This window comes from Salvelinus sp. IW2-2015, linkage group LG18, assembly GCF_002910315.2.
Source record: "Salvelinus sp. IW2-2015 linkage group LG18, ASM291031v2, whole genome shotgun sequence".
Lineage (NCBI taxonomy): Eukaryota > Metazoa > Chordata > Actinopteri > Salmoniformes > Salmonidae > Salvelinus > Salvelinus sp. IW2-2015.
Window position 1 is genome coordinate 56435052 of NC_036858.1, and position 63069 is coordinate 56498120.

General features: G+C 41.1%; 1 long non-coding RNA gene across 1 annotated transcript; it reads right to left on the reverse strand.

Annotated features, from left to right (window-relative positions):
- Positions 1 to 14063: 14063 nt before the first annotated feature.
- On the reverse strand, positions 14064 to 46879 carry LOC139029248 (uncharacterized). The gene is made up of 4 exons (XR_011481534.1): positions 46725 to 46879; positions 36177 to 36456; positions 35744 to 36078; positions 14064 to 14291 (listed from the first exon to the last, which is right to left on the reverse strand). It is a non-coding gene; the product is annotated as an uncharacterized lncRNA (long non-coding RNA).
- Between the last annotated feature and the right edge of the window lie 16190 nt (positions 46880 to 63069).

Consider the following 63069-nt stretch of genomic DNA (forward strand, 5'->3'; position numbering starts at 1 on the left):
TCAGTCACAGTGGTCAGGTATTCTGCACTGTGTACTCTCTGTTTAGGGCCAAATAGCATTCTAGTTTGCTCTGTTTTTTTGTTAATTCTTTCCAATGTGTCAAGTAATTATTTTTTGTTTTCTCATGATTTGGTTGGGTCTAATTGGCTGTTGTCCTGGGGCTCTGTGGGGTGTGTTTGTGTTTGTGAACAGAGCCCTAGGACAAGCTTGCTTAGGGGACTCTTCTCCAGGTTCATCTCTGTAGGTGATGGCTTTGTTATGGAAGGTTTGGGAATCGCTTCTCTTTTAGGTGGTTGTAGAATTTAACGGCTCTTTTCTGGATTTTGATAATTAGTGGGTATCGGCTATTCTGCTCTGCATGCATTATTTGGTGTTCTACGTTGTACACGGAGGATATTTTTGCAGAATTCTGCATGCAGAGTCTCAATTTGGTGTTTGTCCCATTTTGTGAAATCTTGGTTGGTGAGCAGACCCAGACCTTACAACCATAAGGGCAATGGGCTCTCTCTCTCTCTCTCTCTTCTCTCTTCTCTCTCTCTCTCTCTCTCTCTCTTCTCTCTCTCTCTCTCTCTCTCTCTTCTTCTCTCTCCTCTTCTCTCTCTCTCTTCTCTCTCTCTCACTCTCTTTCTCTCTCTCTTCTCTCTCTCTCTCTCTCTCTCTCTCTCTCTCTCCTCTCTCTCTCTCTTTCTCCTCTCTCTCCTCTCCCCTTTTCTTGACCCCAATACCATGCGCACAACAGGGACATATTGGTTATGGCATGCAGTAGTCATGCACACACACACAGAAATAAGAGCAATTTTGAAATGTCATAACTTTTTTGCGACAGTAAAAGCATTGAATAATTTCTATAGGCTCCTGGTTTTGCAGAGGTCTTCTTCTGCCCTCTTGTGGCTCGGATTGGTAAAGCAGCTCTGTGTTTGATCCTGACCAATTCCCTGTCCTATCCTGGCCTGTCTTGGCTCAATCCCAGCACTCCTCCTGTTCAACACACACACACTTCACAAACACACTGTCAGCACTACACTAACCCCCTCCCCCCACACACACACACAACCCGTACACCCTCACCTCAGTATCTCTGGCCTCCAGCCATTTAGCCACTAGCAAGAATGAGCTGCAAAATACAAGCATAAAAAATGGAAGAAAAGGTAACACCAGTAGTCTTTTTTCCCTCCCCTCCTCATTGTCTCACTCTCTCCTTCTCTCTTCCCTTGATGAAGATAAGTGATTTAAAAAGCTTTTACCCGCGGGGGTAGAGTGAACCGAGTATAAATAAGCTATGAGAATAGATTAGTGTGTAGGGGTAATCAGCAGATGCCGGAGCCAGGGAATCTCCCAAGCGCAGCATAAATGCATAGAGAAAGATGGCAGCTAAAATGGCTGACACCATTTTAGCTGACCACATCACTCACACAGGGAGATATCACTGTCTGTACGGGGTGGTTAGCAATGGGGTCTACGTGTTGTACTACCTACCAGTAGAGCTGTTAGCTTTAACTCTGAATTTACTCTAATATTTTTCTATTGGAGTAAAATAGTCCTGTGTTTACTTACAGGTGAAATGCTGAAGTTGTGGTTGGAAGATTCTCTGACAATGCAGAGTGAAAAGTATAAGAAATGTTTTTCCCTCTGAGTGGCAGTGTGGGTGTTTTAATGAGCTTGAAATGCTAGGGTTAGTGTTCAACCAAAACCCAAGCCTCAACCACAACCCTAGCTTCATGTCCACCTCCCAGTTCAACCCTGACCCTCAACCCCTACCCTTATGCTAATCCTCTCCTCTCAAGCTATCATTTAGAGAAATCCTTGACTTTGAAATAATCATAAGCACACTCTCACTTCAGGTGGTATACCGTATTTGACTATATACCGGTACTGATGCACGGACCAGTTTGGGTTTTTACTCTACCTTGTATAAGGGTATTTCAAAGTTTGGTTTGGTAAATGTGTTACGCTACTCTGCCGTGTGTAATGTCTGTTTTTATAGTTTATTTGTTTGCTACTTGAGTCATCGCTCTCCTGTCTCCTTCCACACACACCAAGCCCCGCACCCTTTCACTTAACCGGTCACAACCACTTGCCTTTCACTTGCAGTGATAGTCTGCATGGTCAATGCCGCAGATGCCGCAACAATATGTTGGTGATAACAATGCTGCTTTCCACTTTGCTTATTAATATATATATATATATATCCATTCTATAATTACACAATTCGTTTCTGTATCTTACTGTCTGCAAACACCTAGCTAGTTTGGATTTTCTTAGCAAGTTGTAGCTAAAATAAATTGTGGTAACCACTAATGTTAATCTATAGTTAGCTTGATAGCTAGCCTGTAGCTAGTTGATACAGCCTGGTACCAGTGCCGAGGAGTATTCTACAAAGCAAGCTAGATCTATTCTGGGTTTTATAACCAGCTTCACGTTCCTTAAATCACGGCTCAGTGATTTCATGCAGGGTAAATGGAGGTAGCCGTGAGTTAGCCTGCCCCGGAACAGGGTAGTTCTGAAGGATTCGTTGCCATAGAAATATGCCTGTCTAAAGGTTAGCCACTTTCGTATGACCCATTATCGTTGATCCAGAAAGGAAAAGGTGAAGCAAGAGGGATGTTGTAACTGAGACCAAAATCTGCCTTCTCCAGCAGGAGGAGTTTTTTTATGGAGGTCAATGAGGGTCAATTGGCTTATTTGCTAAGTGTGGCTTATTTGATCGAATAGAAGTTTCGTAATGATTAGGTTGTTACAAGTGTTCTGATATAAGTAGGACACGTGACATACTGGCAACTTGGAGAAAAAACATTTTATATCGGAGTTGTGCCTAGTCGTCACTAGTTACCACAGCCACAAAGTCATAAACACCGCCTATTTATGCAATTCCTCTTTTTGAAATGTAATTCTAAACCTAACCCTAACCTCTACCTCACTGCTAACCTTAACTTTACATTCAGACCAAAAATAAATGTTTTGTTTTTCTGAATTTTTACAATATAGACAATTTGACTTTGTGGCTGTGGTAACTAGTCAAAACCGTTGTGCATGTATCTGCCCTCTCATTGGCTGGAATGGTCCCACTTGATCTTGCCTCCTTCCGAATGTCTTCTATTTTTGAAGAGATTTATTTTAATTGTTAGAGTGGCTACTAGAGTATCTGGTCAATATAATAGATAATCTCTGGTTGAACTCAAGAGTTGACCAAAGTTACTTCACTAATTCCTCAAACCTGCTTCATACTATACCCCTCTGTTGTAGGCCTAGATCAGCATGTTGTTTGTGCAACAGTATATTCTAAATCAGAGAGGAATAGGTGGAGCATGAATATTTGATCTATATTAAAGCTACACTACATCAAGTAAGAGACAACAATTAATGTAACATCTAATTAGGGTCCACTGGGACACAGACCAACACTTTGGTTCCTACCCTGTCACATGTTGTCATGTCAACCAACACTGCATTCAAAGTGCCCACTATATTATTCCAACTTTTGGATGAAGTAAAAACACTTAGAAAAACACTTAGAATGTATGTGTTGCCACCCTAGGTTCATTCACTCCTCATAAAGCATATTTAGAACGTGTTTTTATTTAAAAAAAACATGTCACTTGCTTTGTAAACAACAGGTGTTTTCTTACTTACGGGCTCCTCCCAACAATGCAGAGAGAGAAATAATAGAAAAATAATAACATGAGGAATAAATACACAATGATAACTTGGCTATATACATGGGGTAAGTACCAAGTCGATGTGTAGGAGTACGAGGTAATTGAGGTAGATACAGTATGTACATGTAAAGTACATAAGTAAAAATTCTTTAAAGTACTACTTAAGTAGTTTTTTGGGGTATCTGTACTTTACTATTTATATTTTAGATTTTTTTTTAATTTTAGGAAAAATGTATGTAGTAAAAAGTACATTATTTTCTTTAGGAATAGTGAAGTAAAAGTAAAAGATGTCAAAAATATAAATAGTAAAGTACAGATATTTTTACTTAAGTACTTTACACCACATTGTCAACAGCCTACTTGAGTTACGAGGTATTTTGCTAAATGAAGCACTACTTGAACCACGTCTGGCGCTACTGAAAGAGGTGCGTCTTTCTCATCAATGTCACTGTTCACAGTTTACTATTGTTTCAACAGGGTGTTATTCCCTTTATAATGGGAGTTGAGACATGTAGTTAACAGCATAAGAAAGCAAAAATTATTCCCTTTTTAATCAGTAGATAGCCGCATTTGGTGTGTGTTTTCTTTTGCCTTGTGTTTGATTTGTGAGCTTAAATTTGGTGGGCAGGCTTTTGTTATACATGAAACATGAAAGTAGACCCCTAGACTAATGAATATGCAATTTGCCTTCATCAAAATAATGTTTTTTTGTTGAATATTTCATTCTGGAACCTGCCTAGGTTTAGGGGTGTAACCTATTCTGAATGGTACATTATAGCACAGGCTCGCCAACCTTTTCTAGCATGAGAGCTACTTAAAAAATATGAAACGTGGAGAGCTACTCATTTTTTTCTTGCTTTCAAATAGGCGCATTCTTATCTTCTCCCTTCCCCTGCAACTCTTCCCTGTGTCCTTAGTGTAGAAGACAAAGTAGTGCACTGTTTTCTGTCAATATACCTAGTAAAATAATGGTTAATAAACAACTCTAAAGGGGGACCCTATAAAATCTGTGATTTTTATTTTTCCAAATTATGTTTTATCCGTTTTATTTTTCCTGGCTTCCGATTTTGTTAATAGAGAAACAACTAAATTGTATGTTCTGAGTTCATGTCAATGCTTAAATCACATCCGAAGACAATATTTTCGGGGGGTCTGGAAGAAAGATAACAATTGTTTTGTTGTGTAATTCCCCTTTAATTGTGCATCTAGCGAGTGAGGAATGGGCCATCTAATGTGCCGGTCCAGTAATGGTTCTGTACTGCTGCTGCTCATTTCATGGCAAAGTTTGCAAATAACAATTAAAATACACTGAACCAAAATATAAACGCAACATGCAACCATTTCAAATATTTTACTGAGTTACAGTTCATATAAGGAAACCAGTCAATTTAAATACATTCATTAGGCCCTAATCTATGGATTTCACATGACTGGGAATACAGATATGCATCTGTTGGTCACAGATACATTCAAAAAAGGAAGGGGTATGGATCAGAAAACCAGTCAGTATCTGGTGTGACCACTACTTGCTCATGCAGGACAACAAATCTCCTTCGCATAGACTTGCTGGATATTGGCGGGAACTGGAACACGCTGTCGTGCACGTTGATCCAGAGCGTCCCAAACATGCTCAATGGGTGACATGTCTGAGTATGCAGGCCATGGAAGAACTGGGACATTTTCTGCTTCCAGGAATTGTGTACAGATCCTTGTGAAATGGGGCTGTGCACTACCATGCTGACACATGAGGTGATGGCGGCAGATGAATGGAACAACAATGGGCCTCAGGATCTCGTCACGGTATCTCTGTGCATTCAAATTGCCATCGATAAAATGCAATTGTGTTTGTTGTCCGTAGCTTACGAACCCCACCGCCACCATGGGGCACTCTGTTCACAACGTTGACATCAGCAAACAGCTTGCCCACACGACGCAATAGACAATTCTCTAAAACAACGTTGGAGGCAGCTTGCCAATTGCACACTCCCTCAAAACTTGAGACATCTGTGGCATTGCGTTGTGTGACAAAACTGCACATTTTAGAGTGACCTTTTATTGTCCCCAGCACAAGTTGCACCTTTGTAATGATCGTGCTATTTAATCAGCTTCTTGATATGCCACACCTGTCAGGTGGATGGATTATCTTGGCAAAAAAAGAAAAGCTCAACATTTGAGAGAAATACGCTTTTTGTACGTATGGAACATTTCTGTGATCTTTTATTTGTGCTCAGGAAACACGGGACCAACACCTTACATGGTGAATTTATATTTTTGTTCAGTGTAGGTACAAATGAAATACTTACTCATGATATACTGTACTGCCAGATACAGTTGAAGTTGGAAGTTTACATACACCTTAGCCAAATACATTTAAATTCTGTTTTTGACAAGTCCTGACTTTTAATCCTAGTAAAAATTCCCTGTCTTAGGTCAATTAGGATCACCACTTTATTTTAAGAATGTGAAATGTCAGAATAATAGTAGAGAGAATGATTTATTTCACCTTTTATTTATTTCATCACATTCCCAGTGGGTCAGAAGTTTACATACACTCAATTAGTATTTGGTAGCATTGCCTTTAAATTGTTTAACTTGGGTCAAACATTTCTTGTAGGCTTCCACAAGCTTCCCACAATAAGTTGGGTGAATTTTGGCCCATTCCTCCTGACAGAGATGGTGAAACTGAATCAGGTTTGTAGGCCTCCTTGCTCGCACACACTTTTTCAGTTCTGCCCACAAATTTTCTACAGGATTGAGGTCAGGGCTTTGTGATGGCCATTCCAATACCTTGACTTTGTTGTTCTTAATCCATTTTGACACAACTTTGGAAGTATGCTTGGAGTCATTGTCCATTTGGAAGACCCATTTGCGACCAATTTTTTACTTCCTGACTGATGTCTTGAGATGTTGCGTCAATATATCCACATAATTTTCTGCCTCATGATGCCATCTATTTTGTGAAGTGCACCAGTCCCTCCTGCAGCAAAGCACCCCCACAACATGATGCTGCCACCCCCGTGCTTCACGGTTGGGATGGTGTTCTTCGGCTTGCAAGCCTCCCCCTTTTTCTTCCCAAAATAACGATGGTCATTCTGGCCAAACAGTTCTATTTTTGTTTCATCAGACCTGAGGACATTTCTCCAAAAAGTACAATCTTTGTTCCCATGTGCAGTTGCAAACCGTAGTCTGTTTTTTTTATGGCGGTTTTGGAGCAGTGGCTTCTTCCTTGTTGAGTGGCCTTTCAGGTTATGTCGATATAGGACTCATTTTCTTGTGGATATAGATACTTTTGTACCTGTTTCCTCCAGCAGTTTCACAAGGTCCTTTGCTGTTGTTCTGGGATTGATTTGCACTTTTCGCATCAAAGTACGTTCATCTCTAGGAGACAGAACGCGTCTCCTTCCTGAGCGGTATGATGGCTGCGTGGTCCCATGGTGTTTATACTTGTGTACTATTGTTTGTACAGATGAACGTGGTATCTTCAGGCGTTTGGAAATTGCTCCCAAGGATGAACCAGACTTGTGGAGGTCCACAATTTTTTTTCTGAGGTCTTGGCTGATTTCTTTTGATTTTCCCATGATGTCAAGCAAAGAGGCACTGAGTTTGAAGGTAGGCCTTGAAATACATCCACAGGCACGCCTATCAGAAGCTTCTAAAGCCATGACATCATTTTCTGGAATTTTCCAAGCTGTTTAAAGGCACAGTAAACTTCGTGTATGTAAACTTCTGACACACTGGAATTGTGATACAGTGAATTATAAGTGAAATAATCTGTCTGTAAACAATTGTTGGAAAAATTACTTGTGTCATGCACAAAGTAGATGTCCTAACCGACTTGCCAAAACTATAGTTTGTTAACAGTACATTTGTGGAGTGGTTGAAAAACAAGTTTTAATGACTCCTACCTCAGTGTATGTAAATTTCCGACTTAACTGTAAGCCTACCTCTCAGTTAACACTTAGTATTTCTGTCAACCCACAAGATGGTAATCACATCAACTGGCTGGCTACACACATAGTGATAGACAAAAGCGCGCACCACACAGACAGACAGGGGCAATAATGCTGGAAATGTATTGGCATATATTGTGTTAGGTTTGGATTTTTAACCCAATAGTGGCTAACCAGGGGTGGGATAATGTCAACTTTGCCTTGATTAGATAGGAGCTGGAGCTTGAGGTGTCTGGAAGGCACTGCACGATCAATCCGACATCTACATTGGCCGTGCAGCATTTATGGTGATATGGCCTCTGCAGAAGTCAGGGCATTCATACTTCTTGCGCATCACCGAGCAGCGCACAGCTGTTGTGAAGAAAGATGTCAAGGAAGTGAGTTTGTGTTCTGCATTGTTAAAAAATTTGAGAGGTGCACAGCGATGCAGTACGGAGCTCAATTTGGCCTCTGCGTGCCTTTCGGAGATTTGCAATTGCATCCCACCATTCATATGGTGCCTCTGACGACATAGTCGGATCAAGCATTAATTGGCTCTGATACTTGTGAGATTTGTTTTTGACAGTTTGTGTTGTAACACTTGAAGATTGCATGTACTTTCAGAATTGGTTGGCGAGCTACTCATAGGTGGGCTGTGAGCTACGGGTAGCTAGCGATCGACCTGTTGGAGACCATTAGCAAAAAGCCTAAAATAGAGGAGACACATTTATTATTCCAAAGCTGCAGCTCGTAGTTAGAACACATATTTCCCTGATTTAATCAACCAGTACATTTTGAATTAGTGATAAACTGTCATGATTTGGCAAGGAATGTAGCTTGTCCGCAGTTTTGTTTGTGTATCCCATCAGTTAGATATGTTTTTATAGGCAGTAATTTCTATAGGCCTAATGGGAGCTGTGTGTAGGGAGCGGTCAGTTCGAAATGGAGTGCAAGACAAATAACAGGGGAAAATAGAATGTAGGTAGAACTGTGATCACTTGGCTAGGTATATTTTTTGTTGTGAGTCGCTAATGCACATTAAAAATGGAAGGAACACTGGAGTCAAAGTGAATTAAAACCTCTTAAGGATCTCTACAGATCAGTATCCCACCCTCGGGACGGTTGAGCTAATGTGCGCTAATGTGATTAGCATGACATTTTAATTAACAAGAACATTTCCCAGGAAATAGACATATCTGATATTGGCAGAAAGCTTAAATTATTGTTAATCTAACTCCACTGTCCAATTTACAGTAGCTATTACAGTGAAATAATATCATGCTATTGTTTGAGGAGAGTGCACAGTTATGAACTTGAAAAGTTATTAATAACCCAATTAGGCACATTTGGGCAGTCTTGATACAACATTTTGAACATAAATACAATGGTTCATTGGATCAGTCTAAAACTTTGCACATACACTGCTGCCATCTAGTGGACCAAATCTAAATTGCGCGTGGGCTAGAAACTTCATTGCTCCCTAGCGGTCGTACCACGCAATAGGATTTGACATGGAATTTTATAAAATGTTCTTATTGTTTTAATGGAAAACCTTTTTTTTCTTCTTCCAATTTGTCACATCCCTAGCCTCTATGGGATAAGGCCTATAGGTACTAGTGCGCAAATCAACCAGGCAGTTAAAATATATCACGCACACCTATGATCAAAATGTATCTAATATATCTAAATATATCAAACACACACCTTTGATCAAAATGTATCTAATATATCTAAATATATCAAACACACACCTATGATTAAAATGTATCTAATATATCTAAATATATCAAACACACCTATGATCAAAATGTATCTAATATATCTAAATATATCAAACACACACCTATGATCAAAATGTATCTAATATATCTAAATATATCAAACACACACCTATGATCACAACGCCTGTGACGTTCACACTGGGGAACATAACGACAGGTCCCCAGGGGGGTTCTGTTCGATGGTGAAGTACGGGGGGCTATCAAGGAGCTGGATACGAAGGAGTATATATGTGAGGGCCACAAGCAATATACATTTTTAATTCAGAGTTCACTTTGAATACCCACACATCGCAGTATATGTATTAGCATATGCCGACATAGCCTAATAAATAATCTACCTCCCAAGGCAGGCAGCGCAACATTAATATTTTATGTGAGAAGTAGGCTCTACCTCAATGTATCCCTGCATTTTTAAACATATATTCTTGTGGGTTTATTTTTCATTATGGTTTATGTTATATTAAAGATTGAACTCCTGCTCGCTTATGATTCACATGGGGATGAGACGTCAATTCGCCGGACAAGACCACTCTTTACTGGAGAGACACTCTCTGCTCACCATACCTGGAGGGTGATATTCCATAAGACAACACATACATGGAAGGGAAAGGTGGAAAGTGAGAGAGAGAGAAAAGAGAGAGAAGGAGAGAGAGAAAGAGAGAGAGAGAGTTGTTCTCTCTCTCTTCGGAACTAAAAAGGTCCGTCATGTTCCAGCGGGTCTAGTTGTTGTCTGGTTGGACACCGCATTGCTCCCATATAAATCCTGGGGACAGTGACTGTTTAAGTCATATTAATGCATAATCAATACAGCGCACACCAACCGGGCTCTTCCTTCAGTCCCGATCTCTCTCTCCCTATTTCTCTCTCCCTATCTCTCTCTCTGGTCAATCGATACAGGGACAGCGGCAGCTGTGTCAGCTCCACGGAAAGCACCTTGTGTGCACTAGATGACATCAATGCCGCTTGTCAGGTGTGTGAGCGTGCATGTGTGTGTGTGTGAGGGCGTGTTTGTGTGCATCTGTGTATTTATATCAGGGGAAGAAATGGTATGTTGACAAAGAAAGAAAGGGAGAGAGTGCAGTGCAGTGCTGTTCTCCACTCTTCGTCTGCAGATGTGAGCATCGTTGTTAATTAATTAACAGCAATCAGTGCAGGTAAAAGATCCGCTCCCTTTCTCTTTAATGTCTCTACATCAGTCAGAGGATAGATGGAAGGAGAGAGAGTGGCGGAGAGAGAGGGAGAGCGAGAGAGTGTTCAAGACTACTGGGATGATGAACGAATGAAAGGGTGGGGAGTTTGTGACAGAGAGAGAGAGAGCTGAGGTGTAATGTGATCAGTCATCATTTTTTGTAATATTCCTCAGGATTATGTGGCAGTTGCCAGCGATGTAGTTACAGAAAAAGTGATTTTAAGCTTTATAGCCATTGGCTGAGGCTGGGTTCACCTTTGACCCCTTTTGTTCAGTATGTCACCATTCCATGTAAGACACAGCGTCTTCCGGGCCTTGATGGTGATAGCAGCACTGGTCAATTACCATCCACAGAGCTTCCAGACAAAAGCATTCTTTCTCTCTCCCTCTCTCTCTCGCTGCCTACCTGCCTGGTACACATCCCTTCGTTTCTCTCTCTGTCCTTTTTCAGAAAAATAAATAACAAGGAACAAAAATGCCTGAATGACTAAAAGTTTCAGTTATGCAAGAAAAATATTAAACTAGAGAGAGATAGCGGGGAAAGAGACAGAGAGAGAGAGAGAGACTAAAGGAAAAACTACATGATTTCACGTGACATTTTCACACGTTTTGCACGTGTTTTTGGAATACAAAACATGATTATGTGGATTTTTACATGTGAAACTATGTGTTTTTGAACACCTAACATGTGATCGTATAACCATGTGGATGAAAATTCTCACATGAGATTTCAGGTGATGATGCCCTCAATGAGTCTTTATGATACACACAGTGCTTTTAATAACATAGTGTTTTCAACTTACATATTTAACACACATGACTGCATTGTGTGTTTATTTATACAGTCCTTATTCAACATGTCTTTACTTGGGATTTGAACTCACAACCTCTTAGTTCACTGCATTCCAATCTTCTTGCTACGCCACTATGTCTGTGTCAACAACTGATTTCACTTGTATTCCTACACTTTGGACTTCAAAGTCAATCTCAGCTTTGTTAAAAATATACTCATTAAAACAGAATAATATGGCCCACCAACATTAGACAACTATACAGAACCCTAAAATAGCTGAAATAAGTCAATGAAATCAATGATGAGAGAATAGTCAGAATAATCGATAGCAGTACAGATGGCACTCTGTGCAAAAGAGTATAGGTAATGAATTGTATGGTAATGCTACAGACTTTCTGGTGCAGCTGAGAGGTCAGTGTACCATCACTGCAAAGGTTGTGATTTCAAATCCCAGGTTGGGTCTTCTTTTCACATGTGAAGTGTTCCAAAAACACATATTTACACATGTTAAATGTCACGTGAAGCCTTCCAAAAACACGTGTTCACATGTAAAATGTGAAGTGTTACAAAAACTAATTTTCACAAGTGAAATGTCACCTGTGAAGTGTTCCAGAAACACATATTTTCAAATGTGAAATGTCACGTGAAGTATTCCAAAAATGTGTTCACGTGAAGTGTTCCAAAAACACGTTTTCATATGTAAAATATCACCTACAGTGTATTCAGACCTCTTGACTTTTTCCACATTTTGTTACGTTACAACCTTATTCTAAAATGTATTAAATACTTTTTCCCCCTGATCAATCTACACACAATACCCCATAATGACAAAGCAAAAATTGGTTTTTAGAAATGTTTGCAAATGTATAAAAAAAAACCCAGGACTATCACATTTACATAAGTATTCAGACCCTTTACTCAGTACAAGGTCTCTCCAGAGATGTTCGATCGGGTTCTGGGTTCTGGCTGGGCCACTCAAGGAAATTCAGAGACTGCTTAGGGTCGTTGTCCTGTTGGTAGGTGAACCTTCGCCCCAGTCTGAGGTCCGCTCAAGGATCGCTCTGCAGTTTGCTCCGTTCACCATTCCCTCGATCCTGACTAGTCTCCCAGTCCCTGCCACTGAAAAACATCCCCACAGCATGATGCTTCCGCCACCATGCTTCACCGTAGGGATGGTGCCAGGTTTCCTCCAGACGTGACACTTGGCATTCAGGACAAAGAGTTCAATCTTGGTTTCATCAGACCAGAGAATCTTGTTTCTCATGGTCTGAAAGTGCTTTAGGTGCCTTTTGGCAAACACCAAGCAGGCTGTCATGTACCTTTTTTTGAGGAGTGGCTTCCGTCTCAATCATAAAGGCCTGATTGGTGGAGTGCTGCAGAGATGGTTGTCCATCTGGAAGCTTCTCCCATCTCAACAGATGAACTCTGGTGCTCTGTCAGAGTGACCATCGGGTTCTTGGTCACCTCCCTGTCCAAGGCTCTTCTCCCCTGATTGCTCAGTTTGGCCGGGCGGCCAGCTCTAGGAAGTCTCTTTGTCGTTCCAAAGTTCTTCCATTTAAGAATGATGGAGGCCACTGTGTTCTTGGGGACCTTCAATGCTGAAGACATTTTTTGGTACCCTTCCCCAGATCTGTGCCTCGACATAATCCTGTCTCGGAGCTCTACGAAGAATTCCTTCGACCTCATGGCTTGGTTTTTGCTCTGACATGTACTGTCAACTGTGGGACCTTATATAGACAGGTGTGTGCCTTTCCAAATCATGTCCCATCAATTGAATCCAATCAAGTTGCAGAAACATCTCAAGGATGATCAATGCAAACAGGATGCATCTGAGATAATTTTCGAGTCTCATAGCAAAGGGTCTGAATAATTATGCAAATAAGGTATTTGTTTTTTATTTCTTATAAATTTGCAAAAATGTATAAAAACCTGTTTTCACTTTTTCATTATGGGATATTGTGTGTAGATTGATGAGGAAAAACATTAATTTAATACATTTTCGAATGAGGCTGTAACATAACAACATGTGGAAAAGTCAAGGGGTCTGAATACTTTCCGAATGCACTGTATGGTGGTTGAAAAACACGTTTTCACATGAAAATGTTAAGTGAAGTGTTCCACGAACACGTTTTCGTGTGAAATGTCACGTGAAGTGTTCCAAAAACACATGTTTTCAAGTGTGAAATGTCACGTGTTCCAAAAACACGTTTTCACATGTTAATTATCACCTGAAATGTCACATGAAGTATTCCATAAACTTGTTTTCACATTTCAAATGTCATGTGAAGTCATCCAAAAACATATTTTCATGTGAAATCATGTGGTTAAACATGTGATAACATAAAACTACACTGTTAGCCATTGCTGTTAATTTTGCAGTAAATATTTGTCATTTTACAGTACATTTCTACAGTAATAGTGTTTTGCTATATACACTACCGTTCAAAAGTTTGGGGTCACTTAGAATTGTCCTTGTTTTTGAAAGAAAAGCACATTTTTTGTCCATTAAAATAACATCAAATTGATCAAATATACAGTGTAGACTTTGTTAATGTTTTAAATGACTATTGTAGCTGGAAACGGCAGATTTTTTATGGAATATCTACATAGGTGTACAGAGGCCCATTATCAGCAACCATCATTCCTGTGTTCCAATGGCATGTTGTGTTAGCTAATCCACGTTTATCATTTTATGTAATGATGTACGTTGAGAGTCGGGAAGCAAGTTCAGGGAGTGAGTGTTTTAATAAAATAAACATAATACAAAACATGAGACACTAACAGCACACAAACAAGAAACAATAACACCTGGGGAAAGAACCAAAGGGAGTAACATATATAGGGAAGGTAATCAGGGAAGTGATGGAGTCCAGGTGAGTCTGATGATGTGCAGGTGGCGTATCGATGGTGACAGGCGTGCACCATAACGAGCAGCCTGGTGACCTAGAGGCCGGAGAGCACACGTGACATTTTAAAAGGATAATTGATCATTAGAAAACACTTTTGCAATTATGTTAGCACAGCTGTTGTGCTAATTAAAGAAGCAATAAAACTTATTTAGACTAGTTGAGTATTTGGAGCATCAGCATTTGTGTGTTCGAATACAGGCTCAAAATGTCCAGAAACAAATAACTTTTTACTCTTCCAAAAGTAATCAGCATACTGTCCATAAATGGTAACACATTGATTTAGCTGTGAAATTCCAGGAACTAGTTGTAGATTTACTGTATTTTCACCATAACTTGACAAAAACCTCCAGGGCACCACGACACAATGTTCTGAGAAAGTCCTAAAAATGTCCTTGGGTTGTCCCTGGATAAAACCATAAACTAGATAAAACCTGCAGGAAACAATGAAAATGAATTAATGTTAATTTAAAGTAAAGTATTCTAAATTAAATTTGACATTTCGGCGTTCACATGTGCTCAAATGCACGTTATTTAATGGTATTGCGTTGAAACGTTGCATCCCCATGTTTTCAGCTCATATGTTGTCACATTTGTAGTGTCAATGTATCACGTTCAAATATTTAATCCTCATGTGTTAAAAAAAATCATGAGATTGTGTTTTCACGTGCTCACGTGTAGTTTCATGTTCTCACATGTTGACATTTTGAATCGCCATGTTGTCACATTTATTTCACATAAATAGTACATGTGCTCACAGTTTTATGTTGTCACATGTTGAGAGAGATTTAAGGAGATCAGTCAGTCTCTGTCTATCTATTTGTAATATTCTACAGGCCCTTATGACGGTTGGGTACAGTCCTCTGATGTTGTTTTTTGGCGCACACACACACACACACACACACACACACACACACACACACACACACACACACACACACACACACACACACACACAACACACACACACACCAACACACACAACCACACACACACACACACACACACACACACACCACAGACTTTTGGCTGATTCCACTTAATTGTGGTCGATTAGTGGCATGGGGCTTGGAGACAAAGATGGTATCTATGTGTTTGTGTGTATGAATGTGTGTATGAATGTGTGTGTATATGCTATGTGTTTGTGTGTATGAATGTGTGTGTATATGTCTATGTGTATAATGGTGTGTATATGTCTGTGTGTTTGTGTGTATGAATGTGTGTGCTGTGAGCAGGATGGGGGGACTCTCTCCAGTGGCCTTAGCGCCATAAAGCGTTTATGATCCACCACATTTGGGTGTGTGTGTTGTGTGGTGTGTGCGTTCTCATCGAGGGGACAGGAAGTACACAATAGGGAGGTGTAAAGCAGGGCCTCCCATTTTTAACGCCTCTTTTATGGGTGTTAAAACAGCGGAATAGGCTTTTAATGCTCGCCACGGCCAGATGCCACCGTCACTTTGGGCTTGCTCTCTCTCTCCTGAGTCCCCTGTAGACTTCATTAATTGGGACGTTAAAAATATTATCAGGGAGTATTCTGTCTTCAGCTCCTGTTGTATTATTTTGTAATCAACTGGTTCGGGATTCCACCTCACCTGTCTGTGTAGTGCGGAGGGACTGTGTGTCAAATCAAATCAAATTTTATTTGTCACATACACATGGTTAGCAGATGTTAATGCGAGTGTAGCGAAATGCTTGTGCTTCTAGTTCCGACAATGCAGTAATAACCAACGAGTACTCAAACCTAACATTTTCACAACAGCTACCTTATACACACAAGTGTAAAGGGATGAAGAATATGTACATGAAGATACATGAATGAGTGATGGTACAGAATGGTATAGGCAAGATGCAGTAGATGGTATCGAGTACAGTATAACATATGAGATGAGTAATGTAGGGTATGTAAACATATATTTAAGTGGCATTGTTTAAAGTGGCTAGTGATACATGTATTACATAAAGATGGCAAGATGCAGTAGGTGGTATAGAGTACAGTATATACATATGAGATGCGTAATGTAGGGTATGTAAACATGATATTAAGTGGCATTGTTTAAAGTGGCTAGTGATACATTTTTTACATGTATGGCAGCAGCCACTCAATGTTAGTGGTGGCTGTTAAACAGTCTGATGGCCTTGAGATAGAAGCTGTTTTTCAGTCTCTCGGTCCCTGCTTTGATGCACCTGTACTGACCTCGCCTTCTGGATGATAGCGGGGTGAACAGGCAGTGGCTCGGGTGGTTGTTGTCCTTGATGATCTTTATGGCCTTCCTGTGACATCGGGTGGTGTAGGTGTCCTGGAGGCGAGGTAGTTTGCCCCCGGTGATGCGTTGTGCAGCCCTCACTACCCTCTGGAGAGCCTTACGGTTGTGGGCGGAGCAGTTGCCGTACCAGGCGGTGATACAGCCCGACAGGATGCTCTCGATTGTGCATCTGAAAAAGTGCTTTTGGTGCTTTTGGTGACAAGCCGAATTTCTTCAGCCTCCTGAGGTTGAAGAGGCGCTGCTGCGCCCTCTTCACCACGCTGTCTGTGTGGGTGGACCAATTCAGTTTTGTCTGTGATGTGTACGCTGAGGAACTTAAAACTCCCCTACTGTACCGTCGATGGTGGATAGGGGTGCTCCCTCTGCTGTTTCCTGAAGTCCACGATCATCTCCTTTGTTTTGTTGACGTTGAGTGTGAGGTTATTTTCCTGACACCACACTCCGAGGGCCCCTCACTCTCTCCCTGTAGGCGTTTCGTCGTTGTTGGTAATCAAGCCTACCACTGTAGTGTCGTCTGCAAACTTGATGATTGAGTTGGAGGCGTGCATGCCACGCAGTCCGTGGGTGAACAGGGAGTAAGGAGAGGGCTCAGACGCAACCTGTGGGGCCACAGTGTTGAGGATCAGCGGGGTGGAGATGTTGTTACCTACCCTCACCACCTGGGGGCGGCCTGTCAGGAAGTCCAGTACCCAGTTGCACAGGGCGGGGTCGAGACCCAGGGTCTCGAGCTTGATGACGAGTTTGGAGGGTACTAATGTGTTAAATGCTGAGCTGTAGTCGATGAACAGCATTCTCACATAGGTATTCCTCTTGTCCAAATGGGTTAGGGCAGTGTGCAGTGTGGTTGCGATTGTGTCGTCTGTGGACCTATTGGGGCGGTAAGCAAATTGGAGTGGTTCTAGGGTGTCAGGTAGGGGGGAGGTGATATGGACCTTGACTAGTCTCTCAAAGCACTTCATGATGACGGAAGTGAGTGCTACGGGGCGGTAGTCGTTTAACTCAGTTACCTTAGCTTTCTTGGAACAGAACAATGGTGGCCCTCGCTTGAAGCATGTGGGAACAGCAGACTGGGATAAGGATTGATTGAATATGTCCGTAAACACACCAGCCAGCTGGTCTGCGCATGCTCTGTGGACGCGGCTGGGGATGCCATCTGGGCCTGCAATCTTGCGAGGGTTAACACGTTTAAATGTTTTACTCATGTCGGCTGCAGTGAAGGAGAGTCTGCAGGTTTTGGTAGCGGGCCATGTCAGTGGCACTGTATTGTCCTCAAAGCGAGCAAAGAAGTTGTTTAGTCTGTCTGGGAGCAAGACATCCTGGTCCGCGATGGGGCTCTTGTGTGTGTGTGTGTGTGTGTGGGGGTGTGTGTGTGTATGCGGAGGGCCGAGCACGCCTCTATTCACATTGACGGGGCTGTAGTGGAGCGGGTCGAGAGCATCAAGTTCCTCGGTGTCCACATCACTAAGGAGCTATCATGGTCCAAACACATAAACACAGTCGTGAAGAGGACCCGACAACGCCTCTTCCCCCTAAGGAAGTAGAAAATATTCAGAATGGGCCCTCAGATCCTCAATTAAATCTACAGCTGCACCATTGACAGCAATTTGAATGGCTGCTTCATCGCTTGGTATGGCAACTGCTTGGCATCTGATCGCAAGGCGCTACAGAGGATAGTGAGTACGGCCCAGTATATCACTTGGGCCGACCTCTATACCAGGCAGTGTCAGAGGAAGGCTCTAAAAATGGTCAAAGACTCCAGCCACCCAAGTCATAGACTGTTCTCTCTGCTACTACAAGGCAAGCGGTACCGATACACCAAGTCTGGAACTAGCAGGACCCTGAACAGCTTCTACCCCCAAGCCATACGACTGCTAAATAGTTAGTTAAATAATTAACCAAATAGCTACCCAGACTATCTGCATTGACCCTTTTTGCACTAACAATTTTGACTCATAACACGCTGCTGCTACTGTTCACTAGCTGTCACTTTATTCCTATTTATATCTACCTCAATTACCTCATACCACTTGCACATTGGCTCAGTACTGATACCCCTTGTGTATGGCCAAGTTATTGTTACTCATTGTGCATTTATTATTACTTTTATTATTACGTGTTTTACTTTCTATTATTTCTCTATTTTCTTTCTCTCTGCATTGTTGGGAAGGTCCGTAAGTAAGCATTTCACTGTTAGTCCACATCTGTTGTTTACGAAGCATATGATGAATAAAATGTCACTTGATTTGTGCGTGAATGTGTATAGAGGTAGGAAGGCAGACATTTTCCTTGCTCGCTGCAGTCTCGTTCCCTCTGCAGCAGATGCTTCAGGTTTCCAACTTAATTAACACTAAATAATTAAGTAAATAAATACGCTAAGCACCACACATACACACACACACACCCTGTTAGTGCACTATGTAGAGAATAGGGAAACATTTTGGACACAGACTTGCAGTAATGAAACAGACTCGTTTTCTAATCAAGCTACTAATTAATGTTGTTAATGTCCTCATTAATCATGTTGTACAGTACAGGTAACAACCAGATGCCCCAATGGCACCCTATTTCCTATGTAGTGCACTACTTTGACTAGGTTGCCATTTGCCATTTGGGACATACCCTCTGATTGTTACATCCCCATGGCCCCAAAAAACATTAAATGATGTCACTTGAGTGGCCTGAGAGACAGCTACAATAAAGTACATTAGATAAACAATTAAATTAATTAAATTGATATAGCTGTAAGCTTCTGTTCTCTTTATATGTATTCAGGGCCCTACCAATAAGCTAAATATTTTAGTACATTTTCGGGGTGTCAACTTACTGTTGAGAGTTAAAAAAGTAGAATAGACAAGGTGCAATTTCAACATTTGGTTGTGCATCAGTAGTTTTCTACAGTTTTCCTTTTGTCAGTCACTGTCAGTCACTCAATTAGCTCATGTCAGCTAACATATTTAGATTACTAGGTAAGTAAGTCTAGCCAGCTATCTAAACCTTGTAGTACTCATGTCTGAATTACCAACCGGGCACACTGGGCACGTGCCCAGGGGCCATGACATCCAGGGGGCCCATATTTATTTTGTTAGTCACTCTCACCCAGATATTGTATGAACATGTCATAAGTCATGGCAAAATGTGTAGACCAAATTTTGTTTTTTTTATATGCACTTCTAGAGGCTTTAAAGGACTTGAACAGTCATTCTGTTTTTTTTATTGTAACAGCATCAATATAGAGAAAAGTTGGCTATATAATTCAGCTAGCTAGCCCAAATCGAATTGCCAGCACTGTTTATCAAGCTAGCTAGCAAGTACATCTTAGACAATTTTAGTTGAAACTTTGCAGAGTACATTACATATATTTATAAATTAACAGTAATGTTTAATGTTTATATATCATGACTATCAATGATGTCAAGAAGTTTGTTACAATCTCTTGTTTGGCATCTGTCTTTAATGACATGACAACTGTGTCGGAGTTTTGGGCAACCCTTCCCCCGCTTTTGTTCCATGCTGGCTGAAGCCCTAGCTAGACAGTAACTAGCTAACACCAGACACAGATGAAAGCGGAAACCTATAACTACACTGCTCAAAAAAATAAAGGGAACACTTAAACAACACAATGTAACTCCAAGTCAATCACACTTCTGTGAAATCAAACTGTCCACTTAGGAAGCAACACTGATTGACAATAAATTTCACATGCTGTTGTGCAAATGGAATAGACTAAAGGTGGAAATTATAGGCAATTAGCAAGACACCCCCAATAAAGGAGTGATTCTGCAGGTGGTGACCACAGACCACTTCTCAGTTCCTATGCTTCCTGGCTGATGTTTTGGTCACTTTTGAATGCTGGCGGTGCTRTCACTCTAGTGGTAGCATGAGACGGAGTCTACAACCCACACAAGTGGCTCAGGTAGTGCAGCTCATSCAGGATGGCACATCAATGCGAGCTGTGGCAAGAAGGTTTGCTGTGTCTGTCAGCGTAGTGTCCAGAGCATGGAGGCGCTACCAGGAGACAGGCCAGTACATCAGGAGACGTGGAGGAGGCCGTAGGAGGGCAACAACCCAGCAGCAGGACCGCTACCTCTGCCTTTGTGCAAGGAGGGGCACTGCCAGAGCCCTGCAAAATGACCTCCAGCAGGCCACAAAGCACATCAGTACAACCAAGAAAAAGCGTCCTCTCCACTTGTCGATAGGGTGGAAACATTGATTAAATGGCCAAAATGTTGATTTAGACGTTCAAAAATGTCATGATATTTTGGGTAAATTAAAAAAGAAAGTTAAATATTTTGGGTAGATGTTCCTAAAACTGATTTAACTATATATAGACATATTATAAAGTATGAAAATCCTTGTTCATTCACGTCATGAATTCACTACGACATCATCATATTTGTACATGTTTTATTATACATTTATTATGTACTAGATGATACAGGTTGAATTTTTTTTCTTCTCTCAGACATAAATAAACAATTCCAGGTGAAAGCCAAAGGCCATAGCTTTTTGAGGAGGGAAGGGGTGAAACACTACTACACTATTCAAAATATTGCCTTATTTCTAGATTGATGACTAAAGCCAAAGCAAAACAGTGCAAAACGTCTCTCAGCTAAAGAGGTTTTTAAAGATGATCTCACTGTAACACTCATCACTGCGTCCATGTTGCTTGACATAGGCGTTTTCAAAGAACCTCTAGTCAAGGTAAGCTCCCTCCCTAGCCTACTAGATCCCCGCCCACTCTGCCTGTTTTTTCAGGCTTCCTGGTAGTTTGACATGAGAGAAAACTACATTTTTGTTTTAGTCACTCAAAAGGCTATTTTACATGGGAATCCGAATGACTGTTTGGGAACTTTCAACCGTCGAGGTCTGACATTTATCCCAAAGTTGTTAATGTTGAAGTTGTTAATGTATTTATCTTTATCCTTTGAAAATAGACATGTAAAACATTTCTGGGGATGAGTATGCACATCTTCAATATGTACCCATTGTTCCTCTTTAGTGCAAAGCCTTGGTTAGCAAGTTGATACAATTCCAAGTCTGGAAGGTTAAAATCACACTTTCCTTTATATTCTGTGAATTTTATTTGCCCATATAAAGTCTGTAATGACTGAGTATACTTTTTTGAAGAATGTCTTTGGTATTACCGAAAATAAATACCATGCCTTTCTAAAGAGGTTTATTTTTCTTGTAAGATTTATGTGAAGATTGTTCCATTTAATTACTTCTACTTTCATATACTGTAGTTAAGTAATGGAATAAAGTTATCTTTATATATTTGTTGTTTGTTGTTATTTATTGTGCATCCTAAGTGTTTCATATTTTTTCTGGTCCACTTAATGGATTGCTGTAGAGTTATTATTTTCGTTTTCCTATTGCCATAATTTTTCCCCCCACATACATTTTATATCCTGAAATTTTAGAGTATTCTGAAAATATTTTTAGCAAAGGGGGAATTGAGTTTTAAATATTGGTCAGGTATATCAGGATATCATCTGCAAATAAGTTTAATTTATATTCATGTTTACCAATACTGATACCTGTTACGTTTGGGTCCTGTCTAATTATTTCTGCAAGCAGTTCAATTGCCAGTGCAAACAGGAAGGGGGAAGAGGGGACATCCCTGTCTTGTGCCCCTTTCTAAAGCAGTTTCATCAGGTAATGTATTATTAGTGTATATTTTTGCTTTAGGACATTTACATAATATTTTTTGTTTATTTATTATTTCAGCTGGAAAGTTGAAAGCTTCCAAAGTTTTGAATAGAAAAGACCATTCAAGCTGGTCAAAAGCCTTTTCAGCATCAACAGCAGTTATTGTTAAATCTAGATCTAGTTTTTTTGCGTATTGTGTTAAAATGAAACATGATCTTGTATTTGTTTGTAACTGTCTATTTTTAATAAACACTGTTTGATTGATATGTATCAAGTCTGGTAAGTATTTTGCCATTCTATTGCATAAAAGCTTTGTTATTATTTTATTGTCACAGTTTATTAAATTTATGGGTCTGTAATCTGTAGGGGTCTATGCAGATTTTCCTGGTTTTATTATAACTGAAATAACTGTTTGATACATGGAACTAGGAAGTACTGAATTGAGTGTGTGTTGTCATTTGTAGGGGTGCTACTTTGTCCCAAAACATTGAATAGATTTCTATCGGAAAGCCATCCATTCCAATAATAAATACATTTAACAGTATTTCATATTTATTTTTGGGTGATCTCTGGTTTTAGTGATTATTGTCTGCTGAGAATTGCTTCAGGGTTGTTGAATCTAAGAAGGCTATAGGATCCGTCCAACTGTTGTTTAATTCTGATTTTTATACATTTTCACAGACACTTGTCATGAAGTTGCCCTCTTTGGGTACAGCAAGCACCATCCCCCTCTCTGTCTCCTACACTCAGGCTGCTGCGACCTCAGGTCGTAAATTCCTGGAGGAGATGATCTCCTCATGGCCACAGTATAGAGAGAGAGGGAGTTTTCATAGAGAGAACAAAGGAATTTCTTCCACCTCACAGAACTTGAGGTCCGAACAACATTCATTTTCTGGAGAAGGTATAAAAGATCGGCGAAGAATCCAGCTACGAACTGGTACGTTTGGTACAATTTTGTGAAACTCATGGGAGACAATACGGCCACATTACCGTAACGCTATTTATACAATAGCCTCAGATATGAGGCTTACATCTAATTGTTGTACAGGATGAATGAGGAAAGATTAAACTATTTGTGAAATTATGGGATGTAATGTGAGAGAATTGTATTTCTGTGTAAAGTTTCACTTAAGTCACTGGCACGCCCCCATGAACACAGTTAGGACCTGGCGTCATGAGACAGCCATTTTCTGCTCTTCCGAATAAAACCCCCAACTTGAGAATTTCTCAACAGACCATGTTTCTCTCAATTACGAGAGGACAAAGGTTGCAGACCAGCTTACCTCGATAACGAGAGGGCCAAGGTTTGAGAGGAGACCATAAACCTGAGTATAAGCTAAGGTTTGAGTAGAGGGCTGAATCTTTTAACCTCTAACGAGCCTCTACCCCGGGTCCGGGAGCACCCCCCACCCCCCCACACACTGATTAGCATACCTAGCATAGCTTCACAAGTAGATAGTAGCATCTAAATATCATTAAATCACAAGTCCAAGACACCAGATGAAAGATACAGATCTTGTAATAAGCACCACTCATTCAGATTTTAAAATGTTTTACAGAAGACAAAATATGTAAATCTATTAGCTAAACACGTTAGCAAAATACACCACTATTCTAACTCCATCAGTTTCTTACTCCTTCAGGTGCTATCACCAATTCGGCTCAACTAAGATATTGATATCCACTAACCAAGAAAAAACCTCTTCAGATGACAGTCTGATAACATATTCATGGTATAGGATAGTTTTTGTTAGAAAAAAGTGCATATTTCAGGTAGAAATCACAGTTTACAATTGCACCACCATCACAAATCGACTAGAATTACTAGATAGAGCAACGTGTATGCCAATTTACTCATCATAAACATTTCATAAAAATAGACAAAGCATAGCAATGGAAAGACCAGTTCTTGTGATTTCAGACCATATTTCAGATTTTCATAAGCGTTTTTCAGCGAAAACACAATTAATCGATAAGTTAGCAACCACATGTGCAAACGTTACCAGAGCATCGATTCCAGCCAAGAGCGCTATAACGTAATCACCGCCAAATATATTAATTTTTTCACTAACCTTCTCAGAATTCTTCCGATGACACTCCTGTAACATCATTTTACAATATACATATACAGTTTGTTCGAAAAGGTGCTATTTTAGCCATACAAAACCGTGGTACACAATAAAAATACTAGGAAATCAAGCCCAATATGTCTGACGTCATCTATCAGAGTGATCTAGTTTAATTGAAAGCTAATCATATACTTGACTAAAAAATACAGGGTTGACAGCAATCGAAAGACAAATTAGTTCTTAATGCAACCGCTGATTTACATTTTTAAATTATCCTTACTTTTCAATACAGGTTTGCCAAGTGAAGCTATACCAAACAAAATGGCGAAATATGCGTTTAAATATTTCGACGAAACACGATTTATCATATTAAATATATGCTTACTTTGAGCTGTTCTTCCATCAGATTTTTGGGCAATGTATCCTTTCTATGTTATAAACGTCTTTTGGTCGATAGATGCCTCTGTCCTTCGAAATGTCACCACCAACGACCGACACCCTAAAGACGTGTCCAAACTTCAGAGTGCACAACAAAAAAATTCCTCAAAATCGCACTAAACGGATATAATTGCTATAAAAACGGTTCAAATTAACATCATTATGATGTTTTAACAACTATAACGACTGAAAACATGACCGGAGAAATATGCTGGTTAGAAACGATTTGGAACGAGGCAGGTCCGATGTCCTTCACGCTTCAGGCGCATGATGAGAAGGGGGTCTCTGTACATTTTGGTCTTTTATATGGCGTGTGAATGTCCCATCGATTTCATTGAAAACGTGATGACGTACAGACACCAGAGGAAGACGTAGGCAGTGTCGGTTCTTCATAGCATTCACTGTCGCCTTAAAAACAGACCCAGATCAGAGGTAAAATTTCTGAATCTGAACCCTGTCATGAAGTGCTGTAGAAATTGTTCTGTACCACTCAGAGAACAAATTCCAACTTCTATAGAAACTAGAAGGTGTTTTCTATCCAATAATAACTATATGCATATTGTACGATCAAGAATTTAGCACGAGGCAGTTTAATTTGGAGACACAAATATGCTAAATGCGGAACAGCACCCCCTATAGTTGCAAGAAGTTAACCATACCACGTGGTTAACTCTTAGACTTCGATACCGACAGATAAGAACAATTCTTTGATATTAATTACTAGATCTGCAGCTAGGAATTCGGTATAGTGAACACGAAGACCGACAACCGCCGAAACTCTATTCTTATACGACATGAATGAATGTCACTCTGAACTATCCATTCTAACCGAGAGAGAGCGGACAAGACTCTCCAACAGAAACAAACTTTCAAAGAGATCCCGACGATACCACTGAGCGTAAATATTTAATGGATTGCAATTGTTCCGAATGAGTGAGCGTTCGTAGGCAAGGATTAGCATTTCAAATGTTTATAATTATCAACTGTGTGTTGTCTTAGTCTCAGTCGACCCCATTCCTTTTGTTACACCAAGCCGCTATGCCGGTTTATCCACTAGGAAAACTCCGTTATCATTTCCTTGTAACTATCTACTGTTTGTTTATGCATTTCTTTGAATTACTTAGTTAGTAAATAAATGATTTAAACCTGTTGAGGATAGGGGTGCTGTTTTCACTTTTGGGGAAAATCGTTCCAATTTAAACGGCCTCGTACTCAATTCTTGCTCGTACAATATGCATATTATTATTACTATTGGATAGAAACACTCTTAGTTTCTAAAACCGTTTGAATTTGTCTGTGGGTCAAAAACAACTCATTTGCAGCACACTTTGTGACCAGGAAGTGGAAAGTCTTGAAATCGATGCTGTGTTCAAGTCGCTGCCTATAAATGGGCATGATACGTATGACTATACTGCACGTCATACACCTTCCCCTGGATGTCAAGAGGAAGTGAGAGGAAAAAGGAGTGATTATCTCTGTCTGACGTTGAATGAGCCTCTTGGACAATCTTCCCTCATTTTCTGTTGTCTGCAAGGCGCGTGGGGGACCGTGTTATGCCTACTGGAAACCTGTCGTTATGGGCGAATATGAGCTCCGGCTTTGAATTTATTTGATAACATGTTACAATATCATCCTAAAGTAGTTTTTTCAATATAGTTTCATTAGATTATTGAACTTTTTTGACGTTCGCGCTGTTGCGTGTCTGACTTTGTTCGTTGAGAGACTTAGCGCTGCCTGGCAGTGTGCTTGCTAATTCAAAGGAAAAAGAACGTTCTGAATCCAAAACAACGACGGTCTGGACAAAGACCCATTGTACAACCTCTGATAGAAGATCAGCAAAAGTAGGAACCATTTTGTGTGGCTATTTCATTATCTGTCGACTGGTGTACTAGTAGCTTTGCGCTCAGGTTTTGTTATTCCCTTACCATAACTAAGTCTTATGTCGTAATGAAGATATTTTTAGAGATATCTAACACCTGCCATTGCATTAAGAACTAATGGATCTATCGTTTCCTATACAAACATGTATTTTTTGTATGTTTATGAATAGCTATTTGGTCAGAATAGGTGAGGATCTATAGAAATATCTGCACATTCTGGGAAAAATATGCTACCGTTAGCCCGTTATGCTACGTTATGCTACGTTGTATAACCACGGATTTCAGCTCTTAATATGCACATTTTCGAACAAAACATAAGTGTGTGTCTAATAACCTGATGTTACAGGGACTGTCATCTGAGGAAGTTATGAAGGTTAGTGAAATTTAATATCTTTTGCTGTTTATTCGCTAACGCTAACGTGCCTATTGCTATCGCTAACGTGCTTGATGAAGAATCAGGTGTTGATAGGCTATAGTAGTAACAATATAATGCTATATTGGTTTCGCTGTAAACAACTAAAAATTCGAAATATTGGCTGTATTCACAAAGTCTTTGTCTTTAATTTGCTATACACCATTGATATTTTTCAGAAATGTTTATGATGGACGTATTTCGGTATGTCACGTTGGTGTCTGTCATATAATTCTGCTGGCTTCATCGGTGCAAATTTCTGATTTGACGCAACATCGTAAAAACATGATTATATACCTGAAATATGCCACTCTTTTCGAACAAAACATAGATTTATTGTATAACATGTTATAAGACTGTCATCTGATTAAGTTGTTTCTTGGTTTCTTTGGTTAGTTCTAGGTTAGTTTGGTTGATTTTGTGCATGCTACCTGTGCTGTGAAAAATGTCTGTGCTTTTTTTCTATTTGTTGGTGAGCTAACATAAATATATATTGTGTTTTCCCTGTAAAACATTTAAAAAATCTGACATGTTGGCTGGATTCACAAGATGTGTGTCTTTCATTTGCTGTATTGGACTTGTTAATGTGTGAAAGTTAAATATTTCTCAAAAATATTTTTTGAATTTCGCGCTCTGCCTTTTCAGTGGAATGTGGGAGGAGTTCCGCTAGCGGAACCCCAGTCCTAGAAAGGTTAAGACAATTGATGTATGGATGACTCATAGTGAAGACTGGGTTCGTGCAGATAACCAACAATTTCCGACGTTTGGAATGAGACTAACATGAGGCAAATAATAATTTATTAATTCGAAGACTAATTGATCAGATATAAAAATATCTGAAGAGTTATATTAGGAAAATTATAACTGTAATCTGAATATTTTCCTTGGTGCCCCAACTTCCTAGTTAATTACAGTTACATGATTAATCAGTTTAATCGCGTAATAATAATTACAGAAAGTTATTTGATAAATAAGTCTTCAGTTTAATGATGCCAAAGACACGACACACTTTTAAAATGGTCATTAATCACGTTGTTTTTTCCAATGACCTCATTTGTATCTTTATCTTTTAAAATTAGAACTGGTTTAGTGTGTATTTGTTTTGTGTGAGCTGTGAGATATTTACCAGGTTTATTTGCCATTAAGAGGTATGCTTTATTTGAGTTTAACCTGTAATTGTTGGCTGTCTTCAAAAGTAAAATATCATATTCCTGCTTAGGTTCAGAAATTTGTATTTTCTTCTTTACCTTGTAAATATTTTTTTCATGGGCTTTTTCTAACATAGTAGTTTACATTATTTTTTATTTAATTTTAATTTCGAAATCATATTTAGCTTTTGTTGATTATGAGATTATCATTCCCCTAATGTATGCCTTATATCGGGGGTTGGCTTTTCTCTATCCTCTATGTCTACATTTGGAATGTTAAAGGTTTTATTTTTACATTTTGGGTCCAGAAGATGTTTTATTGCTACGTCTGTCAACCTTATCTAATGTATGATTTAGCTCACCTGCTAAAATAATAGTTCCTGTCTGGATTTGATCTAATATAGCTTGAATTTGATCTAAAAACACCAGATCTGTCCCTGGTGGGTTATACAATTACATTTTTAATTTAATTTTATTTAACCTTTATTTTACTAAGCAAGTCAGTTAAGGACAAATTCTTATTTACAATGACGGCCTACCCCGGCCAAACCCGGACGACGCTGGGCCAATTGTGCGCCACCTTATGCGACACCCAATCACGGCCGGATGTGATGCGGCCTGAATAAATCAATGTATATTTTTCACCAAGGAGACCGTGAGATCTTGTTGCACACATGTATAAACACACAGAGCTCTGCGACAGGATGGCCCTGAACAATAAGGTCGAGGGCCCTAAGCGGTCGCTTATGCCTGACAATATGGGCTTATTTGGTGAAATGAATCTGTCTGCCACTGAGGCTCTTCCTCGGGGGACTTAATCGCGCAGATATAAATGACTAAACACTCTGCTTGTGTGTGTGTGTGTTGAAGGAGGAGGGATCCTGGAGGAGCAATCTGCAGCGATGTCAGACTCCCTTATTAAAACACTTAGACAGAGTAACAGACGGTCTAGTCTGTCCTCTATGTCTGACACTAACACCATGCAGGGTAACACTTTAATCTGGAGGATCCCCTACGGATGGTTTATAGATGTTCAACTAACTATCCACTAACCCTTACCATAACAAATTGTTCAGCCCCAGCTCACAGAACTGTGGCATCATTCTTCGATTCCATTCTACCATTTTAAATTCCTGTAAGGCACGTGGCCTGTCCTGAGGCGCCGTGTGTGTGTGTGTGTGTGTGTGTGTGTGTGTGTGTGTGTGTGTGTGGTGTGTGTGGTGTGTGCACTGTGTGGTGTTGTGTGTGGTTTGAGTGAGATAGAAGGCTGATGGTAAATAGAGCTATTCTTCACAGCGAGAAAGGCCCCTGCACTCTAGAAAATGCTGGGTTAAAAACAACCCAATGCTGGGTAAATAGTGGACAGAACACATGTTGGGTTATTTTGAGCCAGCCAGTTGAGTCACTTAGATTAGTTGTTTTCTTTGAAGACTGGAGATGTGGCTTACTAGGGGCATGGCTTTCAGATAGTTAATTTTGGACATCGATGAGGGTAAGTGTCATTCTGGTTCATCTGTTTTGTTCCTCAAGTGCTTATCCCAACATTGGGATAGTTACCACTTTGTTATAATATTTGCGGTCTGCAAAACGCATCACCGGGGGCAAACTACCTGCCCTCCATGACACCTACAGCACCCGATGTCACAGGAAGACCAAAAGGATCATCAAGGACAACAACCACCCGAGCCACTGCCTGTTCACACCGCTACCATCCAGAAGACGAGGTCAGTACTGATGCATCAAAGCTGGGACCGAGAGACTGAAAAACAGCTTCTATCTCAAGGCCATCAGACTGCTAAACAGCAATCACTAACTCAGAGAGGCTACTGCCTACATTGAGACCCTCACTGGCCACTTTAATAAATGGATCACTAGTCACTTTAAACAATTGCACTTTAAATAATGCTACTTTAATAATGTTTACATATCTTACATTACTCATATCACATGTATATACTGTATTTTACACCATTTATTGCACCTTGCCTATGCCGCTCGGCTATTGCTCATCCATATACTTACATGTACATATTCTCATTCACCCCCTTAGATTTGTGTGTATTAGGTAGTTGTTGGGGAATTGTTAGATTACTTGTTAGATATTACTGCACTGTCGGAACTAGAAGCACAAGCACTTCGCTACACTCACATTAACATCTGCTAACCATGTGTGTGTGACCAATAAAATTTGATAAAAAATAATATTCCAAAACATATATTAAAATGTATAACATGCAAAAATATTGATGGAAAACTTTCAGTTGCAGGGTATAAACTTCTTAAAATGATGAACAGGAATTACATTTACTCTGACGGATGGCCAAAAATAACTATTTGAAAACCACGCCTCAAATAGGCCACACCTCCTGAAAATAACCTATGCATTACATAAAAAAGGACACCGCTGCTGCAGGGTCAACCCAGCATAAAGTGAATAAAAACCTAACTAATGGTTAAATTAACCCATGTTTCGGTAATCTGGTTATTTTCAGGAGGCGTGGCTTTCAGATACTCTTCTTTGGCCTCCATTTTAATTTTACTTCAATATTTTTGCACATATTTTTATGTAAATGTAATAACATTTTTTTTTTAAAGTGGTAACTCTCCCAACATTGGGATATGCATAGGCACTTGAGGAACTCATACTATTGTGTAAGCCTAATAAAAGCTTCAAAAGTGTCAGTGTTCAACATTATTTTTCTTCTTCTAGTTCGAGGTGCATGCCACCACCTAATGTACGGGTGGTAAACTATAGAAAAAATATCCATTGTAGGAAATAACTGGGAAAAATTGACATCCCACTCCTTCAGTCACATTCCAATTCAAGTCACATCAATACACAAGTCACATCCCTCCTTCGACAGGATTTCTTGTAATGCAACGGCTGTAAACTCACGGAGTACTAAAAAGCGTTCTGCACAATAATTCTAATTTTCTCAGATTTCTTCTTTGTTTGTACTGTGCAGTGTATGACCATTGCAATAAATGTCCACCTTTTTCGCATGTACTATATCAGGATCCATTGATTGCTGAGAAACATTCATTGGTGCAGTCTCAATTACCATTGTGTTATCAACGCCACTAGCTCCTTCCACTCTTCTCACCACCTCCAAATAGGAGACACACTGGACAGCCCTTATTCGCCAGCTCTGTCTCCTTCACACTAGGGCAATCTGGGGACTCGGGCGCATGTTTGACACCATAGTTGCAGCATATAACCTCAACTGGCATACGATATTCTTCCAGTCTGCATACACTTGATACATGCCCAAATATTTTGCATTCATAACACTTGAGGGGTTTGTGCACAAAAGCTCTTAAAGGGTATCTCATGAAGCCTAGTTTTAACTGAGAAGGGAGAGACGCATCAAAAAACAAAATGGTGACCATGAGGTAGTCAGGTGAAGGTGATTTGTTTGGCTCTCTTTACTAAAATAGGAAAAAACTCAACTCTTAACTTATGTCTGCGGGGCAGTATTGAGTAGCTTGGATGAAAAGGTGCCCAGAGGTGCCCAGAGTAAACTGCCTGCTCCTCAGTCCCAGCTGCTAATATATGCATATTATTAGTATATTTGGATAGAAAACACGCTGAAGTTTCTAAAACGGTTTGAATGATGTCTGTGAGTATAACAGAACTCATATGGCAGGCAAAAACCTGAGAAAAAAATCAAACCAGGAAGTGGGAAATCTGAGGTTGGTCGATTTTCAACTCAGCCCCTATCGAATACACAGTGGGATATGGGTCATATACACAGTGGGATATATTGTCTGATGCTTCTACTGTGAAGTGGGGCCGAATGAGAGGGGATTGAGTAAGGTCTCCCATGACCTGAACATGCGCTGACCATGCGCGTTCATGTGAGAGCGAGCTCTGTTCTATCGCATTTCTGAAGACGAAGGAATTCTCCGGTTGGAACATTATTGAAGATTTATGTTAAAAACATCCTAAAGATTGATTCAATACATCGTTTTCATGCTTTTAGTGAATGCGCTTCGTGACTTTGGATTTGTTTACCAAACACGCTAACAAAAGTAGCTATTTGGACATAAATGATGGACATTACCGAACAAATCAAACATTTATTGTGGAACTGGGATTCCTGGGAGTGCATTCTGATGAAGATCATCAAAGGTAAGTTAATATTTATAATGTTATTTCTGACTTCTGTTGACTGCACAATATGATGGATATATTTTTGTCTTGATTGGGCTCTGAGCGCCGACCTCAGATTATTGCATGGTTTGCTTTTTCCGTAAAGCGTTTTTGAAATCTGACACAGCGGTTGCATTAAGGATGGATCTAAGTGGATCTAAAATTCCATGTATAACACTTGATCTTTGATCAACGTTTATTATGAGTATTTCTGGAAATTGATGTGGCTCTCTGCAAAATCACCGGATGTTTTTGGAACTACTGAACATAATGCGCCAATGTAGACTGAGATTTTTTGATATAAATATGAACTTTACCAAACAAACATACATGTATTGTGTAACATGAAGTCCTATGAGTGTCATCTGATGAAGATCATCAAAGGTTAGTGATTCATTTATCTCTATTTCTGCTTTTTGAGACACCTGTTGGCTAGCTAGTTAGTCTGGTGCCTGCTAACTTGCTATGCTCCATGCCTTGTGTTTGAAACTGGTTAGCAAATATGTGTAAAATCAGAAACTGTAAATAATTTTACTAGCTAGCTATGTAACATAATTGACGAGGGTTGACATTGGTTATGCTTATGAAAATGAATGTATTTCAACCTCACAAAATTATAGGCATGATGCTAGACAGGATTCCAAACAGATGTAAATAACAATTATTGGTTATCCAGCAAGGTAGCTAGTTAAGTTTACTAGGTAACAGTGAGGAGAAACAATAACACAACAACTTACTGTTGTAAATCTCTAAAACTGATAAGAAGGATTTACTAGAAAAATATTTGCCTAAGCATGCCTGATAGACATGGCTGTAGCTAGATACTGACTGCCCACCAACTAGGTACATTTGTACGGTCTTGTCACTTTGCAACAGCTGAGGGTTATGTCATATTTGTGACCGACTACCTTGATTCGGTCTTATATAGCAAAATTTGAAATTGTGTTTTTTACATTGGATAAAAGCAGACACAGAAATACAAAATGGTATATCATACATTGCATTTTTTAGGAACAATGGGAAAGTAATTCTGTTTTGAAAGTTGGTAAACTTGTAACCTCACTTTTGAGAAAATGGCCTTTGAATGTTTTGGTACTACTACTGGAGAGCTGTCCTTTGTCTACACCCATTGAGCATTGTTCACACCCTCTTAAGCCAGCCCCACCGTTCCCTTTAACCTCTCTTGGGTATGTGAGACGTTAGCATCCCACCACTTCAACAGCCAGTGGAACTGCTAGGCGCCAAATTCAAATACAGAAATACTCATTATAAAAATTCAGAAAACAAAACATATTTTACATAGGTTTAAAGATTAACTTCTTGTGAATCCAACCACGGTGTCAGATTTTAAAAATGCTTTACGGCGAAAGCATACCTTACGATTATTTGAGAACATAGCCCAGCAGGCAAATCATTTCAAACAGTAACCAGCCAAGTAGAAGAGTTACACACGTCAGAAATAGAGATAAAATTAATCCCTTACCTTTGATGATTTTCATATGGTTACACTCAGCAGACATTCATTTACTCAATAAATATCCCTTTTGTTCGATAAAGTCTCTTTATATCCAAAAACCTCCGTTTTGTTCGAGCGCTTTCTTCAGTAATCCACAGGCTCAAACACAGTCAAAACAGGCAGACAAAAAAATCCAAATTGTATCCGTAAAGTTCATAGAAACATGTCAAACGATGTTTATATTCAATCCTCAGGTTGTTTTTAGCCTAAATAATCGATGATATTTCAACCGGACAATAACGTCGTCAATATGAAAGGTAAACACGAAAGGCACTCTCTCGGTCTCGCGCATGAAAAAGCTCTGTGACACTTTAGGGTCCACTCATTCAGACTGCTCTTACTTCCTCATTTTTCAGAATACAAGCCTGAAACAATTTCTAAAGACTGTTGACATCTAGTGGAAGTCATGGGAACTGCAAGTTGAGTCCTAAGTCAATGGATACTGTAATGGCATTGAATAGAAAACTACAAAACCCCCCAAAAAACTACTTCCCGAATGGATCTTTCTCAGGTTTTCGCCTGCCAAATCAGTTCTGTTATACTCACAGACACTATTTTAACAGTTTTGGAAACTTTAGAGTGTTTTCTATCCAAATCTACCAGTTATATGCATATCATATCTTCTGGGCCCGAGAAGCAGGCAGTTTAATTTGGGCATGCTTTTCATCCAAAATTCCAAATGCTGCCCCCTACCCTAGAGAAGTTAAGTATTCACATGTTAGGTCATGTGCTAACAGTGAGTAGTGTAGTAAGGAATAAGACTAAAAGTGGTAAAAGTAGTAGCCTACAATAAGGAATAAGTTCAGATAAACAAAAATACATTTTATAAATATTATATGATGCTTACCCAGACACACTTGTCTAAATTGATAGGTCATGTGAAAGAAATGCTGTAACCCCCAGCCACATCTTGCTAAGTGGATGGGTTTCTACAGAAGGTGTAAACGGTACAGCCTAATGGTTACTTGCATATTAGCAATATTAGAAATAGATACTGTATAATATTTTATTTATATTGACACTATGAACAAGAACAATATCAATCACGATATCAGTGATAGATGAGGTAGTTATATGCATACAATCACAAAAAATTGTAGCAGCAACGTATGGCGTGTTTGTTAGGAGAGAGTCATTTGAATAGAGGCACTGCAGATAGTGCTTATGACTGGTCCATCCGAACCACACATGAACAAGGGAATCTATATTCGGAGAGCCTGTTTCTGTCCTACCCTTGACTTGGGTGCAGAGCATGTGATGTCCATAGCCTCTTCGTCGCAACACTCCCTGATCTTCTCAAAAAGATGGGTTTGTCTAGCTGTGTCCAGTCCAGGTGGTGCTTGTACAGGCAGACTATCTATGTGAGGAAGGATGTCAGCGTTGCGCATCAGCTGAAACCTCGTCCCGACAGTCCGAACGCTCCTTGGCGACAACTGTGGTGGAGTTTGTGCATGGTCCGCCAGGCACAATACCAGAGCACAAACGTGTTCTTATTTTGGCCACTGCAGTTATCACAATTCAGGTCCACATGTGTTTCCCCAACTCCGTAGTTGGTGAGGACATGGTGCATGTAGTTGATGACTGCACTGCTGCCTTTGCTGGATGACATGCCTTCATCAATCAAGTAGTTGACTTGTTGTGGGATTCCAGCAGACACCAAACAAGCCACACTTGCGAGTTAAAAAGTAGATGGGACCTGGCTGCATAGGGTCAGAAGGATAGTGCACCAGCAAACAAGAAAAGAACATTAAGATAAATTAAAATGAATTGTCTCACCCGTCAGTCTGTCTTTACACAGCTCAGTGAAAGGCATTTGCCTGCCTCCCATATATATATATATATATATATATATATATATATATACACACACACTGTACATGTTTTTTTTAAATCTATCTATGTTTCGTTCTTTCTTTCTATCTATGTCCTTAATCAGTATAAAAGAGGAAATGTTGCTTACTTGTTGAGCAAAATCAAAGCTGTAATGCATCCTGATCCTGGTTCAGTAGGGTCCCAAGAGACAAATGCAGGCCTTGACAGGTGGTCTTGTAGTCAGTCACCATCTTCTGGTAGACAGACCGCTCACTCTGAACAAGCAGGAGATGCTGCTGTTGCTTCTTCAGCTTGTCTGACTTAACAGCTTCTGGCAGATTGGCAGATTGGCAGATCTGAAGACCTAATAGTTGATCCTCTGGCACTGCCAGTACAGGTCTGTCCTGGGCTTAGTGCTTGAGATGTGGGGTAGCAATTTTCTCCACAGATTCCTGAATGAAAACAGCCCAACTACACAAACCTCTGAAAAATACAGAAATAATGGGAGCTCAATAAAAGTAGTGCCAATCATGTTGGAGGTCAATTAAATAATCAAAATGTGTTGTTTATGCTTTACATACCAAGTGTTGTCATCAATTCCTTGTAGAGACGCCACACTGCTGCTTTGTCACATGGGATGGCAGCAGCTTTCCACCAAAGTGTTTGTGTCTTGGGTGGCATCGTGGTAATACTATTGCATTATCCTCTGCGTAGTTGTTGATGAAGTTCACCACTCGCTACAAGTCCTCATACTTCAGGTGTAACCTGTGCTTGCTTGGGCCAGCTCCCTTTTTGATGGGAGGCATTAGACCATTATCTTTGTATGGCTGTTGGAGGAGAGTCAGGCGTGTTCTACTGATGCTGAAAGACAAATTCAAGATAATTATTGCATTATTATACAATAGATAGCTGTAATCACCATCAGACAGACCTAGCTAACTTGATGGGTCTTCAGCTAGCTAGCTAACAGTAAGCTTTAACTTGGGGTCTTGTGTTTTAGACATGTAGCTAGCTAAACAATGAACCATAATCCCAATCCATAGAGTACTAGCAATACAAACTAATTGTCATAGCTAGCTAAAGTGAACCAAATAGGTTCAAGGCTATAACTAGCAATGCGAAATGGAATGCTGAGATAACATCACTACACACAGATCATACACATAATGTTAGCTAGCAAGCCAGCCATCTAACATCAGCTAGCTAGCTAACAGCAAGCTTTAACTTGCAATGAAAATAACTTTCTGGCATTAGAAACGTATAATATCTGAAACTGTAGCTAGACTCTTACCCGTATACATAGATGAATGCTTCATGGCAGACTGCAACCCCTTTCATTAAATAAGACGTCCTGTGTTGTTTCTGTTATGTTTGTACAGCTTGCTTGGCCCATTGTGTCAAGTCACTCTGGTTCACACTGACAGTGTGCAATAACATAAGAATCATCAGATCTTTCTCCCTCTCTGTCACGGATGCAATGGCTGCCCTTAGTTTGAAGATGTAATCCAGAGACAACCTTGTGTTCTCTTTTAGAATCAAACGCCAGAATTCTATTCATCTCCGAATCATACTCTGCTTCCACCAGACATTCCACTGATTTCAAAACTCAATCAACTTCTTCCGTGACAACAACACTGTTGATCGCCATTTCTTCCCCATCACGGTCATCAGAAGTCTCCACAATGTCTGGTTCAATGAAAATGTTTTGACCTAAATCAGGGATTTCCTCATCGTCTGATTCATTTTCAGAGTCAGAGAGAGTCAGCATGGCACGATCGTCCTCCAGAAAGTAGTCCACCACAACATTTTCCCACTGACCTTTGTCGATAGTGCCTGATAAATTCAGGGCAGCAATGTTATTCAGAGCAGTAGCAACATATTTGCAGTTCTCCATGGCTAATGTTATATATTTTGAAAAAACTGCAGTAGAAAGGAGTATCTATGCATAACAAGCAGCTCATTTTATAGACACAAGATGCTACACCGCAGATCAATCTGAAACTCATCTCTCGGCATGTCCAGCCCACTCATTATCTCAGCCAATCATGGCTAGTTGGAAGGTTCCTGACTTTTTCTGTGGCTTAACCAACTAGGCTCGAAATTTAACAACTTTATTCGTATTTAAATAAATTCAAATTCAAAATTCAAATACAGATGGCATCCAGGTTTGTTAAGGCACATGAAAGTTCAAATGTTCCAGAAGGCAATTCTGCCAAAAAAGTTGTGACTTGCAACATACGCCTAGTTTCCTGAAACAATGGGTCACATTTCTTTGTTCTAAATGTAACCTCTGTGCCTGTGCACATGTATGCATGTTCAATTAGCCTACCCTAATGTTGATGCTGTCACAGTTCAACTGCAGTTCAAACTGTACAATAGAGTATAATTAATTATCTTTTTTAGTCTTACAGACAATACAGTGTGGTGCCATGGCTTCTTCCTGTAGTTGATTCTAGATGGGGGAAAAACAGAATTCCTTTGCCTGCCTGTGTCATTGGAGCCGAACTGTATCCCTCTTGGATTGGAAATTATGTTGGATTTCAAGCGGTAGATGACTCAAGGGGGGAGCTGAATGGCAGTTTGATCACGGCAACACCCCTCCCATAATTTGCTGATAACAGACTGTACTTTACACCTCAGACGCACTCACACACAAACAGCTGCGCAATAATTCCCTGAACTTTACTGCACTGATTATACTGTATTGTCTTACTGTATGTTTCTTTGTGAATGGCAATTTCATCATGACCACCTCTCCCATCATATATCGATTCCCAGTTCTCTTAGTTACAGATTGTTTCACCAGATAATTTGATTCAACCAAACATTTTTGGTATGAATTACTGGGAGTTACAGGATAGGTACTGTTGGGTGTAGCACAGAGAATGTTTGACCAACGTTAGCTAGGGGATGCTGTCTTCGTCCTCGATTCGTGGAAACAGTAGTCTCATAGAATGTCTCTGTCCAGTTGCAGGGGGTCAGTTTGAATTCAGAAAATATTAATATAAGTAATCCAACAATGTGTACGCCGCCATGTTGTATATTTCAAGTCTTCTCTCATTGATCGTGACAGGTGTCTGTCATCATGACATGCGGCACTTTAGGATGTAAACTCACCTGTCTCGATCAGCCAGGCACAGAACAACACACAGGCATGATGACAAATGTTAGTGAAAAACAAACATTTACTAGAAAAGTTCTGAGATGACCTTGTGTTGTTATTTTGAAGTAAACAACGCCATCGTCCCAGTTTGTGGGTACGCCCCAGCTACCTAGTGGGCGTTATCTGCATTCACTATGAATGCTGGATTTTGTGGTTCACTATGGGCAGACGAATACACAGCAAGTCAAAACTTCCCAATTCTATCAGTGAAATTAAAATACGCTGTTTATTGCTTGTGGTTTGGATAATATTGATGTTTATGAGACTAAATTAATGTTGTTAATATAGTAATGACTATATGCCGTGGCAGAGCCAGGGTGACATTTTTTACTTTTTAACCTTTATTTAACTAGGCAAATCAGTTAAGAACAAATTCTTATTTACAGTGATGGCCTACCCTGGCCAAACCCGGACGACGCTGGGCCAATTGTGCACCGCCCTATGGGACTCCTAATCACGGCCGGTTGTGATACAGCCTGGAATCAAACCAGGGTCTGTAGTGACGCCCCAAGCACTGAGATGCAGTGCCTTAGACCGCTGCACCACTCGGGAGAAATATCCCTTTAAGTAACGAACAGCCACAGCTTTGAAATTAGAATTCAGTGGATCTGCGACTCGCAAACACGATAGCTCACTGACTAACACCGTCAAACGAGCTCGGAACGAACACCCACAAGCTTACTATCATAGGCTTCGTTCAGCTTACTTTGGCCTATTCACTGAAACAGGAATGGAATAGCTGTTACCATTCTAACAAATGTTTCTGTCGAACATGTATCCCACCTTCATTACCTACTTGGGCCTTGCAGCCCATGTTGGCTTGCCTATCTTACAACTCAGAGAGCTTGCAAGCACAGCCTTTGAGACATCAAATGTTTGCAACGCTAAGAGCCCTGACCACTCGGTTTCAGACCAGGAGCACTCACTCCAGTTAGAGTGTGCATTATCAGGTATTGGAGCGTTGAGAGATGACACACAACAATGGTTCCTACCATGAAATCACGCTACAATTGACCTGTTCGCTACGTTCCTGCACCCAACCCACAAAAAGTGTCATAGCACAAGGGTAACAAAGGGTTGAAAGACGATCAAAACCTAGACCAATGTTCTACAGAAGTTCCACTACGTGAAGAACTAAAGTGAGAAAAATGTGAAAAAAGGTGTAAAAGATAAGTCACAAGGACTAGACGAGGAATTACCGGACACCAGGTCCACAGGAATTAACACCCTTAACAAGGACATTAAATTTCAAATTTCTCCCGCTCTCACTCGAGACCCTATCCAGGGTCCGCTTGATCAAGAAAAAAGCCCATTGGCATTGTCTACAGACTCTGATACAAAGGTTGTGAAGAAAAAGGTCAAACGCTTTGTTAAAGCCAAGCCCACTCAAAACCCGAAAAGTCGATCTGCTTTCACCTTGAACAGAAATGGCACATCACGTCGTTGCGAACGACCACTCCACTCTGTGGGGAATATTTCCACTAAACACGAATCTAAACGCCCATACCTGGAAACAGTCCTAGAGGACTGCTTAACTTGTCATGCGCTAATTGATTCGGGTGCGACAATATCGCTCATCTCTCAAACATTGTTCGATGATCTCAAAAGGGCTTTGAAACCAACTAAACGTTGGTTAAAAGTGGAACTATGCGATACTACACTTCGAGGGGTCTCTCAGACTACCTCGCCTCTCACATTGAGGGTCATACTGAAACTACACTTCCAGGACGTATCGCTCGTTCACCCTGTGTATGTTACCAGCCTCGAATATGAACCCCTGCTACTTGGAGCAGACTTGATGGATCGGTTTCTCCCACTGATGGATTGTAAAACCAACCAGGTATGGTCACAGGCCACAGTGCTTTCTCCACTGACCACACTGTCTTTCCCTAACGCTAGCTGCAACGCAGTCATTCACGAGGGGTATATGTCGCAAGCACCCCTTTGGATAAAGACGTTTAGAAACCTCTTGGTGCAGAATCCGATCCAAGGAGATATTACGATACCTCGACAGAATCCATCAGCCAACCTGATTGACCATTCTTTTCATGATTTCGAGCCAGCTGTCTCTGTGAATGAGCAACTTCCCTCCTCCTTGTAGTCGTGCAATACGGTAGTTGAGATGAACTTCTCTTGCCCTTCGGACACTTCCGCAAGCACTGTGGCCGTCTCAGCAAGAAAAACATAAATGCGCAGAATATACTCTGTTTCCGATGATACACCTTCCGCTTTGTGGAGAACTGTCACCCCTTACAATGACACTAATGGCATCAGTCCAGCAACTGACCCGATGACTCCCACTGGTGAAACACTTTGCGATATCACAGACCGATATCCTCGTCTCAGTTCGCAAGTACTGAAGAGGTTGCCACACGTGGACGCGGTGGTGACTAACAGGCCTCGACAGCCACTGAGCGTTTTGAAGCACAAACACCAGGAGATTTGGTTGAAAGGTCACAGCCATTCTCATAACAACGCGGCCGCTGACACAACTCATACATAGGGTCCGACCTTTTCGTTTGTGCCTTGGATACCAACACCACCAGCTGGTGGGGGGGTCCCGAGACACAAAGGGGGGAAATAGTAGCCCAGACCCATGATGAGCCTCATCGAGGCCGGTGGGGTCGAGAGTACAGGCAATACCATACGAGGCCGCCAGAGCATAAAACAAATCTAGTTGTAAACTCCCCTGTGAGAACAGTGAGGAGCAGATGGGCCCCTAGACGGGGATAATCTTAGAAGACATCTAAGATATTACTGAGGTGTACCACACTGGTCGTAGAATAAGTCCAGTGGACTTCCACCTCAAACAAATGGCAACAAAAACAAATTGTCATGCCTTGCCATTTGTAGGTTCAACTGCAATACAACTAGTAAAATGCTCTAATCATGTGTTCCGGTAGGATAATATTTCAGAAAAAAATCAGTAGGATAACTGGTCCCCTTGAGTACCAGTACCAATGCCAGCAACAGTCAGTCCAGCTACAATCAGTAAGAAGGTTAGAGACCTAACCAATCAAATTACCCTTGACAAAAGCAACATAGGAGTCACTCAGAGTGCAACACGGGGAAGGGAATCTCCAGTGCACTCTTCCAATGGTTAACACACATGCCACTAATAAATAGAACCCTCCATTCAGGAGGAAAGTTATTAGAAGTCATGAACCATGATCACACCACGTACAACTGGTCCAATACTTAAAGAGTACTTCCGTCATGAGGTTAGCTCCTCCGTGGATAACATAGCTATAAAATAGACTTCATACCTATCGCCACTACAATAGTGATTAGTTTAATCACGTAATAATAATTACAGAGAATTGATTTGATAAAATAAGTCTTCACTTTTAATGATGCCAAAGAAATGACACAAGGGAACAAGACAACATGATGATTGCTATGATATGAGTGTTTTAAAAAAAATGCTCCCTAGCGATAGGCTATAAAGGCCTGAGTAGGTGGGAAGAATTTAAATGGCCTATATGTGAAAAAAGACTGGAAAATATCAAATGTTTTACAGCCTAAGACGCTGAAATTGTAAGCTCACAGTACTTTTATTTCCGTTCCTCGCTCTCTCTCTTTTTCTCGCTCCCTTCCCTTTTCTTATTTATGTGGGCAACATGATATCATCACGTTGATTTATATTTTCTTTTTATTCTCCCATAGAAAGTACAATGAATAATGTTAATGAATTGCTTGAATGAAAGTTGAAGGAATTTAGGCAACTAACGAGTTTGTAAAAGAGAGAGACAAATAGGCAGGCTATGTGCGCAAAGCCCACAATTATGCACCGTTCAATCATTATTTCCAGCTTGTTGTTGGACAATTATATCAAAATGAATTTATTAACTGAATCCCAAGGTGGAATGTACAAGAAATGTAGCTAGGCCAACTGAACATGTAGTCAATAAACTCAGAAAAATCAAGTGAATAAATGGAAATACTTGCTTTGGCTCTACCGGTGCCCAGAGTGGACGGATGTTGTATTGAGGTTAGAAGACATTATACAGCCCTGCTTTTAGTGATTCGCCCATAAGCGCAACTCACTTGTGGTTGAGTGCAGTACAACGGAACTGTAGGGTACTCCAGTGATAATATGCCAGCAACTGTTAGCAGTTTTTTTCATTGGAGAATTATGTGGAGAGTTTAATGAATTCTCTTTTTAATATACTATAATAATGCCTAAATTACTTAATTAATTAAGTAATTCATTCATTTACTTTCCAAATAGCACAGTGAAGTCTCGAGGTATTGTTCGTCTGAGGTAGAGTACCTTATGATAAGCTGTAAACCACACTATCTACCAAGAGAGTTCTCATCTATATTATTCTGAGGTGTCTATTTACCACCACAGAATGAAGCTGGCACTAAGACCGCTCTCAACCAACTCTATAAGGCCATAAGCAAAGAAGAAAATGCTCACCCAGAAGCAGCGCTCTTAGCGGCCGGGGACTTTAATGCAGGCAGTTCTAACACATTTTTACCAGTATATCACATGTGCAACCAGAGGAAAAAAAAAAATCCTAGACCACCTTTACTCCACATACAAAGCTCTCCCCCGCCCTCCATTTGGAAAATCTGACCAAAATTCTATCCTCCTGATTCCTGCTTACAATCAAAAACTAAAGCAGGAAGTACCAGTGACTCGCTCAATACGGAAGTGGTCAGATGACGTGGATGCTACACTACAGGACTGTTTTGCTAGCACAGACTGGAATATGTTCCGGGATTCATCCAATGGCATTGAGGAGTACACCCCCTCAGTCATCGGCATCATCAATAAGTGCATCGATGACGTTGTTCCCACAGTGACTGTACGTACATATCCCAACCAGAAGCCATGGATTACAGGCAACATCCACATCAAGCTAAAGGCTAGAGCTACCGCTTTATCTGGATGCTTATAACAAATCCAGCTATGCCCTCAGACGAACCACCAAACAAGCAAAGCGTCAATACAGGATTAAGATTGAATCCTACTACACCGGCTCTGACGCTCGTCAGATGTGTCAGGGCTTGAAAACTATTATGGACTACAAAGGGAAACCCAGACTCGAGCTGCCCAGTGATGTGAGCCTACCAGACAAGCTAAATGCCTTTTATGCTCGCTTCGAGGCAAGCAACACTGAAGCATGCACGAGAGCACCAGCTGTTCTGGATGAATGTGTGATAACGCTATCGGTAGTCGATGTGAACAAAACCTTTAAACAGGTCAACATTCACAAAGCCGCTGGGCCAGACGGATTACCAGGACGTGTACTCAAAGCATACGTGGACCAAATGGCAAGTGTCTTCACTGACATTTTCAACCTCTTCCTGACCGAGTCTGTAATAACTACATGTTTCAAGCAGACCACCATAGTCTCTGTTTCCAAGGATGCGAAGGTAACCTGCCTAAATGATACCGCCCCATGGCACTCACGTCGGTAGCCATGAAGTGCTTTCAAAGGCTGGTCATGGCTCACATCAACAGCATCCTCCCGGACACCCTAGACCCACTCCAATTCGCATACCGCCCCAACAGATCCACAGATGATGCAATCTCAATCGCACTCCACACTGCCCTTTCTCACTTGGATAAAAGGAACACCTATGTGAGAATGCTGTTCATTGACCACAGCTCAGCGTTCAATACCATAGTGCCTACATAGCTCATCACTGAGTTAAGGACTCTGGGACTAAACACCACCCTCTGCAACTGGATCCTGGACTTCCTGACGGGCCGCCCCCCAGGTGGTAAGAGTAGGCAACAACACATTTGCCACGTTGAGCCTTAACACTGGGACCCCTCAGGGGTGAGTACTTATTCCCCTCCTGTACTCCCTGTTCACCCACGACTGTGTGGCCAAACACGACTCCAACACCATCATTATGTTTGCTGAAGACACAACAGTGGTAGGCCTGATCACCGACAATGATGAGACAGCCTATAGGGAGGAGGTCAGAGACCTGGAGGTGTGGTGCCAGGACAACAACCGCTGCCTCAATGTGAGCAAGACTAAGAAGCTGATCGTGGAGTACAGGAAAAGGCGGGCCGAACAGGCGCCCATTAACATCGACGGGGCTGTAGTGTAGCGGGTCGTGAGTTTCAAGTTCCTTGGTGTCCACATCACCAACAAACTATCATGGTCCAAATATACCAAGACAGTCGTGAAGAGGGCACGACAAAACATTTTCCCCCTCAGGAGTTTGAAAAGATTTGGCATGGGTCCCCAGATCCTCAAAAGATTCTACAGCTGCACCATCGAGAGCATCCTGACCGGTTGCATCACCGCCTGGTATGGCATTTGCTCTGCATCTGACCGTAAAGCGTAACAGAGGGTAGTGCGAATGGCCCAGTACATCACTGGGGCCAAGCATCCTGCCATCCAGGACCTATATAATAGGCGGTGTCAGAGGAATGCCCATAAAATTACTCCAGTCACCCAAGTTATAGACTGTTTTCTCTGCTACCGCACGGCAAGCAGTACCGGAGAGCCAAGTCTAGGACCAAGCAGCTCCTCAACAGCTTCTACCCCAAAGCCGTAAAACTGCTGAACAATTAACAAAATCGCCACCTGACAATTTACATTGATCCCCCCTTCCTTTTGCTGCTACTCTCTGTTTATTATCTACGCATAGTCACTTCACCCCCACCTACATGTACAAATTACCTCAACTAACCTGTACCCCCATGTAACGGATGTGAAATGGCTATCTAGTTAGCGGTGGTGCGCACTAATAGCCTTTTAATCGGTGACGTCACTTGCTCTGAGACCTTGAAGTAGTGGTTCCCCTTGCTCTGCAAGGGCCGCGGCTTTTGTGGAGCGATGGGTAACGATGCTTCGTGGGTGACTGTTGTTGATGTGTGCAGAGGGTCCCTGGTTCGCGAGGGGACGGATTAAAGTTAAACTGTTACACCCACACACTGACTCGGTACCAGTGCCCCCTGTATATAACCTTGTTATTGTTATTCTTATTGTGTTACTTTTAATTTTATTCTACTTGGTAAATATTTTCTTAACTCTTCTTGAACTGCACTGTTGGCTAAGGGCTTGTAAGTAAGCATTTCACGGTAAAGCCTACACTTGTTGTATTCGGCGCATGTGACAAATAAAGTTGGATTTGATTTGAAGTGCTTTTATCTAGTTTTTCTCTTGTTATTGACCCTGAGAGGACTAACCTATTCCTTTCCTTTGGTAAAAAATAAGGAAACAAAATGTAGGCCTATCACGCTGGCCAGGACAAATGATCAACGTATACCAGTGGCGGTCAGTGCCGTTTCAGATGAGGAAGAACACATATTTTTTTTCATGAACATGGCCTTATTTCTATTACAACATATTGGATGACTGTCATTCATATTCCATTCACCAAGTTAAAATGTAACAGCGATAGGTTTAGGCTACTACATGACACTTGAATTTTCCCTAAACCCATCATGAGGTTGCTACAACCTAGCCTATGAATGAAAGTTTGCAACGAAGGTGCACACAGGTTGCCTGCATCTAGCTGATAGTGGGTGTAGTCATTAGTCCAACAATTGCAAACGAGAGTTTCTATTGGACACATTCAGATATGTTTATCCCCGTTTTGTTCCGTTTGCTTCTGTTTAAGAAACGTTTTTCAACAGAATCGGCGGAATGAATACACCCCTGATCACGGTAAACACAGTTCAGTTTCATTGCAGCCACATTGTATTCCTTCTCGCAATCTACGTTATGTGCTCTCCTCCTTTCACCTCTTCCCTCGCTTCCCTTCAATGCACAAGACCTGTGCAGCTATATGTGACTAGGCAAAAAAAACTTTCCAAGCCAAACCGCTACACACAGCCTACATCGTTGTCACCATATTAGCTAGAGTAACGTCATAGTCAGCATAGCTAATATAACTAACGCGCTAGTAAACCCGCTACAAACATGCGGTAAGCTAAGCAGTTACACCCGCGTGCCCCGGTCGCAATAAATTAGTAAATCCAAAAGCTTACCTTGACTTGGAAGATTTCCAGTGTTGTGTGGGATAGTCATAGCCAGCTAGCTAACATAGCATCCCTCTGTTTGAGTAGGGTGTTTCAGTACGCTAAACAAGCTAGCTGTATTTGCTAGCTAAGTAAGTGAAACTGAAAGTGAAAAAAAATGAAGAAATCTCTATTTCTCTCTTGCTTCATGCTGCAAGAGCACTGATAGGTTGGAGGTCGTCCTCCGGAAGTTGTCATACTTACCGTGTAAGTCTATGGAAGGAGGTGAGAACCATGGGCTTCCTAGATTTTGTATTGATGTCAATGTACTCAGAGGACAGAAGCTAGCTGTGCTCCGGCAACACCATAGTGCTACCCTACAGAGTGCTGTTGAGGCTAATGTCGACCTTCTTTGCAAAATAGTGTGTTTTAATCAATTATTTGGTGACGTGATTATATTTAGTATAGTTTTATCTAAAAATGATAACTTAAATTTAAAAAAAAATGTTTTATGAAATTCACTGGAGGATGGTCCTCCCCTTCCACGTCTGAGGAGTCTCCACTAATGTATACTTTAGAAGTGTCTCATCTGTCTCACAAGGCACAACCAGTCTTAGACAGCAATTAATAATATTTACTGTATTTACTTCACAAACACCAATTATACTATATTAAACAAAAATATAGATGCAACAAATTTCAACAGTTTTACTGTGTTACAGTTCATATATCAGGAAATCAATCAATTAAAATACGTTCATAAGGCCCTAATCTATGGATTTCACATGACTGGGCAGGAGGCGCAGCCATGGGCCCACCCACTTGGGAGCGAGGCCCAGCCAATCAGAACAAGTTTTTCCCCACAAAAGGGCTTTCTTACAGACAGTTTTGTCAGCTGTCCAGGTGGCTGGTCTCAGATGGTCCCGCAGGTGAAGAAGCTGGATGTGGTAGTCCTTGGCTGGCGTGTTTAGCCGTGGTCTGCGGTTGTGAAGCCAGTTGGACGTACTGACAAATTCTTTAAAATGATGTTGGAGGTGGCTTATGGTAGAGAAATTACAATTAGTTTCTCTGGTGGACATTCCTGCATTCAGCATGCCAATTGCACGCTCCCTCAAAACTTGAGACATCTGTAGTATTGTGACAGCAAGAGCGGTAGAGATACTCTCAATGATCGGCTATGAAAAGCCAACTGACATTTACTCCTGAGGTTCTGACTTGTTGCACCCTCGACAACTACTGTGATTATTATTATTTGACTATGCTGGTCATTTATGAACATTTGAACACCTTGGCCATGTTCTGTTATAATCTCCACCCGGCACAGCCAGAAGAGGACTGGCCACCCCTCATAGACTGGTTCCTCTCTAGGTTTCTTCCTAGGTTTTGGCCTTTCTAGGGAGTTTTTCCTAGCCACCGTGCTTCTACACCTGCATTGCTTGCTGTTTGGGGTTTTAGGCTGGGTTTCTATACAGCACTTTGAGATATCAGCTGATGTAAGAAGGGCTATATAAATACATTTGATTTGATTTGACATGCCACACCTGTCAGGTTGATGGATTATCATGGCAAAAGAGAAATGCTTACTAACAAGGTGATCAACAAATGTATGCACAAAATGTAAGAGAAATACGCGTTTTGTGCGTCTGGAAAATTTCTGGGATCTTTTATGTCAGCTCATGAATCATGGAATCAACACATTATATGTTGTGTTTATATTTTTGTTCAGTAAAGTTGACTGCACATAGCATGGACACATATTACCGACATTCACTCCGCAGCGGTTGGGGATGGGTATGGGAGCTGAACATTTAGCAAACCAGACCCCTTTACTGTCAGAGAGTATACATACTGACTCTAAAAAATGTATATAAGTAAAAAATAAAATATGTTTCTCATTAAGTCATTAAGAGCAGATTTAAGTCTGGCCAAGACTATATATATATTTTTCTTTGTATTGCATAGAGACATATCCACTGACCAATAATCTGCATTAAGGCATGGCCACTACCGAGGCACCAATAAGGTCGCACTCTCAACTATGCAAAAACACAGGACAGATTAATGCTGAATTATCTAAGGGGAAAGGGGAAGGATTTATTCTTCTGTTCTTTTATTGTTGTTTTGTTTTTGTGGGAGGGGTATTGGAGGACAACTGGAAGTCTGCTTAGAGTTAGTATGGAGAAGTATTTCAAAATGGTGGTAAGGTTAGTGATACATATCTTAAAGGTCCCGAACAGTCATTCTGATTTCCATCTAAATCAGCCTTTTGAGTGACTATAATATTACCCCTAATATTTTTTGACGATAGAAATGCCCAAAATGTTTTTAAAATTACTTTTTCTATCATAGCTAACTACCAGGACTGTCACGATCGTGTTGACGTGAAAGAGAGGACCAAGGCGCAACATGACTTGAATACATCTTCTTTAATTATAACGACGAAGATGAACACGTAACACTTAACACACTAACCAAACAACAAACGATCGTGAAACCTAAACCGCAAGTGCACACACAAACTACTTACGTCGACATATACATATACAATGACCCACAAACAGCTAAAGCCTATGGCAGCCTTAAATATGGCTCCCAATTAGAGACAACAGAAATCAGCTGTCTCTAATTGAGAACCCATTCCGGCCACCATAGACTTTCCTAGTAAACTACACACCCATAGACACAGCTAGATACATACACTCAACACAAAACCATAAACTACAACCAACACCCCCTCTACCATATAATACCCCAAAATACACACATACCCCATGTCACACCCTGACCTAACTAAAATAATAAATAAAACAAATAAAATAATACTAAGGCCAGGGCGTGACAAGGACGTTTGAAAAGACAGGCTGAGTGGGCGGGGAGCTTATATTCATGAGCTTGCCTTGACTGCCAGCTCTTTGAAGTGCCGATGTCAAGAAACTTAGATGCAGTGCTGCAGTAAATCCTCTCAAGCAAATTTGGTGATACACAAAGCAACTTAAACAACATTGAATTTGCATCTGTAGCTAGGTTTCCATCCACTTGGCGAGATAATTTCAAGCGAACATTCTAAAATCTGTACAAAGAAAATATGCAAATTTCCCCACCAGTGGTATGTTTCCACCAAATTGACTTGTTGCGGATAAAAATCAACGCGTGATGACATAGTGCACACAAAATGTAATTTTTCGCTTACGTTTTCATGTACTGAATAAAGATCTAAAGTTCAATGTGTTTCAATCACATTTTCAACTCTGCTGATAGTTTTGTCACCAAAACTGTTGCATTAAATAGCAAATATGCCTACTATGGTCTTGGCACCTGCGCTCTAACCAACATCTCGCAGATACATTGCAGGTAGGCTGTGCGAGCAGGCTCATCTACATGATGAGATTATTATGGATAAGAGCGAGATTATGTTTATTTGTCAAACAGCAGTCAAGTATCTAGCATCATGTCACCAGAAGAAGACCCTCAATATTTATTAGAAAGGAGCATCAAGCTCATCACCTTGCACTTTCACCATCCTGTGAAGTTCATCATAACTTATTTCATCTGTAGCCTAATAAACTGCATGCTTTCCCGAGTCATAGTGGGAGGACCACACAACATGTCATCGTTTACTTCAATATGATGGTTATTAAATCAATATTTGCACATAAAAACATTTCCATCACCATTTCTCACATAATACATTTTCCAGACAAAAAAAGTCCCACCATGTTGAACAAACAAATTATCTGTCTGCATTTATAAAATTGTATTGAAACCTTATTTTTCCATCACAGCTGTTATTTATTTTTTTATATTGTATGACTTTAATCACATAAAACGTGTATTTTGAGGTGTGATTCACAGCAGCACTGACGAACTGCAGTTTTGAATGACCCTCCCCCCTTTAGTTCCATGCTGGCTGAAGACCTAGCTAGCCAGTAACTAGCTAATACCAGACACAGATGAAAGGGGAAACATATAAGTATTTTTGCCATAGATGAATATTGTAAACTTGTAATTATATTTGCTGACATCCAACAATCAAATTTTGGCACCAGAAGACTAGCTATCTAGCTATATAAACCACGCCCCTCTGCAAACATACCTTCGCCGTTGTTGGTTACAAAGCGGTAATTATTTAAATTAGATAAGAGAATATCATGTTACCATTGGTGTATTAAAATTATAGTTATGGTGATGTCACCCTATCCCCTTATTAATCCCGCCTCCTGAATATAAGTGTTTGACATGGGGGAGGGGACCAGTAACTTCATAATTAAACTTTATCAATGTCGACGCAACAGTCATTTTTCACACTTCAGTCATCATACTTTGATCAGATTTCATCCAAATATCATAATGTTACATGAAAAAACATGATTTCGAATGTTCATGACCTTTAATAAATTGTTTATGATTTTTATAATAGAATACATAATGAACAAAAATTGTATTTTAATTTGGCGTTTACAAACTTAATATGATGAACAGGAATGACATTTACTTTTACAGGTGACCAGAAATAATTATCTGAAAGCCACACCCCAAATAGGCCATGCCCCCTGAAAGTAACCTATGGATTACATAAAAATAAAGACCAAATTGATGGTTAAAAAAATATATTTATGGTTAAATTAACCCATGTTTTGGTAATCCAAACAACCCAACATGTTAGGCTAGTCACACAACCCAACTGCCTTGGTCAAAATTACCCTCTGTGTGTTCTGTCCAATATTTACCCAGCGTTGGGTTACCAAATAAGCCAAATTGGATTGTTTTTAGCCCAGCATTTTGTGTGTGCGTGTGCGTGTGTGCAGAGAGCTGTCAGAGAGGAGTACTTGCTTGTTTCTTATGAATCAGCTATTGTGTTTGTGTGTTCCTATTTGTCTGTGTATGCATGTGTGATTGTGTATATGTGTACTCATGTTTGTTTACCAGGTGAATGCACTCTCACTCTCTGACAGCCTCTTGAGCCTCGAGCAAATATTTACAGTAATCAGAGTAATCCACCTCTACTCTCATTATCTCTCCTTCCTCTACAGATGTTCTTAACTCTTTCTCTCCTCTCCTCTCTCTCTCTTCTCTCTCTCTCTCCTCTCTCTCTCTCTCTCTCTCTCTCTCTCCTCTTCTCTCTTCTCTCTCTCTCTCTCTCTCTCTCTCTCTCTCTCTCTCTCTCTCTTCTCTCTCTCTCTCTCTCTCTCTCTCTCTCTCTCTTCTCTCTCTCTCCCCCCTCCCCCCCTCCTCTCTCTCTCTCTCTCTCTCTCTCTCTCTCTCTCTCTCTCTTTTTCTCTCGATCCTTCCCTCTGCTCATTTCATTATTTTTCTGAATCGCCTTCTGTCCTCCACTCGTGCTTTTCTTTACTCATGATATCTACCTAGCAAGCCCTACACAAAAAAAAGTATCTTGAGGGGTTCTGTGTCAGGAGTGAGGGTGATATGGGTAACAATTCTTCAGGTAGGGTTATTTACTGCTCAGGAAGGGTTCTTCACTGCTGTGATAGTTTTGAAGAACCATCTTGTCCTTTACTTCTCCACCATGTTTTCCTTTATGCTATGAAATGTTACTCTGTTAAATAGGTCCTGTAATTCTATGGTACACTACAGGCTACTGGTTGAAGTGAAAGTAGGTTAAACAACAGGTTACAAAAAGCCTGGGAAAATAAAGAACTGCACTGTTAAGAGGTTACTGTGCATTTCACAGTAACTTAATGAAAGTAAGTGGCCTGGAAGTTGCTTTGCATTTTGCTTTACCTAACTGGCAACTATCTGTCAGTAAGTTATTGTAAAATGCACAGTCACTTAATAGCCAGTAACTGCTGGTAACTTACCTGCAACTAGCTGCCAGTAACTTACCATACTTTCACCTAACTTTCTGATTACAAGATAGCTTAACATTAGTTGACCACTACAAAGCATTCTTTGTTGTGAGCACACTTGGGACTCACTTGGCCTCAACCTCTTTGTTGGCAGCAAGCTGACCTGCCTGCCACACCATCAGGTCAGTGAGTATGACATAGATCAGCCACAGTAAGCTACTGTGAATTTTACAATAATTTCTTGCAGCAAGCTGACAGGAAATTATTCGAAAATAAACATGAACTTCCTGGAGACCAACTGCCATTAAGTTAATGACAAATGCACAGTAAATCCTCTTAACAGTGCAGCTCTTGGTTATCACAAGCTATTCCAAACATTGTAGAACTGGAAGTGGACAAATGAGGTGTACAACCATCATCCTTTTCTTTTTGTTGTTTGTGTGGCTCTCCGGCAGACTAGACGCTTTGTTGCATATTGCTGCCTTTCAAAGTTCAGAAAGTGCATTGTTTATTTTGCAAAAAAAAGGGAAATGGGAAAAAAAAGACATTGCACCAGCATCTAACCCTAGATCTATAACACTATCCCCAATAAACCCACCACCCCTTCTCACTACTTTGGCCCTAACAGATCCTACACAAGGTTGTTGGCCTGGGAGGCTGGAATCCCTTCTCTCAAAACCCCCTGTTGTTCTTCTGCACTAAAATCTCTGAATCCCCAAAACATACAGTTGAAGTCAGAAGTTTACATACACCTTAGCCAAATACATTTAAACTCAGTTTTTCACAATTCCTGACAATTAATCCTAGTAAAAATTCCCTGTTTTATGTCAGTTAGGATCACCACTTTATTTTAAGAACATGTAATGTCAGAATAATAGTAGAGTGAATGATTTATTTCAGCTTTTATTTATTTCATCACATTTGCAGTGGGTCAGAAGTTTACATACACTCAATTAGTATTTGGTAGCATTGCCTTTAAATTGTTTAACTTGGGTCAAACGTTTCGGGTAGCCTTCCACAAGCTTCCCACAATAAGTTGGGTGAATTTTGGCCCATTCCTCCTGACAGAGATGGTGAAACTGAGTCAGGTTTGTAGACCTCCTTGCTGGCACACGCTTTTTCACTTTTGCCCGTACCTTTTCTATAGGATTGAGGTCAGGGCTTTGTGATGGCCACTGCAATATCTTGACTTTATTGTCCTTAAGCCATTTTGCCACAACTTTGGAAGTATCCTTGGGGTCAATGTCCATTTGGAAGACCCGTTTGCGGCCAAGCTTTAACTTCCTGACTGATGTCTTGAGATTTTGCTTCAATATATATACATACTTTTCCTGCCTCATGATGCCATCTATTTTGTGAAGTGCACCAGTCCATCCTGCAGCAAAGCACCCCCACAACATGATGCTGCCACCCCTGTGCTTCACGTTTAAGAAGGTGTTCTTCAGCTTGCAAGGCTCCCCCTTTTTCCTCCAAACATAACGATGGTTATTATGGCCAAATAGTTCTATTTTTGTTTCATCAGACCATAGGACATTTCTCTAAAAAGTACAATCTTTCTACCCATGCGCAGTTGCAAACCGTAGTCTGCCTTTTTTATGGCGGTTTTGGAGCAGTGGCTTCTTCCTTGCTGAGCAGCCTGTCAGGTTATGTCGATATAGGACTCGTTTTACTGTGGATATAGATACTTTTGTACCTGTTTTCTCCAGCATCTTCACAAGGTCCTTTGCTGTTGTTCAAAGATTGATTAGCACTTTTCGCATCAAAGTTCATTCATCTTAGATAGACAGACCGCGTCTCCTTCCTGAGTGGTATGACGGCTGCGTGGTCCATGGTGTTTATACTTGTGTACTATTGTTTGTACAGATGAATGTGGTACCTTCAGGCGTTTGGAAATTGCTCCCAAGGATGAACCAGACTTGTGGAGGTCTTGGTTGATTTCTTTTGATTTTCCCATGATGTCAAGCAAAGAGGCACTGAGTTTGAAGGTAGGCCTTGAAATACATCCACAGGTACACCTCCAATTGACTCAAATTATGTCATTTAGCCTATCAGAAGCTTCTAAAGCCATGACATCATTTTCTGGAATTTTCAACTTAGTGTATGTAAACTTCTGACCCACTGGAATTGTGATACAGTGAATTATAAGTGAAATAATCTGTTTGTAAACAATTATTGGAAAAATGACTTGTGTCATGCACAACGTAGATGTCCTAACTGACTTGCCAAAACTATAGTTTGTTAACAAAAAATTTGTGGAGTGGTTGTGAAACAAGTTTTAATCACTCCAACCTAAGTGTATGTAAACGTCCGACTTCAAAGGTATCTGCTGCTGCTACTACCAATTCAATCTACTAGGATTTCCTTTCCATCTGTGCAGTACAATTAATGACCATAGCAATAAACGCCAAGAAGCCAAACGTACTAAAGCACAACCTTACTAAAGCACACTGTTTGCTGGCCTACTACTCACAGGGACCCTCTCAGACTCCCTCAACCTTTGCCCTGACTCAGCACGACACTTACTACTCTCACCCTGGAAACTTTAACCTGTCTCACTCGCACGGGACGTTTCTGATCCCCAGCAACATGGCCACCAAGGATATTATAGTTTTGTGATTTAATGTTAGTTTTTAATTCTATACATTTTTTGAATTTTATTTGAAATTCAGTTCATTTTCAGTTAGTTTTCAGACTTGATTTACTAGTTTTTATTTAGTTTCAGTTTGCTAAAAACATTTACATTTTGTTTTAGTGTTAGGGACAGAAAGTAGCCTATGCATGAGAGGCTAGGAGACATTTATGTGTTGTAGGCCTAGTTAGTTTTTTAGGAATGTCACTTCTTGCCACTTGGGGGCAGTAATACATAAGGTGATGGGCCAGGACCATAGACTTGGATAGACATACCATCTCTATATCTGTGTCATGTTGGTGTCTGTGAGAGCATGGGCAGTGCCATTGAGGCCATCTCCATCTTGAAATAGTACATTTGCTTTTTCACAATTACAATTCATTGGCTGATCCCTCCAACGGGGTCATCAGGTCATGCCAACCGGGTCATCAGGAGGGATCAGCCAATGAAGTTGGAAGTCCTCAATGGCGCTGCCCATGTTAACACAGGCTTTTGGCCACTAGAGGACTCCATCCAACTCCATGGTCAGGACATACAGTATGTTTGGTTAGCTTTAAATTATAAATCAATTTTAATGTGATTTGGTTTTAAAGGATAAGCGCCTAGACTGGTGCAATAAATATGGTAGAAGGAAACTCTCTATGTTTACACCAATCCAACGCTTTTTTAAACTTTAGTAGTAGATGTAAGAATAATCAAGTACCTTTACCTTTATCTGACAGACATAGAGAGGGGAAAAACAGCAAATGAAGTTGGGGTGGCAGGTAGCCTAGTGGTTAGAGTGTTGGACTAGTAACTGAAAGGTTGCAAGATTGAATCCCTGAGCTGACAAGGTAAGAATCTGTTGTTCTGCCCTGTTCTTAACTGACTTGCCTAGTTTAAAAAAAGTCATGGCACATTTCTGTAGTATTAATATGTATCACTGACTATGCCCTTTAAATAAGGTCAAAAAAACAATACAACACTTCTTCACAAATCTATCAGTTCACAGCCAGCCAGCTTGTGTGTGTTTCTGTTCAACCAAACAAGAATTTCTGGTTTATTTTCAATAAGACTGCATTCCAGAGAGGTGGTCATCTGGTTTCTCAAGCCTGATGACAGTAGTCCACAAACAGAATATTCTCTCTGCGAACGCTTGGGATGCAGGGGCAGAAACCAGATCAACTGCCACAGGGCACAGCTTTGGATAAACAACCATTGTTGCCTGCCAGAATTGGATGACTCTGTAAACATGCCCCCCTTTACCTCTTTCAGGTTCACACAGGGCACTTAATGCCCTGCCAGGTTTACCCTCCGGCTGGACAGTGACCTCAGACACAATCTTCGATGCGAGGAAGCTATATATTTCTGAAGCACTGTGGTCGAGATGCTTGCTGGATTCATTGTGCTGGCATCTTCCTGGGGTCCTGCTGCTCCATGGCTGTACGCTCTGATTTGTTGAACTAGAAAAGACTCTGCTTCCCTCATCAGACTTGTGTCCATCTCTATTGTGCAAAGTGTCAGAGACACAGAGACACACAAGTTGTCAGTGACTGGCTGTCAGTTTGAAGTTGGTCAGTGTTGGTTGTGAACTCCAGCAACTTCACAAGCTTGGCCCAGTCACGCTCCGTGTGTCACGCCCTGACCTTCGAGATCCCTGTTTATTCTCTATATTTTGGGTGTGCCTAGGGTGGGTACTCTAGTTTTTGTATATCTATGTTTTCTTGTTCTTTGTTGGCCTACTATGGTTCCCCATCAGAGGCAGCTGTCTATCGTTGTCTCTGATTGGGGATCATACTTAGGCAGCAGTTTTTTCCACCTTCAGTTGTGGGATCTTGTCTTTGTTTGGTTGCATGTATTTTGCACGATGAAGCTTTTCATTCGTTGTATTGTTTATTGTTTTTTTTCGCTGGTTCACAGTTAAATAAAGTTTGATGAACCCAAATCACGCTGCGCCTTGGTCTACCCTTAACGACGAACGTTACACCGTGCTCTCCCTCAGATGTCTTCCTTGTTAGCTAGTGATAGTGATGGACAAGCTAGGCCTATTTGAAACATTGACATCTACTGGCAGAATTGACCCGCCAGACAGTTGATTTTTGCCCAAATTTTAGAAGAAACAAATCTAAAACTAAACATCATTTATGATGGTTTTTATTTTATTTTATTTTGCAGTCAAAGATAATAGTTTCAGAATAGTTGTAGTTTCAGCCTACAGTATAGGGACGAGATAAGTGAACTGGCATTGTGGTGCCCGGACAACCTTTCCCTCAACGTCAGCAAAACAAAGGATTTGATTTTTGATTTCAGGAAGCAGAAGAGGGAACATACCGTGATCCACATCAACGGGACTGCAGTAGAGAAAGTCAGCAGTTTTACGTTCATCTGTGTCCACATCACGATGACTTGACATGAACCATTAACACCACCACTCTTGTCAAGAGAGGAACAACAGCATCTCTACTTCCTAAGAAGGCTGAAGTAATTTGGCAAGCAGCCTCTCCAAATACTACCACTGCACCATCGAGAGCATCCTGACCAGTTGCATCACGGCCTGGTGTGGGAATTGCTCCATCCACGACCACAAGGTACTCCAGCGGGTGGTGAAGATGACCCAGTACATCACTGGGGCAGTGTTTCCACCCATGCAGGACATTTACTTGAAACGGTGCCTGTGGAAGTTCTGCATCATCATCATCAGGGACGCCACACTCCCCAGACACGAGCTACTCACTCCTTTACCGTTGGGAAGACGATATCAGAGCATGAGGTCTGATACCACCAACAAGCTCAGAGACAGTTCTATCTACAAGCCATCACACTGCTGAAGACTTGAACTGGACTGACCACCTGCTCCGATTCTCCACACCTTAGCACACATGCACACGCACACACGCAATGCAACCACGCACACACGCCCAAATGCACGCACTCACTCACTCACACACACACAACACACACACAACACACACACACACACACACAGCACACCACAACACATCTCATCACGACAGACACAATCTGCGAGGCATCACAATCAGATCTCACTTGACACACTACATGTACCTCGTGACCCACAACAACACAACTAGCACACACACACACACACTACTACTACGAGTCACGACACCACTACTTCTACTTACACACACTACCACACCACACAGCACACACACACACACACTTCATTACTATACGACTATCACACACTCCTCTAGCGTAGTACTACTGTAACTTTACACTGCAATCAACAAAGCTGACTAAACCCAATTCAATGTAGACCCATGTCGTTACCCATGTCCATCCACCTGACGTTCTAGAAATATACAGATGACCACTAGTACCAAAATTGTGCAATATCGACGACAAAAGACTATGTCTCCTACTCTCATTAGCGAATAATTAGTGATCAGCACAACATTTGTGTTCACTGACTACCCAACCTCAGTTAATGTGTAGCAATAATTCATACAGGGTATTCGCCGAAAGAAAAGATAATCCCAAATCCACTCTAAACAGGGGTCTGTAGTAGCATGAAATCCAAAGAAAGAGTGGAGGCATAAATCACTAAGGCCAGAATTGATCAACCGAAAGTGACACAGAGATCACACTTTGCTCGGGACCGACATAGACAAATGCCACTCTAGAGGATGTGGCGAGTTATTGTCACACACCACAACACCACAGAGTCTCAAGGTTTGAGGAGCGTGCAATTCACTGCTGACGGCAGGAAGTCCACCAGAGAAGCTTTGCCAGAGAATTTAAGCCTTAATTCTCTACACAAAGCAGCTCCTCCCAACGTCATTTTAACACCTTGAACAGGTATGTCCACCGGCCTCACAACTGCAGACCATGTCGTAACCAAGCCCAGGACTTCCACATCTGGCTTCTTCACCTGCCAGGATCTTTGAGGACAGCTACCCGGACAGACTGATGATGAAACTGAGGAGTTTAGTGGTAATTAAACATATTGAAAGAAATTCCATTCAGGTCTATTATTTTGTGCTTTTGGCGAAATGCGTTCTAATGCCTCTAAAGTTCGCGCTGCTGCAAATGCCTGTAACACAACACAGTAGTTCAAAGTAAATGAATGGCTTGGCGCTCTACCATCTATATTACTATAGCCTTTTCACACATAAGCCTTAGTGTACCTATATATACACTAAATTCTAATACAGAGATATTATCGCTCTAGGCCGGAGGCTTATTGGCCCTTAATCACAAGAGACCTAATACACCATCAATCCACAGCTAAGTCGCGGCAATGCATTTTTGCTGTGTACCAGGTAGTTCTAAATAGCCCTTCCCCCGCCCCTATTCTTACCATCTTCGATACAAATAACTTCACGCATCGCGAAGATCTGTTAAAGATGGAGCAACAGCAGAATCGTGTCGCGTCTGTTACCCCTAGGTACTGAAAAAATATCTATAGTCAGACTACTAAGACAAAGCACTCTGTCCTACATGAAGTAACGCCTATGTTTCTGCGTACTAGCACAAAACCACATTAGCGACACTCTTGACGTCAATAAACCAGATACGAATTCATACAAATCAGATCTCGGCGAATAGTTCACCAACTACACTACACTGAAACAGCACACAACATGCACACACACACACACCCTATCACATCTATGCAGCAGGCACCACACATCAATCACACCAACAGATCCTTCACGCGCACACTAAACCAAAACTAGTAGAACATCCCTCTTTGACACACGCTCTTCGAATGTTTGTATATTGTGCCTTGCCGCACCCCGAGTCTGCTGCTGTAGCTACAGAACACAGAGATCAAAACCACCATCTTCTGCTCCCTCTGCGTTCATCTCTTCTCCCTACTGTGCACTATCTTCTGATCCTCCTGTTTCTACTACCTCTCCTCTTCTCTTCATCACTTGAATCCATCAATCCTCGTCCTCCGTCAAACTCTGCTCTCATGTCTCTACTTAATCCTACTCGTGCTCATCCTATCTCTCTTTACGCTCACAATCCCATGACACGTCCAAACTAGCCATTTCTATAGACATGTCCTCTCTATCTCGCCTACTCTGCGTTATCATCTACCTATTCATTAAGTGTACAGGCCCTTCTCTCCACTACACAATGACACACAACTCATGCTCCACAAGAATTAATAAACCAAAGCCTTACTCAATAACTACTGATTAAAGAGTTTCAATTGTGATCATCGCCGATTTGGAAGGGAAAATGGGAGACTTGGCCCCGATCTTCCTTGACGTTAGAAAGTGCGTTCAACGGCATCCCCGATTTCCAATTAGTTTTCTGTAGACTATTACGTCATGACCAAGCCAATGTGTTTGGCAGATATGGGAACAATACCATAATCATGTTTCCAATGAACTTCCCTTATATTTACTGTCACTCAAGTCTATGCACCGGAGATGGCGCTTTGAGGGTGGCATTTTCTGCTAGCAGTTATACTCTATCCTTCTCTCAGGTCCACTACAGCCCAAATCCATAAATCTTCCACTCGAGTCATAATTAATACCTGTTGACGAGCTGGCCTGTCTTTGTGATTGCCATTGAATACTCAGCCATTTTATTCTTTTTGTAAAAACTGCATCTGAAAACATCTACGGGCGCCCGTCTGAAGAACAGGCAGGGGCTAGAGTAGCCCGCTAAAGCAGTCTTCGATCCGCATCTTCTCTACACAAAGAAAATGGCCACATAAGTTTTGGAAGTACGATGCATTGTGATTCTAATAGCACTAGCTCCGATCGGCTTGCGAAAGGCCAAAGCTCGGGGCGAAGAGGGAGAGAAACCCACAAAGGGGCGTCACCGAGAACGCGTTGGAATGAAACTACCTGCCGCCGACTCTGCCCCCAGGTTATCAGACAGATATGCACCTCACTCCTCGGTAATGTTGGTGGGCAACACAACTCAAAGGAAACACTATTCAGCAGTTATCACGATCAAATTAGAATCAAAACATCAATTGATATCGAACAAACATCGGCTGATATAATTTAAACACCTTTTTTCCCTCAGATAGGCAAATTGGGTGTTAGACAGGTGTCGAGCTCCGAATTTTTAAATGTAAAAACTGCTTCGTGAAAAAAGAGACTATATAAATGCAATCAGCCTATATATCATATGTTCTCACAATTAGTCCCGAGAAGTGTGACTGAGAAACAATTCATTGGTAATAATGATGTTATTAAAGCTAAGTAAATCCAGATAATTAGTGGCCTTAGATAGACTAACAGTCCCCTCCAAAACTTCTGCCCTCAAGCCGGGTGCCTCCCTATTAATCTGCTTGTCTTTAGAAACAGGAAGTGTTATTAGTTGTGTAAAGTGCAGTACAGAGGAAGAGGCTGCACAGCTTTAAACATGACTGATGGGCTACGTAGTGGTATGTGTGTGCCGTGCCTGTGCTGTGTTGCATCATCGTGTGCTGTGATACTGGTGTCCGTGCTGTGGGGTAGCAGAAGTGCGTGTGTTGGTAGTTCTGAGTGGGAGTAAAACGCAGGCTGCAGTGCGGCCTGCAATTCGAAGAACATGGTACTGTATTAATTCCGCTACCCGTGAGCCAGCCTAGCAACCCCACCCAGACTGAAAAACCGCGAATCCATCCGACCACCAATCAACCCCAACCCCAACACCGCCGACTCAGAAAGAAGAGTACTCGATTCCTAGGCAACAGATTTATTTGGTGGAGATGATCCGAGACCAAGAATCGCTGCAACACCACCCAAGCCCTATAGATTACAAACACCCAAAATCAAAATCATCTTTTCCTCCAGCCCATCGATCAATCAAAACCAACCCAATTTTCCTCCCCCAGGTAGACGAGGACTCGAAACCCACCCACAGCACCAAGCAGTCTTAAAAATTAATTCTACGCATCCACTGGACCACAGGAGTAGCCTTAAGCGTCATTAACATAGCCCCTTATGCCACCCCACCCACCACAGCCGGATGACCAACCTGCGTCCAGCCCAGTAGTAAGATTCATGCTTTGCTTTGCTCTCTCTACTCTAGCTCTCTCTCTCTCTCTCTCTGCCATCCACTCAATCTCCTCGTCCTCTCTAACTCATCATGACCACAACCCGCCGTGCTTGATCTCTCAATTTCAGTCATCTACACTCTCTACAGCTCCCTCTCTCTCGTCCTCCCTCATCTACAAAGGTCATCTCCTACGTCCTCAATCCTACTCTCGTGCGTCTCTCTCAACCACGCACTCTCTCTCTCTCTCTCTCCATCATCTCTCTCTCTCTCTCACTGGTTCATGACTGATAACCATGGCTAGTGCAGCCACGGAACCCGGATGAGGGACCATACCCTCTTCCGTAATTGTGACCACGTTACGGGGCTCCGCCGTGTAAATACATTCAAGTGAAGAAGCGAAACCCCAATACATCGACGAGGCTACACGAGCCCCCCACCCACAAGCACACCATCGCTCCCATACGACGAAACCCCCGACAAAGCCCTACAACCCCCAAATAAAAAAGAAAAAAAAAACTTCCAATATGTGTATAGCGACCTAATAGTCTGACCTCTATGTGCGGCGAGTACAATTGGCTTTTGCTCGCCGCCCCCCTTCAATTAGCTCCAACTCTCAAAGAAAAAGCATAAACCGTGCGATGTGTGTTTCCAGCGCCAAATGTCAATTTCATGTTTGCGTGTATAAATCCATATATTGTGGTCTCCCTCGGCACATCACCCCCCCTCGGCTTCAAGATCCTCAAACCAATACCTCAAGACAACAAACAGCAGCTACAGCTGAAATGCCTTTAACCGAGAAAGTGTACCTTAAACATACAACAACACAAAATTAAAAACTGCGAACATTGAACACAGCCCAATCGCCCGATCTAACAGAATAGTAGTTAACTTTATCACATGTTGAAACCTCACAATGATTATCACGAACGACAGTGCAAGAAAAACCCAGTTCCCTTTGGAAAACACCAGCAGTAGTGCAAAGACAGAT